The sequence below is a fragment of the Hemitrygon akajei genome, chromosome 9, assembly GCF_048418815.1.
Source record: "Hemitrygon akajei chromosome 9, sHemAka1.3, whole genome shotgun sequence".
Classification (NCBI taxonomy): Eukaryota; Metazoa; Chordata; class Chondrichthyes; order Myliobatiformes; family Dasyatidae; genus Hemitrygon; species Hemitrygon akajei.
Genome location: NC_133132.1, coordinates 121,252,683 through 121,324,771, shown reverse-complemented (window position 1 = coordinate 121,324,771; position 72,089 = coordinate 121,252,683). Strand labels below are relative to the sequence as shown.

General features: G+C 40.2%; 1 protein-coding gene across 1 annotated transcript; it reads right to left on the bottom strand.

The window, feature by feature from the left end:
- Positions 1-44,120: 44,120 nt before the first annotated feature.
- On the bottom strand, positions 44,121-48,367 carry kcnf1a (potassium voltage-gated channel, subfamily F, member 1a). Its single transcript, XM_073056920.1, has one exon. The coding sequence runs from the start codon at positions 47,755-47,757 to the stop codon at positions 46,309-46,311; it is 1,449 nt and encodes a 482-aa protein (XP_072913021.1). The 5' UTR covers positions 47,758-48,367; the 3' UTR covers positions 44,121-46,308.
- Between the last annotated feature and the right edge of the window lie 23,722 nt (positions 48,368-72,089).

Below are 72,089 nucleotides of genomic sequence, written 5' to 3'. Positions count from 1 at the left end.
CTTACTCCTTTCATATGGGCCATTATTGCTAAGGACTGTCAAAACCAACCTATCCTATACCAAATCAAGAGGGTGTAATTTTGAAGATCAACATCTCCAACGTGCAGTAAGATATGAAAATTTAAAAATACAAATGCTGGAAATATGAAATTAAATCAGAAAATGCTGGGAGGTCATGAAGTATGCATGGAAAGAGAAACAGAGTCAACATTTGAGGTTGAAGTTCCCACATCAGAACAGAGAAAGAAAGCATGCTAGTCTAAACAGGAGAGAAGATGGGAGAGGACAATGAGTGAAACAAAGGTAATGCAAATCATAAACACGAGAAAGTCTGAAGATGCTGGAAATTGAAAGCCACAAACACAAAATGCTGGAGGAAATCAACAGGTCAGGCAATATCTCTGGAAGTGAAAAGTCAACGTTTCAGGCCAAGACCCTTCTTCAGCACTGGAAAAGAAGGGGGAAGTAGCTAAAACAAAGGAGATGTCTGTAAGAGCAGCCATTGAATGGTCTATGTAATATGTTGGTAATATTGTGAAGTCAGAGTGATGTTGTATAGTCAGGCCTACTGGGATGTGCTGAGGAGGCCAAATGAAAATGAAAGAATGGGAGGAATGGGAAGCACCTGTGAGAAGTCCTGATGCAAACAAACAAGAAGAGCAAACACAGCCACAAGACACTGCAGGTGCTGGAATGTGGAGTGCAAAGCAGACTGCTGGAGGATCGCAGTGGGTCTGTGGAGGGAAATGGACAGTCAACATTTCAAGCCAAGCCCCTCTGAAGAGCTAGTTATCTGAAGTTGGATTATTCAATATCAATCCCTGCAGGGTACAATGTTTCCAGAGGAAATTCCAGGTGTTGTTTCTTGAACTTCTATTGGGTCGTGTTGTAACAGTGCAGGAGCTCACAGAGAAGCCAGATTGGGAGAGAGAGAGAGAGAGTGAATTAACATGTTAACAACAGAAGCCGAGGGTCTATCCTGTGGAAAGAGGCAGATCCTCTGCAAAAACCAAATCAAAGACCAAACAATGAAGTAGATGGCTTGGTCATGTGCTCTGAATGACAGGAGAAATACTGCCCAAAGCATCCTCACACTGTGCTGCAGGTAGTAAATGTTAAAGGGATCATCTTGAGTGTCCTGGTTAAAAACGGAGTGAAGAGATGAACGTGTAGCTCAGAGGCTGGTAACAGAGTGTTCTCTCATAGAACCTTCATGTGTCTTAGATGACACAAATAAAACAGAATAATTAATTTGTTCATTGTATGGACTTCCTGTACTGTAATCAAAGCACATTCAGATATTTCACATCAGTACATGCCTTTCAAGTGGTTTATTTCTAGAACAACTGAAAAGCAGTTTTTACATTACATGACAGGTCTTTGCACACTTTGTTCCTTCAAATTAATGTTAATAGGTTCTACTTAATTATTCAGATTTTATTAATGCCTTCAGGGAACTATTTATCACACCTGTGAAGCCAGTGTCAAGAAATGTAATTTTCTGTATAGTAACACATGAAGGGATATATGTCTTCCATCCTAAATAAGCATGGGCATTACTCTACTCTTTACTACATTGCTCTTTAATCCTTACTGGACATTTACAATCCTGCTGTGAGTAACAGTTTGAGTTGTTTCCTCCATCAGTCATGTTAAACTCACAGAATATTAGTAACATTGACATCAGTGCAACTGGACTAATGAAGTGGGGTAGTACAAAGGCCGCCGTGGTACTGTTTCCCTTGAGCAACTGAGTATAACTTGCAGCCCTCAAGTCTCCTGGGGCTAGGAGATGACAAACTGATAAGTTTGAAGGGTAAAATTCATAAGACAGTTTTCAAGACCTCAGGATGTCTCAGTGCAGCCAGTGGTATCTTTTAAGCATGGTTACTGTTGTGTTGTAGGAAACAGCCGCCAATTGTGCAGAGCAAGCTGACATCAATGTAGTCGTCTGTACTGTGGACTCTGGTTGAGGGATAACAAACAGAAGTCCCACTTCAAAGTGTCACATATAGTTGGTATGCAAGCCTGTCTAAGATTTCATCAGAGCTCAACTCCAGGCAACCTGCAGGTTATAACAAGGTTCCATACTGTTTGTGACCCAAATTTTTCTTGATAAAGTGTGTGGGAAGGCTCACAGAAGCTACTGAGATGGGAGAGTGAGCAGGCACGGAAAGAGCAGCTGCCAGCTGGACTCACTGACTCAGTGAGTGAGCAATGAGACTGCTCAATGCCTCCAGCTTTGTTCAATCCAGCCCCGTTTGTTGTGATTCAGGGTAGGGGGGGGGGGGGCGCGAGGGAAGGATGTGTGTCTCGGGGGAGTAGGCATGCGAAAATGCCACAGTCACATCATGCAGAAGATGCCTGCAGCTCCACAGCATCTAACAAATCCATTCCCATTCATCCGACCAGTCTCCCGAAAACGTGTTTATATGCCGAGTGTCGAGAGTCAGGTTTTCGTAACAAGAGGAGGGCCTGTGCACATCAGGCACAGCAGTCTAATGTTTCGTGCTCAGATTTTTGGTATAGGATTTGAATTCATAACCATTCAACCTCGCATCAGATGATGCTGATTTTTATTTTACTCTAATAAGATATTTCTTCCGTAAACTATAATATCTAACTGACAATATAGTTTAGATAATAAATCTAAAGTTACCATTTGGAATTTACAACTGAAATAGGGAGATAATTGGATAAAATTATATAAGGATGTAAAATCATGAATGATAATTGCAGAAAATTACTTTATTCCCCAAAGTATTTGAACAGGTGTAAAATCTATTTGCATACTTGATGCACTACATGTATATTAAAGAAATACAGTTTAATTTTCACCTAACCTGCCTATAAATATAATATGAATTGCATTCCACTGTACACCTAGCTCAATTTTAAGTCAAAGCATAGTAAAAATGGACTGACAGTAAAACGTATGTTAATCTTTAGATGTTATGTGGAATTGCCTACTATTTAGACAAACAGAGGGATTAACTCTTTTCACAGATGTTGCCTGACCTGCTGAATATTTGAGAAATTTTTTGTTTTTGGTACTGTTAAGTAACGCGGAGGCGGTCCACAAACCTGCTTATACAGGAGTAATTCACACATAGCACAGGCCATACACATGAAAGAAAACTGCAGAAATGGCACCCACGTTCACATCTCTGGTTTGTGTTAATGCATCAGACACATGAAGAACTCAGAATATAACATTGTGGACTTTACGGAACTAAAAATATTCTTTTCATTTTCCACTGTATGAATATTGCCAACAAGGCTAACATTTATTACCCATCCCTAGCTGGCAAGGCACCATCCTGAACGGCTACAGTCCTTCGGGTGAAGATACACACACAATATTATTGGATAGGAAGGTCTAGGAGATAGACTTAGCAACAATGAAGGAACAGCAAAATGCCTCTAAGTCAGAACAGTTATAAATCTTGGAGAGGAACCTATAGGTGGTAGTTCCAACACAACTGCTGCCCTGCTCCTACTTAATGCTATAGACTTGTGATGAAATTTCACCGTAGAAAAATATTTATATAATTCTTCATTAATGATTTTTTAATGGACAACTGAATTATTAAATGCTATCATTCATTCTAGTTAGCTGATGCTAGTACCGACAATCTTAATTGTTTGAAATTTTTAAAACATGAAGCTACTTTGTCACCTTCACAATGCCTTCAAATCCCTGTTCATTTAATGCAACATTGAAGAATTCAGATTTACATTGTCTTCAGAGAGACAGTGAAAGCAGCTGTGACAAATGTGTTGGAAAATTATCCTTAATGACATTTCATCTAGAAATTAGTCTGACTCATTTTATCATGACTTTCGGGTTGATTGGTGATCATTTTTGCTAAAAATTGATCAGAAATTTTAAAATGATTAGCATAACAAAGGATATGTTGAAGATATAGCATTTCAAAAGCAAACCAGAATCAGACCATGAGATCAGACAGATCAGGCAGTAGTACTTTGCTATCAAGAATGGTCAAGAAATATCAAAGAATGTAACAAAAAGACCACAGCTACAAAGGCACAAATGTTGGCTGACGTGAGATGGATATTGATGGCCAGTTTAGTAATTAAATGAAATACTTATTTTATTTTTCCTATACCACTATATGAGTAGATTAACCAAAAGCAATCAAGAATTAAAATAACCTTCTAGAGGCTATATTATTGCAATTATTTATAACATCACATATATATTTGTCTCCTTTATATACCATCTTTAGTGTTTTAAAAAGCAAACAAGATTTGGCAGGACTTTGTGCACTGCTTGAGATTGTGGAGACAGTTGGAGGCCATTGCTTGTGGAGTTCAGGTATCAGTTTTATAAAGCAAGAGGGGCCTGTCAGGACTTCCTGCAGTGCTTGAGATCATTTGGATTATTAGTTACTTGGCACAGGCCAATGACAAGAACTGGAGCTGTAACTGGATGATCTTCAGATCATGTGGGAGAATGCGGAGGTGATAAGAGCCACAGAGAGATAGTTGCACCTAAGTTGCAGGAGGCAGGTAGCTGGGCAACTTTCAGGAGAGGGAAAGGAAATAGGCAGATAGTGTAAAGTTCTACTGTGGCTGAATAACAAGTATAGTCTTTTGGATACTGTTGGGGGTGGGTGGGGGGGTGGGGAGTGGTGGAAGACCTACCAGGGGAAGCCAGGTCTCTGGCACTGAGTCTAGCTGTATGGCTTCATAAGGGAAAGTGGAGGGGAAGAGCAGAGCAGTAGAGAGAGGGAATTTATTGGTTCAAAGTTCAAAGCTCAAAATAAATTTAATATCAAAGTACATATATATCACCATATATACTCAAGAGATTGATTTTCTTATAAGCATTCACAGTAAAACAAAGAAATATAATAGAATCAATGAAAATTTACACACAAAGACTGTACAAAGAGTGTGGAACGGAAGACAAGATGTGCAAATAAGTAAATAAATAAACAAAAAGATAGATAGATAAATAAATAAATAATATTGAGACCATGAGTTGCAGAGTTCTTGAAAAGTGAATCCATAGGTTATGGTATCAGTTCAAATTTGAGGTGAGTGAAGTTATCCACACTGGTTCAGTAGCCTGATGGTTGAAGGATAATAACTGTTCCTGAACCTGGTGACTGGGACCTAAAACTCCTGAACTCCTTCCCAATAGCAGCAGCAAGAAGAGAGCATTTCCTGGATGTTTGGGGTCCTTGATGATGAATGCTGTTTTTGTGTGTCAGCACTCCTTGTAGATGTGCTCATTGGTGGGGAGGACTTTGCCTGTGATAGACGGGGCTATATCCATGACATTTTGTAGACTCTTCTGTTCTTGGGCATTTGTGTGTCCATACCAGGCTGTGATGCAACCAGTCAGGATACTCTTAGCCAAGCACCTATAGCAGTTTGTTAAAATTTTACATGACATGCAGAATTTGCACAAACTTCTAAGAAAGTAGAGGTGCTGTCATTTCTTCTTTGTGATGGGACTTACGAACTGGTCCCAATACAGATCCTCTGTTATGATAATGTCAAGGAATTTCTACCTCCAAATCTGAAATGAGGATTGGCTCATAGACCTCTAGTTTCTTCCTCCTACAGTCAATAATCAGCTCTTTTGTTTTGCTGATCTTAGGTGAAAGGTTGTTGTCAGATTTTCAGTCTCCCTCTTATAGGCCAATTTGTAACCAATTTTGATTTGGCCAACAACAACAGTGTCATCACAAACTTCAGAATGGCTTAGTCAGTCATTTTTATATCCCCTTGAAACTAATCACTAAGTTCACTAAATATAACTTCTAATTAACCACATAGTCATAGCTATAATGTAAGCAGAGCAGAGGGCTAAGCACACAGCCTTGTGGTGCATTAGTGCTGTTGGTGATTGTGGAGGAGATGTTGTTGCCAACCCATACTAACTGGGGTCTGCAAGTGAGGAAATTGAGGATATGGTTGCACAAAGAAGTATCAAGGCCTAGGTCTTGGAGCTTAGTGATTAGTTTCGAGTGAATGATAATGTTGAATGCTGAACTGTAGTCAATGATGACAATCTTGATGTATGAATCTCCATTGTCCAGATAATCCATGGCTGACTGAAGAGCCAATGAAATGTCATCTACTGTTGACTGTTGTTGACAGTAGGCAAATTGGAGCAGATGCAGGTCAATCCTCAGGCAGGAGTTGATAAGCTTCATGACCAACTTCATCATAATGGATGTAAGTGCTACTGGAAGACAGTCATTGAAACAGGTTGCCATATTCTTCCTAGACATTGGTATGATTGAAGCCTGCTTGAAGCAGATGCATACTTAAGACAGCTGAAGAGAGAGACTGAAGATGCCAGTGAACACTCCAGCCATTTGATCAACACAAGTTTTCATTACTTCAGCAGGTAACAAATGTTCGTCAAATATGCTCAACAGAGCTTCCTTAATTCATCATCCAGGGTGCAACCGACAAGGCAACTTGTATGTGCAGCTCCGTAGGATACTATTAAATACTCTGCTTCAGTCTGCTCAAGCTAAGAACTACATCTAAGGACTGTGCAGTTAGTAACGTCATTTTTAAAAATCTTTCGCTAATTAAAATCAACGGAACTCAATTGGACTCTGACTCTGGCCGATGGCACTCTTCCCCTTTAGGAAGACGGAAGAGGGGATACTGATCTGGATGAGTCTGTGGTCATTTTGGTCACAGTGCACATTCCACCTCAAGCTAGAGGAAAAACAGGCTCTAGATGAACTAAATGATGTTATCAATAGGCTTGAAACAGCACAACCTGATGCCTTCCCAGTCTTCTTGTGGGATGTTAACCAGGCCTTAAGACCATAAGATATAGGAACAGAATGAAGCCATTTGGCCTATCCAGTCTACTGCGCCATTTCATCATGGCTGATCCGATTTTCCTCTTAGCCCCAGTCTCCTGCCTTCTCCACGTATTCCTTCATGTACTGATCAATCAAGAGTCTATCAATATCTGTCTTAAATATACATAAAGACTTGGCCTGCAAAGCTGCCTGTGGCAAAGAATTCCACAGATTCACCATGCTCTGGCTAAAGAAATTCCTTGTCTTCATTCTAAAAGGATGCCCTTCTATTCTGAGGCTGTGTCCTCTGGTCTTAGATTCTCCCATCATAGGAAACATCCTCTCCACATCCACTCCATCTAGGCCTTTCACCATTCGATAGGTTTCAATGAGTTCACCCCTCATTCTTCTGAATTTCAGTGAATACAGGCCCAGAGCCATCAGACACTTTTCATATAAGAAGCCATTCAATCCTGGAATGATTTTTGTGAACCTCCTTTGAATCCTTTCCAGTTTCAGCACATCCTTGCTTAGATAAGGGACCCAAAACTGCTTACAATACTCCAAATGAGGCCTTACCAGCTTTAGAAAGTTTCAGCATTACATCCTTGCTTTTATATTCTCGTCCTCTTGAAATGGACAAATTTTTGTGGTGTGAACTGAAGTCTCGAAGGTGCATGACAGTTGCAGAATGGCGTGTGCGTGCGGAATCAAGGTGTCAGGGCCCAGGTTTGAGAGCAGGGAATGATCAAATGTTTGGCTGCTGGAGCAGTGCTGGAGGCAATTCGAAGCAGTAGAATCGAGAATGAGAGTTGAGGCAATGGGACCCAGACCTGAGAGTGAGGAACAAGCTGAAGTTTGACTGATTTAAGTGCTAGGCCAAATTAGAAAGGTCAGATATGGGCCAACTCAAGGCAGCAGGTCCTGGGTCTGAGAGCACGTTGAAGTGGCAGGGCCTGGGTCTGAGAAAGAAGAGTGACCTGATGTTTGGCTGATTTAAGCGCTGAGCCAAATTGAAAAGGTCAGGGTGTCAGGGATGGAGGCGAGGGATGGGCTATTGTTCAGCTTACTGCTCAGTGAGTCTTACTCATCTCTGAGCTGAAATGAGGCTGTGGCTTCCTGCAACTAACAAGCTCCTGGATCAGCTGCAGTGATGACTGGATTTGTAGCTGTGGACTGACTTTCATTCTTTCAGTTCTGAATGTTATTTGCCTATGTTTATTGTTTGCATAGTTGGGTTTTTATCTGCACATTGAGTGTTTGATGGTCTTGTTTTTTTTAAAAATGGGTTCTATTGGATTTCTTTGTTTTGTGACTGCCTGTAAGGAGACAAATCTCAAGATTGTATATTGTATGCATACTTTGATAATACATGTACTTTGAACTTTCAACTTAAGGCCCTGAGTTATAGGGAAAGGTTAAATAAGGTTGAGACTTTATTAACTGGAGTGTAGGAAAATAAAGAGAAATTTGATAGAGGCGTATCACAGATATAGATAGGCAAATGCAAAAAGGCTTTTTCCACTCAGGTAGGGTGAGACAATGAGACAAGAACATCGTTGTCTTTGGTTATCTGTATCAAAGACAAATGTTAAACACCCATCGTGTTCATGCCAAACATCAACACCCATCTAATCTAATCCTTTCTTCTCACATCGTCATCAACTTCCTCCTCTATTTCTCTGCAAACCACCCACAGCAGGGCCAATTTACAGTGGCCAATCAAACTCCCACTCAACCAGATCTTGGCGTGTGGGTAAAATGAAAGCTCAGTCACAGAGAACGTGTATACTCCACACAGATAAGATCAGAGATCATCTGTGAACCTAGAATCACTAGTCATGCAGTTTTGCTAATTAATCTGCTACAAATGTGTTAGATTGCTCTATTACAAGCTACTGCGCAAGGTTTACAGCAACACTTAACATGTCAGTAAAGGAATTTAGTCCTTCAGTTTGTTCTCTCTATCAGTGACACTATCACCAGCTTGAGATCTATATCTTTGCCCCATGAATACACATAGTGAACAACAGGTCCTTAAATTTTAGATTTTAAGTCAACAACTGACTCAGCAACAACTTCGTTTACAAGAGTAATATTCTTCAACTTCAGTATGAAGACCTGTATCTTACTTTTGGAAAACACCTTTCAGTCGAAGACTTTCCAACCAGCAGAACTAATTAATGAGCATAAAATTCTAACCCAGTGTCCAAGAAGCCTAATGGAGCAAGCAAATGTCTGCAGGCTTCCCAGTTCTGAGGCAGGTAGTGTGGAACTTCAGGCTTTTGTACCTCCTGTATGATGGTGGCTCTGAAAAGCCAGTGTCCTGTAGACGCTACACATGATGGGGAAGGATTTGCTCATGATTTATTGGAGAAAGTCCTCTAACCTCTGTAGCTTCTTATGTTCCTGCACATTCAAATAGCTGTACCAGGCTATAATGCAACCAGTCTGGATACTTTCAACAGTGGGTCTGCAGAAGATTGTTAGAATGTTTGCTAGAAGCCAAACCTCATTATTCTCCTAGAAAAATAAATGGACTGGTGTGCCTTCCTTGTGATTACATCTATGTGCAGGCCCCAAAGTAGGTTATCCAATAAGTTAAAACCCAGGAACTTAAAGCTGCTGACCCTCTCCACCATTGATTCCCCAACGTTGACTGGCACATGTACACCGCACTTTCCCTTCCTGAAGTCAAAATCAGCTGTTTTGTTTTATTGACATTGAGGGAGAGGTTGTCGTTGTGGTACCACTCCCATCTCACTCCTGTACACTGGTGCATCACCACCTGTGATTCTTCCATCAACAGCATTAGAAATGTGCTTAGCCTCACAGTCATGTGTGTATATAGAGTAGATCAGGGGCTAACCTTGCAGCTCTGAGGTGCATATGTGTTAATGGTCAGATGATCAGTGAGGAGGAGGTGTTGTTACTAATCCTCACTGATTGAGGTCTGCCAATGAGCAATTCAAGTATCCAGTTGAAAGGGAAGGTGAAGAAGCCCAGATCTTGAAACTTAATAATGAGTTTGGGTGGAATAATTCTGTTGTACACCAAGCCATAGTCAATGAACAACAATCTGATGATGTACAAGTTCCTATTGTTTAGATAGTCCAGAGCAGAGTGAAGAGCCAGAGAAATTGCACCAACTGTTGATAGATTGTGGTATACAAATTGAAGTGTATCCAGGTCATCTCTGAGTCTGGAATTGATTCACGCCATAACCAACCTCTTAAAGCACATCATTGTGATTGATGTAAGCGCTACTGGATGGTAATCATTCAGAGAGATAACCACATTCATCTTGGGCACTGGTACAATAGATGCGTTTATGAAACAGGTGGGAACCTCAGTTCATAGAAGTGAGAGTTTGAGTGTACAGTATCTGTAAGTATTCCAGCGAATTGGCCCACATAGATCTTTAGCCTCAGCTAAATGTGCCATGTTGACCAGAAGCCTTTCAGGGTTCATCCTCTTGAAGGATCACATGGTCATCTGGAGACGTGGGGGCTCACATAGGAATGACGTAGTTCTATCTTTCAAAGCATGCTTAAGTTGATCACATTTAGAGCAGTGGACGAAAATGATTAGAGTTAAATACTCATGGAACGTTAAACTGTTGACAAAATTCAGTTTATACTCTTTTTGTAAATCTGATATGGTCTACTACCTTGTTAGTTCCAAGATATGTTGTTGTAGAAGTATTAATCACAAAGGAGAGGAGAGATTAGGTTTGTATTTATTGTCATGGTATTGGGTTTGCTGATGACAAAGTTCTAAACTCAAAAGAAGAGCTTAAGCCCTCTAGCCACAAGTACTGTCACTAAAGGAAGATTAGGCTGTAACTACCTAATTGTCAAAGACTAGTTTATTTCCCTGTTTATTCTCCATGGTCAGTTTAGCTGCCAGTACTCACTATTTGAGCAGTGGGTCCCTCCTTCCTACCAAGAAGATATTTTCAGCTAACAAAGTAGTTTAAACACAGTTCATTTACTTTCAGTGATGCATGTTTAAATCCAAACAACACCTTAAAAGACAAAACTTGCAGAGGATTTCTATCTTAAACATTTGCAAATTACAAACCATTTCTAAAACTTAACGCACAAAGGATAAAGGATTTCCAAAACACAAGTCCAATTTCTATTAACTAAAAAGACATACCAATGATGCAGATGAAGAAATTATCTGTCACAAAATCTGAAGCCAGAGAAATGGATTCTAGGTCACCCCATGTTTTTTTCACGTTTCTTGATGTTTCTTACCCCATTCATGAACTATTCTCTGCTTTACACCCTTTTCTGTTATTTGGGTAACTTCACAAGCATTATCATATTTCTTCAGATATCTTTTTAACACAATCCATCTAAAAACATTTTGGAGACACAATTCCATAAGCAATACTGGGAAGCTAACTTCCCTGAGTACTTAAAACTCCCAACATAAACACATAAGTTATTCATATGCTAAATAATATTATCCATCTGGTTCTACAAGCTTCCTTGCACTAAGCAATTTAGTCAACTTGTCTGTTTTGAAACAAGCCAAATTAAACAACCCATTGTCTTATTCTGACCTCTAAAGTAGTAATAAACCGGGTACAGTGAGCTAGCCTCTACTTTCCACAGACAGAGTGTCTCCTATCTACAGAGCTTGTTTGCAAAGCTGTGTTTTTAAACTTCAAACTGGTTACTGCTTTCCATTTGCATTTTAAGAACTGAAGACTGACTGCTATTTACAACCAGAAGCTTAACAATGCAATATTAGTTGGAAGTTTACTTACATCTGTTTGTGATCTTAAAAGTGGCAGCTGCTGTATTTAGAAACCAAGCTTTGCAAAACACCAAGAGGACCCTTATCCCGGAAAGTGAATATCCATCACATTACTATTTAAAATCATTCTGGACAGAGCAGTCTTGCAGAGATTATTGCACATTATAACCATTACAATCATTTAAATCAATGCACGGGTTGCATTCAGAGTACATGATCCTCCCCACCAGATGTCCCTCTGTACTTTCCCACTTGGAAATAAAATCAAATATCTATATTCAAGATACAGATTGACCTTTTTGTAATGTTGCAATGACATGCTTGGAGCAGCTTGAAATAAACTCATAATTTATATAAATAAATAAGCAAATAAATTTTCGAAGATGATTAAGTTCCCAAGGGTGTCTCAGAATCATTTCAATTAAGCTCTTGTAATCACAATGGAATTTTATAAACTTCAATAATCTTTTAATAATCTTGTTGTTTATTTTAATAGAAATGAAACAACACTACAGTCAGTGGCCACTTTATTAAGTACATCTGTACGTTAATGCAAATATCTGATCAGAAAGTCATTGGCTGATTCAAACCAAACATCATAATGAGGAAGAAATGTGACCTAGTTGACTTTGACTGTGGAATGAATGTTGGTGCCAGACGGGGTGGTTTGAGTATCTCAGAAACTGCTGATCTCCTGGGATTTTCACACACAACAGTCTCTAGAGTTTACAGAGAATGGTGTGATAGACAAAACACATCCAGTGAATGGCAGTTCTGTGAGTGAAAATAGTTTATTAGTGAGGGAGGTCAGGAAAGGATGGCGAGGCTGGTTCAAGCTGACAGGTAGGCGACAGTAACTCAAGTAGCCACACATTACAACAGTGGTGTGCAAAGAGAATCTCTGAATGCACAACATATCAAATCTTGAAGAGGATGTCCAGCAGACCACAAACATACACTCAGTAGCCACTTTATTAGCTGCAGGAGGTGCCTAATGAAGTGGCTACTGAATGTATGACCACTTTGACCACCTTGCTCTCAAATGGACATTTTTCTTCTAATTCTTTTCCTTCATAAAGTTTTGTATAATTTATTGTAAAATTAAGTTTTTATTGTGGATGTTGCTTATATGATGTTATGTGCCTGAAATGTTGCTACAAATGAGTTACTCATTGCACCTGTTCAAAATGTACTTGACAGTAAACTCGACTTTGACTTTGACCTACCTCAGTCTGTAAGGGATCAGCACTAACTTTTGCTAATCCTTTTCTTTTCACTTACTCATAGAAACAGTCAAATCATTTTTTAATGTTTGTTACATGTTACCCCAATGCACTCCTTTCCTCTTCCTTAATAACATCTTGATCCTCCTTTTCTAAAGTCCTGAATGTTCCCAATCCCCAAACTTACTCTTCGTTTTGGCAAAGTTATGTAATAACCTGGTTTAAGACAATACTTTATGATATTAACACAGTCATGTTGCTGTATTTTATTTTCTGCCAAATTCCTCAATATGCAATGTGTCATTTAATTATATTATACAATCAAGTAATTCAATTGATTGATAAGTGGGGCTTATTGACTTAGCCAATAAGATTTGTCTTGTTAACATTTGGTCAATAAGATAGAGTCATAGACTCATAGAGTAGTACTACAACACAGAAACAGACCCTTTGGCCCATCTAGTCCATGCTGAAACCATTTATACTGCCTGCTCCCATTAACCTGCACCTGGACCATAACCCTTTATATCCCTACTTTCCATGTACCTACTCCAGAACATTCTAGAGTGATCAGAGGTAACTATTTTCTGGAGAAAGTGCAGGACTTTTGGAAAAAGGAGGAGAAACATGAAAGAATGGAGATGGACAGCAAACATGAGTAAAGAACATGGTGAAATGCTCACAAAACCTAATTGGAAGGGCAGCTGCTGTTGGAAAATCCTCATGCAGACAATGATCTCACGGAGAATGTACAGATAATTTTTAATTTGCTAGTTATCACGCAACCTTGGAGAATGTTCAATGCCTTGTCCTTGTCCTTGGACATGGCATGGATATTTATTTATGTTTTGCTTGTTTTCAGGAAGAATTGTTTGGTTGAGTAAATAAAGTGAAGCAAATTGGATTGATTACACAACAATAAGCTCCAATGATTTTGTGCACACTGTAGGCTTGTCATAGTTTAAAATATTTTATCATTACCATTCTAATCTAAGTTTATGCTGGTGTGAAAGTAAAATTATTGCTTCCTGGTGAACAGTATATTTGCATGGGTGTGTCTGTATTCATACAAGTAACAATCCAATTTCCTCTTAAAGGAGCATTTCAAACTTTTATGTTTTGTGTTTACCTGAGTCATATTTCTTTATTGGAAATTGCCTTGTCATTGTTATTCCCCATCCATTGTAGGGTTATGTCACTGTTAGTTTGCATTCACAGTACTAGCTAACTCATTACAAACCTACAGTGAGAGGGTAACAGTCATGAACTTTTGAACTAATGCTCTCTTTAACTTTTCACATTAGGCACAATTGGGCCTCTATTCCCATTGGGTTTTTCTGTGCTTTAAAGGGCATATTTGTTGACCTAGAGTTAAAGAGTTGTACAACATGAAAACAGGCCCTTTAACCAAACACATCACTGCTGACTAAGCTCCTTATCTATGCTTATCCTATTTTCCTGCATTTGACCAACATCCCTGTATCTATCTACCTGTCCAAATGCTTTTTAAACATTGTGATAGTACTTGCTTCTACCACCTCCTATGGCAGCCTTTCTATACCCACCTACCCTTTATGTGCATACCCCGTCCCTCTGACCTCCTTTAAATATTTCGTATCTCACCTTAAACCATCCAACCTTCATCCTTCTGGCTCTATCACATCCAAAACATCTGAAACCTGGAACATTAAGATGCCAGTCCTGCCCCTCCTGTAGCCAAGTTTCACTAATGGCTATAATGTCATAATTCCATGTGTCAATCCACGCCCTCAGCTCGTCAACCTTCCCAACAATACTCCTTGCATTGAAATAGACACACCTCAGAAGATTATCACCACCACACACAACCCTTCTATTTGTGACTTCGCATGAACTTTTAACATCATTTATTTTCACTCCCATTCCACTATCTGCTCTGGCACTCTGGTTCCCATCCCCCTGCAAATCTAGTTTAAACCCTCCCCAACAGCACTAACAAACCTCCCTGCAAGTATATTGGTCCCCTTGTAGTTCAGGTGTAACCCGTCTCTCTTGCACAGGTCCCACCTGTCCCAGAAGAGGTCCCAATGATCCTGAAATCTGAAACCCTGCCCCCCACACCAGTTTCTCAGCCACGTGTTCATCTGCCAGAGCATCCTACTCTTATCCTCACTGGCACGTGGCACGGGCAGCAATCCTGAGATTACCAACCTCGAGGTCCTGCTTTTTAACTTCCTACCAAGCTCTCTATACTCACTCTTCAGGACCTTCTCACTCTTTCTTCCTACATCATTGGTACCAATGTGTACCATTACATTTGGCTACTCACTCTCCCACTTCAGAATGCTGTGCACGCGATCAGAGACATCCCTGACCCTGGCACCCGGGAGGCAACAAACCATCCGGGAGTCTCTGTCATGACCACAGAATCTCCTGTTTGTACCTCTAACTATTGAGTCCCCTATCACTACCGCTCTCCTCTTCTTCCACCTTCCCTTCTGCACTGCAGAACCAGACTCAGTGCCAGAGATCTATGGTTGGATGACAATAAATTTGAACTTGAAATTGAACTTAAACCCAAGAAGCTTTAATTCCATTCTGTTTTTCAGAAAGCACAAAAAATTAAGCTGAAGTCTGCAATAAGAAAGTTGCCTATTAAGATGATTCTCGTCCTTTACCAGTGTATCCTTACATAACATGTAATCTTTTCAACAATGTGCTCACTGATTCTTCCTTACATTTTTAGCATAGTTAGTTTACAGAAGGTATCATTAGCAGTATCTGAAAATATTTTTAAAGTTATATGACACTTATAACTTGTGTACTAATATTTCTTGGTCTGTCATTTCATGGGAAATTAACATACACTGATAATTTGAGGATAACAACTTGTTACTATTGGATAGGACTTCTATCAGTTGCATCCTGAAAATATCATGTGACAAACATCATGTATGATATTAAACGTGAGGATATCTGCAGATGCTGGAAATTCAAGCAACACACACAAAATGCTGGTGGAACACAGCAGGCCAGGCAGCATCTATAGGGAGAAGCGCTGTCAACGTTTCGGGCCGAGACCCTTTGTCAGGACTAACTGAAAGGAAAGATAGTAAGAGGTTTGAAAGTAGGAGGGGGAGGGAAAATGCGAAATGATAGGAGAAGACCGGAGGGGGTGGGGTGAAGCAGAGAGCCGGAAAGGTGATTGGCAAAAGGGATACAGAGCTGGAGAAGGGAAAGGATCATGGGACTTTAAATGTTTTCTCTGGCGGACAGAGTGTAGGTGTTCAGCGAAACTGTCTCCCAGTCAACAATGCTTCTCCTATAGATGCTGCCTGACCTGCTGCGTTCCACCAGCATTTTGCGTGTGTTGTATGATATTAAACAACCATTTTGCCAATCATTATCACTTTGTAAATTAATGTTCTGAATTTTATTATTGCAAATATTCCATTTAACATCAAATAAAGAAAGTTACTATGCTGAAAGGTACTTGTGAAGGCACAAAAGCACTCTTATACTATTCATTGAATTGTATTGAAAATGCTATTGAACTATAACTTAAGGAATAGTCAACAATAAATGCAGTTATTAATGTAGACTAATTTTCTTTTCTTTAAGTAAGGTCATTCCAACTACCCAACAACTTCAAGTTGTTCAATGTCTCCCTTGGAGAAAGAGAGCCAATTCTATTATTTACTGACTCCACAGTCGTTGGCATTTAACATCCCATCAAATGCCTCAGAGATCCTTTTCAAGAGTGCTACATTTAACAGGATATACATGAGGAATATTTAACTAAGCATATGGAGCTTGATGATATAATTGTTTTTGGAGTAAAGGTATTGTGATAAATAAGCATCTTGAGATCTATTAGAGCAGTGCTAAAACAAAACTACAGCTTAAAAAATTTGATCCATCTGTGCCTTTTTAGACACTAATCATCTAAGTCACAGATTTGCTCAGCCTTTCCTCATAAGAGATGTGCTCTAATCGAGAAGCATCTTGGTAAATCTCCTCTGCATTTTCTCTAAAGCTCTTGATCCAGAGGGGATAACTTAACTCAACTTCACAAACTATAAACTCACTTTCAAGGACTCTTCATCTCATGTTTATTGCTTATTTATTTATTATTAATATTTATCATTATTATTTTTTTCTTTTTATTCTTTCTTTTTGTATTTCCACAGTTTGTTGTCTTTAGCATGCTGGTTGTCCATCCTGTGCTGTGGTCTTTCATTGATATGAATCCAAAAATATGGGTTATTAGATTTATTGAGTATGCCTTCAAGAAAATGAATCTCGGGGTTATGTATGATGTTATACAGGTATGTACTTTGATAATATACTTATTTTGAACTGTTTGAACACAATGAAGTTAAGAGGGAGCTGTCCTGACAACAGAGTGTGGTAAGTGGAATCTTTGCAGCATTTCATGAACAGCTTTGGATACCTAAGCATTGAATGTATTACTTGTCAGAGAAGGTCAGGCTAGGTTGAGTGAGCACACGTATAATTGAGTTTTTCAAGGTGGTGTGAGTCCTGAGGCTCCTGTACCTTCTTCCTGATGGCAGCAGTGAGAAGAGAGCATGGTCTGGTTGGTGAGGATCCCTGATGATGGATGCTGTTGTTCTGTAACAATGCTCACTGGTGGGGAGGGCTTTACCAGTGATGGACTGTGCCATACTGACTGCTATTTATAGCATTTTCTGTTCAAAGGCATTGGTGTTTCCATACCGGGCTGTGATGCAGCCAGTCAATATACTCTCCACCACCCATCTATAGAAGTTTGTAGAAGTTTTAGATTTCATGCCGAATCTTAACAAACTTCTAAGGAAGTAGAGGCATTAACATGCTTTCTTCATAATTGTACTTATGTGCTGGGCCCAGGATGGCCCTCTGAAATGATAAGACCAAGAAATTTAAAGTTGCTGACCCTCTCCATCTCTGATCCCCAAATGATGGCTCATGGTCCTCTGGTTTCCTCCTCCTGAAGTCAACAATCGGCTCCTTGGTCTTACTGACACCAACTAAGAGGCTGTTGCTGTGGCACCACTCAGCCAGATTTTCAATCTCCCTCCTATATGCTGATTCAACACCGCCTGTGATTCGGCCTATGACAGTGGTGTCATCCTTACCACAGGATCATTCCAAACAGCTACAGTAGGTGTTTGCGCTGTCAGGCATTTTCAGTGATCAGTACAGCCTAAAGCAGGGGTTCCTAACCTGCGGTCCACAGACCCCTTGCTTAATAGTATTCGTCCATGGCATTAAAAATGTTGGGAACCCTTGGCCTAGAGGGATGGGACCTGCAGGACAAAGGCTTCCCTCTAATCCTCTGACAGGTCATAATATTTACAAAATCACTGTATTATGCAAACAATCATAACATCTCTTGAAAGTACCATTGAAAATGTAATCTCCAACCACACTAGTTTTGTGTGGACACAATGAGAACAACCAAACTTCAGCAAAGGGGCAGTGTTTTTTGCTGTATGTAAACAGAGAATGATGCCTCGTCTGACGAGTTGCAAATAGAGTTAAACATATTGATGTAATCAGTAGTATTTCCTCTTATGGCATTACCCTGAAAGGAAAGGAATTGAAGAGAGGCCAGAGCAGCTGAAGATGGTTCCTTCAAGAATACTGCTTGAGGAACTCCTGCAATGAAATTGCAGAACTGTAATCATTTACCTCTAACAAACACAACCTTTCTATGTGTCAAGCCAGGGCGAAATATTGTTTCTGATTGACTCACAGATTAAAAATAACGATTGAATTCCTCATGGCCATTCCTGGCTCCACTGCTCACCGATTGTCCTTCGCTCTTTACATTAAACAGTCCTTCAATGATGCAATATGTTCATTGCACACCTGTCCAAAGGATTCATCATATATTGACATTTATCTTGTAGCAGCTACAAGGGTGGTTTAATGCTTGGATGCAGTATTAAGGAACATGTAGAAAAAGTGCTCATCATTGAATTATATGTAGCTTCACAAAATAACTCAACAGCCTTACATTAGGCAAGTACCATTGTCCACATCCTTAATGGCCTACAGTCTCTTTAACTTTATTTCCTGCTGTGTAATTCATCCTGTAGAATTTCAGCAGATATTCAAGGAGGTGGATAACTGATGAAACCGTTTGGTCCTCAGCTTTATAATTTCATAATCTCACAAACCCCTAACCCCAAGGCCCCTGTCAAAGGCTGCTCTCCAATGTCGATGCACTAAAGCTGCCATCAAGAAACAAGGAGGCATATTGGATATTGGCTGATGGTTGTGAAGGGTATCAGGGTGGACTAATGCAGAAAGGAATAATATCTCCCACTAACTGTCCTTTTCTGGTCATCTCCAGTCTGGAGCCAATACATTATCTCTGCATGCACTCTCTTGGGAAGCAGCTTGGTGAAGAATAGCTTGGTACATCTAAGCTATTTATTATCTTGTTTTAGGCTGTCTGTTATATCTATTCTCCTGATTGCCCCAGCAGTAACTGAAAGGCAGCACCACTGAATCGAACTGCTAACACCGCACTTTGTGAACGGTGCCTTGCACCCCCTGTCTACCTTCCTTTTCTGCATTAATATTCAATTTCCAACAGCAGCATGCAGCTGATCAACAGCAATGCAGAAATAACTTCATCAGAAAGACTACTGTGGCCCAAAGATTTGATTAACCTGCACTTTCTCAAGGACCAATTACTGTTGGTTTTGTCAGCTATGTCCTCAACCTCTAAATGAATAAAATAAAGAAATAAAAATAGTCAACTTCCCAGTAAGAAAATAGCGATATTCTGTTAAATGTCTCCTAATTGTATGTTGTCTGAACTATAGAGAGCTATGTAATTTAGCAACATACACAGCACTGAGTAAACGCACAAGTAAACAATGAGAAACTACCGGTTGGATTTTCTCACTATTACTTGGATCAGCACAAAAACTAGTTGTGTGGGTGAGAATTAAAAGTTCAAAACAACTTATTCCTTAATTCTTTAAGCTTTTGATTCAGTGAAAATGAAAATACGGGCTACCTTTGTGTTATATGTGTTTACCTCTCTTACAAGACTATGAAAGTCCCTTGTCTTTCGTACAGGCATTAAACCTGTCAAGTATAACACCTTTCACATTACTTTACTGTTGTCTAGTGACAGCAATTATTAAGGATGTTATTATAGTCCTACATATGGAGGCTAAATTTATGCATGTGGGTGGACAAGCATGCGGACAAATGAAATGTTCTATTACTCTATCTCTAAATCCGCTATCAAGAGATAACAGAGATACACAAATAAGTGTATAATTTCTATGAGAATAAATTTATTACTTGCATATTATACTCCAGAAGCTTCTGGAAAGATAATTACCCATGTTTTCCATTATTTCACATCAGAATATTGTGAGATGTAATCAAAGTGAAGAAGAACGCCTGAAATTGGCAAGATGTATTCCTCACCCGCTTACACCGCAGACACTTTCCATGGGTCCAGATATCGCACCTCGGCCAAAACTGGAATATGATCACTTGGGTGGTGGCAACATAAAAATTGGAGTATTGTATTCAATGCCGGCTATGATCAAGAAAGAGAGAAGAGGTGAATAAATTTGATCAGGATGGATGAACACTGTTCTCCAAGGGCCAGTATCAATGCTTTTGAGTATGAATGCAAATAGTTTATGTTGAACTTCTGTAAAACACCGGTGTGGACAGAAAAGGGTTATCTTGTCCATTCTGGGACACATTTTAGGAAGGACACATTAGACCTCGGAGAGTGACCAGAAAACATTTATTAGATATTTTTCCTGCGCTCGAGGAATTATGTTTCATGGATTGGTCAGGAAATTGTGGGGTTGTCTTCTTGGAGGAGATTTGACAGAGTGAAAAAGAGGAACTGTTCCAATTGATAAAATCACTTGGAATCAGGTACTTGAGAGGACTGTTGAAAAAGGCAAAGGCAACCAGTGGGAAAACTATTTTGCTTGCAAGATGTTAAGCTTTGAAATGCACAGACTGAAAGTGTGGTGGAAACGAATTCGATCGTGAATTTCAAAAGATGGGTAAGTATTTGAAAACGAAAAAGATTCTTCCAGGTCTATATAATAGAGCATGGGAGTGGGACTAACTGGATTGTTCCTGCCAAAAATTGCACAAGTTTGAAGGGAACTGTGGCCTATTTCTGTACTGCGATAATTCTACTGCATGTTTCTATAGGTATCTTAAATCGGGGGAAGCACTCAGATTCAGCTTCCAAAAATACATTTGAGAGATGCACCCATCAGTTCCTAGAGAGTACTGAGAAACAGAGTGAACCTCTGTAGTACAAGTAGATAACATGGTTAAGGATGTACTTATGCATCAGGGCAATGAATACAAGAGCAGGGAGGTTATGTTCCACCTTTGTAAAACATTGATCACACCTCAGCTGGAACACTGCATGTATTTCTAGTTACCAACTATAGGGAAAGATGCGATAGAACTGGAGAGGGTGCAAAGGCGATTCACCAGGATATTACATAGGATGGAATGTTCTAGTTACGAGGAAAGCTTGGAGAAGCTAGTTCTGTTTTCTCTGGAGCAGATTGAAGTACGTAAACTTATGAGTGGTATGGAAATTTCTCCCCTTATCAGAAGAGAATAAGAATAGAAGACATGCATTTATGGTAATGGTTAAGAGATTTAGAGATCTTAGGGGGACCTTTATCACCCAGAGAGTGGTGTGCACCTGAAACACACTACTGGAGGGAGTGGTAGAACAAGAGTCTCTGATGTCATTTAAAGAATGTCCAGACAAGCCACTGAATCACCTAGGCATAGAAGGATACAAGCCAAGTGCTAGAAGATTGGATTGATATGGATATGGACATAGTGGGCCGAATGGCCTTTCCCCAAACTACATGACTTTATGTGATAATGAGAAACAATCTGAATGATTGAGTGTAAAGAGGATGAGACCTCTGCAAAGTTTTATTTCATATTCTGAATATCAAGGTTAGAAGGTCAGAGTTAGGATATTGTTCCTTCACTATTAGGTGCACATTTGCCTTGTACAGAACCTCAGGTGGTAAATTCATGCATGAGCTACCCACAGACTGTTCAGTGAGGCTCTGTGCAGTACAGACCCATATGATCATAAAAGTTGGACTAGCCTTATCCACTGAAACGGTTTGACAGCCACACCCTTTTTCTCTCACCTCTGAACTGACCAGTCTGCCAAAGATCTATTCCACAAACATTTCAAAACAATCAGGAAATTTCTCAAAACAGCCTCTCAAAAAGTTTGTAATTTTGGAATATATTTATCCAGTGGGTCCCAAACTTACTGATAGTTACAGAGCAAAAAGATAGTAATTAGGAAAATTCAGGCCATTATTTTACAGACAGACAGACAGACACTACCGACGGTGCGTCATGAGGTGCATGAGAGAGCAGGCAGACAGGTAATTTGAGAGGTGATGTACTCCTTTTTTTTAGACAGGACTTCTATATGCTCCTGTCCTTAAGTATGCAATATCATTCCAAATGCCCCTTCTGCATTTTCAGTGGTCCCTGGCCAGAGATTTCACAAGTCCATCAACTCTGAGCTCTTTTGTTTGAACTTACTGGTAATCTCTTATTGTGATAGAGCTCAGAACGGAATGTCTGTTTCAGGAATCTGGTATTGTGGCTGGGATATTGGTGTCCCATGACCAGCCACACATAAGCCAGTATTGATGACTGTGTATTGCTTTATCACCTTCATCATATGATTCTACTTACTGGTAAGTTCCCATGGGCACTGTTGTCAGTATCACTTTACAAAACAAGTTGGATAGGTCTGAGCTGGTAGTAGTTTGTTGTTGTATTGTCTCAGAATCAGAATCAGGTTTATTATCACCAGCATGTGTCATGAAATTTGTTAACTTAGCAGCAGCAGTTCAATGCAATACATAATATATAAGAGGGAATAATAATAATAATAATAATAATAATTAATAAATACATAAATTATAGTATACATATATTGAATAGATTTAAAATTGTGCAAAAAACCAGAAATAATATATATTTAAAAAGTGAGGTAGTGTTCATGGGTTCAATGTCCATTTAGGAATTGGATGGCGGGGGGAAGAAGCTGTTCCTGAATCGCTGAGTGTGTGCCTTCGGGCTTCTACCTGATGGTAACAAGAGAAAAGGGCTGCCCTGAGTACTGGAGATCCTTAATAATGGATGCTACCTTACTGAGACACCACTTCTTAAAGATGTCCTATGTACTTTGTAAGCTAGTGTCCAAGATGGAGCCAACTAAATGTACAACCTTCTGCAGCTTCTTTCAGTCCTCCATACCAGACAGTGATGCAGCCTGTCAGAGTGCTCTCCACGGTACATCTATAGAAGTTTTGAGTGTATTTGTTGACATGCCAAATCTCTTCAAACTCCTAATGAAGTATAGCCACTGTCTTGCCTTCTTTATAACTGCATTGATATGACCAAATTAGGTCCTAAGAAATCTTGACACCCAGGAACTTGCAACTGCTCACTCTCTCCACTTCTGATCTCTCTATGAGGATTGGTATGTGTTCCTTCGTCTTACCCTTCCTGAAGTCCACAATCAGCTCTTTCGTTTTACTGTCGTTGAGTCCAAGATTTTTGCTGCGATATCACTCCACTAGTTGGCATATCTCACTCCTGTTCGCCCTATTGTCTCTATCTAAGATTCTACCATCAATGGTTGTATCAGCAGCAAATTTATAGATGATATTTGAGTTATGCGTAGCCACACAGTCATGGGTATAGAGAGAGTAGAGCAGTGGGCTAAGCACACACCCCTGAGGCGCACCAGTGTAGATTGTCAGCAAGGAGGAGATATTATCACCAATCCGCACTGATTGTGGTCTTCCAGTTAGGAAGTCGAGGATCCAATTGCAGAGGGAGTTACAGAGGCCCAGGTTCTGTAATTTCTGAATCAGGATTGTGGTGATTGTGGCTGCAGTGAAATGTTGAACATGTTGTGCTGCAGTTAGTTCTGCTGTACACAGAGAAACAGAATGAGAAGTGAACCAGAATGGGCGCTGGGAGATCCCGTTTTTTCTGGTGGACAGAGCATAGGTGTTCGGTGGAGCATTCTCCCAATCTATGTCAGGTCTCACTGATATACAAGACGCCATACTGGGAGCACCGGATACAACAATTGACCCCAACAGACTCACAGGTGAAGTGTCGCCACCCCCAGAAGAACCATTTGAGGCCCTGAATGGTAGTGAGGGAGGAGGAGTAGGGGCAGATGTAGCACTTTTTCCGCATAGTGCCGGAGGGAGATCAGTGGGGAAGGATGAATGGACAAGGAAGTCACATAGGCAGTGATCCCTGAGGAAAGCAGAAAGTGGAGGGGGGAAGGCAAGATATGCTTGCTGGTGGGATCATGTTGGAAATGGCAGAAGTTACAGAGAATTATGTGCTGGACGCAGAGGCTGATAGAGTGGTAGCAGAGGACCAGAGGAACATTATCCCTGCTGGGGTGGCGGGAGTAGGGGGTGTGGGCAGACAAGCACAAAATGAAAGAGATGTGGTTGAGGGCAGCATTGATGGTGGAGGAAGGCAAACAACTTTCTTTGAAGAAGGAGGACATCTCTTTTGTTCTGGAATGAAAAGCCTTATCCTGAGAGCAGATGCGGTGGAGGTGGAGGAATTCAGAGAGGAGGATGGCATTTTTAGAAGTAACAGAGTGGGAAGAGGTATAGACCAGGTACCTATGAGAGTTAGTGTTATAATCACTGAATCAGTTACAAAATTATTAGAACTTGTAGAATTGATAGCACCATCTGTTTGAGTTGATCAATTGTTTATTGTGAGTGGGTGAGTTACATAGAGAGTGAAAATTAGAAAGGACTGTGGAATAGTAAGAGCTCTCAGTTTTTGGGAGCATTTCAATCTCCCCCTTTTCAGCCCACATGCCCAGACTCTTCAAAGTACTGTGCTGCAACTATTAGCATCTTGACTTCTGTTTCTATCTATGTGGAGTTTGCATGTTCCCTGTATGGTTTTCCCTCAGGTTCTCGAGTTTCCCCGCATGCCAGTTGTAGATTAATTGGCGACTGTAAATTGCTTCTGGTGTAGGTAGGTGGCAGGGAGATCTGTGAAGTGGTGATGGGGTTACAAGAGGTAGAATGGAATTGGTGTAGGCAAGTTATTGAGCGGTTGAAGTGAATCTGCTGGGCTGAAGAGCCTGTTTCCATTTCCTTTGACCCTATGACTATTACTGAGATACTGACAGTTCAGTAATAGTCCTTTGATTAATATGCTTCTTCTCATTCACTTCCGTAATACAGACATCCTTGGTGCAGTCAGCATTTATTGTCGTCCTAAATTGCCCTCCAGGCCACTTCACAGAGCAGCAGAATAGTGGGCCGGCAAAAAAAGAACATGTAAGGACAACAAAGTTTTCTTCCCTGAAGGACTTTATTAATTACCCAGCTTCATGGACATTTTCATGTTTCCATATTAATGGCTCAAATCTCCAGTACCTTCACCACGATTCAAAGATTCAAAGTGCATTTATTATCAATGAATGTATAAATTATACAACCTTGAGATTTGCTTGCTTAACAGGCAGTCGCAAAGCAAGGAACATGAAAGAACCCAATTAATTTTAAAAAAGACCAACCCCCCAGGGTGCAAAGGATGAGAAAAAAACAAATCATACAAACAATAGGAGCGAGCAACAACAACAGTGTTCCAAACCAAATTGGGTCCTTAGATTCAAATCCCTGGAGCAGCCCAGAGTAGGCCCAAATCTTTGGTATTCAGTGTGGTGAACTACATATACCTGTCTGGACACGCCCCTTGCTGACCGCTCCTGTGGCTCCTCCCACAGGCCCCTGTATAAAGGTGATGGAGGTCTGAGCCCGGCCTCTCAGTCTCCAGGATGTAGTATGGTGGTCACTCACTGCTCGTTCCTTCTTCCAGTCAATAAAAGCCGATATCTCGCTTTTACGTCTCAGAGTGAGTTATTGATGGTGCATCATTCAGTTCATCATGTTAGTAGGGAAAATCACTGCAAAGTTCACAAACACGAAACACAGCAGCTGGGGGCAGTCCCACAGCCTTAGTATCATGGAGAGAGGAGTCCCAAGACTATTTGGCCAGCGTTTAAATTGTCCAATCCTCATACTAGGAACCGGACCCTTCTGTGGCAAGTCGCTCCAGGCCTAGATTTCACTGCTGGAGAAGCCGTTTTCAACCTCTCCAGATTGGCTCAGCACTTCAAGCAATCCAACCTCGCCTGACTCTCGACACTCTACCTTTCCAGTCTATCTGGGCAGGCTTTTCGATTGTCCAAACAACTCGTTGTACCTCACATTAGGACCCGGGCCTCGCCACACAAATCACTCGAGGCCTAGAACTTGCCACCCAGCAAGTCACTTCAGACCTGGATTTCATTCCCAACAAAGTCGTTCTCAACCTCACCAAATCAGCTTGCCACTTAGAGCAATCCACCCTCACACCCACATAAGTTGAATGGGCATCAGAACTCCAGCATCCCGTCCCATAAAAAGAGCTATTCTTAGTCAGGGCAGTGATTGAAATTTTAAAGGCAGACTTTTGTGGCAGTTTCTCTGAGTTGAGGAGCGACCAATCAGCAAGGGGAACTCATTAGAAAGAGCCAATATGAATAATTCAAGTACAAGCAGAGAGGCCATTCTTTTGGAGTGTGCCAGTCTTTATAGTGGCTTTGGCTCATCAGGCTTGGGTGAGATAGATTGTCTTGTAAGTCTCTCCCTCTCTCCCTCTCTCCCTCTCCCTCTCTCCCTCTCTCCCTCTCCCTCTCTCCCTCCCTCTGTCTCACACTGTCTCTCTCTCTCTCACTCTCTGCTCATTCCTCATCCTTTAGTGCATAGTAGACTGAGAATGGCTCCAGGGGCAATGTTTTGTCCTGTGTGTGTGACTGTGTGTGAGACTGGATGTCTCCCAGATAAAATACCTGCACCAGGTGCACTGCGTTGCAGCTTTTGAGAGAACATATTAAGGAACTGGAGCTAAAGCTCAATGACCTTCAACTCATACGGAAGAATGAGAACTGATTGACAGGAGCTATAGGGAGGTAGTTATCCCCAAGGTGCAGGAGACAGATAACTGGGTGACTGTCAGGAGGAGGGGAAATTCACAACCAGTGCAGAATACAGCTTGACTGTTCCCTCAATAACATGTATCTAACTTTAGATATTATTGAGTGGGACGATCTACCAGGGAGGGGCCACAGTAACTGGGTCTCTGGCACTGAGTCTGGTGTTGTGGCTCAGAAGAACAGAGCAGTGAAGAGGAATGCAGTGTTGATTCCTCAGTCAGAGGAACAGAGACGAGGTTCTATGGGTACGACAGAGATCCCCTGATGGTATGTCCAGGGTGCCAGGATCAGAGATCTATAAGATCATGTCCATGGCATTTTCAAGGGTGAGGGTGAGCAGCCAGAAGCCTCGTATATACTTGCACCAATGACATAGGTAGACAAGGTGAGGAGGTCCTGGAGAGAGATATTAGGAAGCTTGATAGAAAGCTGAGAATCCAGGGTAGTAATCTCTGGATTACTGCCTGTGCCCCGTGCCAGTGAGGGTAAGAATAGGATGATTTGGCAGGTGAATGCGTGGCTGAGAAGCTGGTGGAGGGGGCACGAGTTAAGATTTATAAATCATTGGGATCTTTTCTGGGGAAGGTATGACCTGTACAAAAGGCATGGGTTACACCTGGACCCCAGGGGACCAATATCCTTTTGGGCAGGTTGGCAAGAGTTGTTAAGGTGGGTTTAAACTAATTCGGCAGGGGGATAGGAACTGGAATGATAGCTCTGAAGATGAGGTACTTGGATTACAAACAGGCAATGTGTAGTAAGACTCATAGCAAGGAGAGGCTGATGTTAGGCCAAAATTGCAGTCAACAGGATGAGTTGCAACATAAAAGGCAGGCAAAATCGGAAAGAGGTAAATCAGGACTAAAAGTGTTATATTTTTATGTGTGCAGTATACGGAATAAGATAGATGAACTTGTCACACAGTTACAGATTGGTATGTATGATGTCGTAGGCATCACTGAATCATGGATGAAAGAAGGTTATAGCTGGGAGCTTAATGTCCAAGATTATACATTGTATTGAAAGAATAGGCAGAAGTGGTGGTGTAGTTCTGTTGGTAAAAGATTAAATCATTAGAAAGAGGTGACAAAGGATCAGAAGGTGTTGAATTGTTATGGATAGAGAGAAAGCACTGCAAGTGTAATAAGACCCTGATGGGCATTATATACAGACCCTCAAACAGTAGTAAGATGTAGTCTACAAGTCACCATAAGACCTTAAGACCATAATATAGGAGCAGAATTAGGACCATTTGGCCCATCGAGTCTGCTCTGCCATTTCATCATGGCTGATCCAATTTTCCTCTCAGACCCAATCTCATGCCTTCTCCTGGCATCTTTCATGCCTTAACCAATCAAGAATCTATTAATCTCTACCTTATATATACATAAAGACTTGATCTCCACAGTTGCCTGTGGCAAAGAATTCTACAGATTCACCACACTCTGGCTAAAGAAATTCCTCCTTATCTCCATTCTAAAACAACGCCCCTCTGTTCTGAGGCTATGTCTTCTGGTCTTAGACTCTCTCACCTTTGAAAAACATCCTCTCCACATCCACTCTATCTAGGCCCTTCATCATTTACTAGGTTTCAATGAGGTCACCCCTTATTCTTCTAAATTTTAGTCAACAAAGGCTCAGAGCCATTAGACGCTCTTCATATGTCAAGCCATTCAATCCTGGAATCATTTTCATGAACTTCCTTTCAACCCTCTTATGTTTCAGCACACCCTTTCTAAGATAAGGCACTCAAACCTGCTCATGATGCTCCAAGTGAGGCCGCATCAGTGTTTTATAACGTTTCAACATTACATCCATAATTTTATATCCTAGTCCTTCTGAAATGAATGCTAACATTGCATTTGCCTTCCTCATCACAAGCTCAAGCTGCAAACTAACCTTCAGGAAATCCTCCAAAGGATTCCCAAGGCCATTTGCATCTCAGTTTTTTTGTATTTTCTCTCTATTTAGAAGATAGTCAACCCTTTAATTTCTTCTACCAAAGTGCATGACCATACACTTCCTGACACTATACTCCACCTGCCATTTCTTTGCCCATTCTCCTAATTTGTCTAGGTCCTTCTGTAGCCTCTTTACTTCCTCAAAACTACCTGCCCCTCCACTTATCTTCATATCATCTGCAAAAATTGCAACAAAGCCAATAATACCAAATCATTGACATGTAGCGTAAGAAGAATCAGCCCTAACACAGATCCTCGTGGAACACCACTAGTCACTGGCAGCCAGCAAGAAAAGGCTCCCTTTATTCCCATTCTTTGCCTCCTGCCAATCAGCCACTGCTTTATCCATACTGGAATCTTTCCTGTAATACCATGGACTCGTAGCTTGTTAAGCAGCCTCATATGTGGTATTTTATCAAAGCCCTTCTAAAAATCCAAGTACACATCAGCCAATGCTCCATTGTCTATCCTGCTTGTTACTTCTTCAAAGGATTCCAACAGATTTGTCAGGCAAGATTTTCCATTAAGAAAACAATGCTGACTATGGCCTATTTTATCAATTGCCTTCAAGTACCCTGAGCCTCATTCCTCTCAAATTTCAGGGTGAATTCAATCATATGATGATCACTTTCCCCAAAGGTACTTTTACCTTAAGCTCTCTAATCAATTCTGTTTTATTGCACAACACGCAATCCAGATTAGCTGATCCACTAGTGGGCTCAACCATGAACAGCTCTGAAAAGCCATCTCGTAGGCACTCTAGAAATTCCCCCTCCTGTAATCCAGCACCAAACTGATTTTCTCAATCTACCCTTTTGGCATGCATTTTCTATCTCCCATTGTAATTTGTAGGCCACATCCTTACTGCTGTTTGGGGTCAGTATGTCAGGTTCCTCTTTCCCTTGCAGCTCTATCTATGATGATTCAACACTTCCAACCTGAGGTCATCTCTTTCTAATGATATGATTTCATTTTTTTCCAATAGATCAACACCACCCCCCTCTGACTTCCTGCTTGTTTGACAAACTTACTGGAGTTCTTTGAGGATATATTGAGCGCAGTGGATGGACTTTATTTACTGGATTTCCAGAAGGCGTTTGATAAGGTACAACATAAAAGACATATCCACAAGATAAGGATGCATAGAATTGGGGGTGATGTATTAGGATGGATAGAGGATTAGTTAACTAATAGAAAGGAGGAAGTTGGGATACATGGGTGTTACTCTGGTTGGCAATCAGAAGTGAGTGGTGTGCCACAGGGGTCAGTGCTGGACCTGCAACTGTCCATGATATACATTAATGATCTGGAAGAGGGGGCCAAGTGTAATGTATCTAAGTTTGCTGATGACACTATATTCAGTGATAAAGCAAATTGTGCAGAAGATACGGAGACTCTGCAGAGAGATATAGATAGGTTAAATGAGTGGTCAAGGGTCTGGCAGATGAAGTACAACGCTGGTAAATGTGAAGTCATCCACTTTGGAAGGAAAAATAGAAGAGCAGATTATTATTTAAATGGTGAAAAATTACAGCGTGCTGCTGTGCAGCGGGACTTGGAAGTGCTTGTGCATGAATCACAAAAGGTTGCTTTGCAGGTGCAGCAGGCTGTCAAGAAGGCAAATGGAATGTTATCCTTCATTGCTAGAGGGATTGAAATTAAGAGCAGAGAGGTCATGCTACAACTATACAAGGCACTGGGGAGGCCACACCCGGAGTTTTAGTCTCTTTACTTGAGGAAGGATATACTGGCTTTGAAGGAGATGCAGAGGAGGTTCACCAGGTTGATTTCAGAGATGAGGGGTTAGACTATGAGGAGAGATTGAGTCACCTGGGACTGTACTCGCTGGAATTCAGAAGAATGTGAAGAGATCTTATAGAAATGTATAAAATTATGGAAGGGATAGATAAGATAGAGGTGGGAAAGTTGTTTCCACTGGTAGGTGAGAACTAGAACTAGCCTCAAGATTGAGGGGCACAGATTTAGGATGAAGATGAGGAGGAGCTGAGAGAGGCGAATCTTTTCCCAGAGAGAGGTGAATCTTTGGAATTCTCTGTCCAATGAAGCAGTAGAGGCTACCAGACTAAGATAAGGTTGAATAGATTTTTGCAGTAGAGGAATTAAAGGTTTTGGGGAAAAGGCAGGTAGGTGGAGATGACTCCATGGCCAGATCAGCTATGATCTTATTGAATAGTGGAGCAGGCCTGAGGGCCAGAGGGCCTACTCCTACTCCTGTTTATTATGTTCTTTATGTGTATCCTTGGACATTAAGCTCCCAGCTATAATCTTTCACCCATGATTCAATGATACCTACAACATCATACTGACAATGTGCAACTGTGCCACTACCTTAGAAACATAGAAACATAGAAAACATAGAAAACCTACAGCACAACACAGGCCCTTCAGCCCACAAAGTTGTGTTGAATATGTCCCTACCTTAGAAATTACTAGGATTACCCATAGCTCTCTATTTTTCTAAGCTCCATGTACCTATCCAAAAGTCTCTTAAAAGACCCTATCGTATCCACCTCCATCACCATTGCCAACAGCCCATTCTACGCACTCACCACTCTCTGAGTAAAAAACTTACCCCTGACATCTCCTTGGTACCTACTCCCAAGCACCTTAAACCTGTGCCCTCTTGTGGCAGCCATTTCAACCCTAGGAAAAAGCCTCTGACTATCCAAATGATCAATGCCTCTCATCATCTTATACACCTCTATCAGGTCACTTTTCATTCTCCGTCACTCCAAGCAGAAAAGGCTGAGTTCACTCAACCTGTTTTCATAAGGCATGCTCCCCAATCCAGGCAACATCCTTGTAAATCTCCTCTGCACCCTTTTGTATGGTTTCCACGTCCTTCCTGTACTGAAGTGACCAGAACTGAGCACAGTACTCCAAGTGGGGTCTGACCAGGGTCCAATATAGCTGCAACATTACCTCTCAGCTCCTAAGTTCAATTCCATGTTCAATGAAGGCCAATACACCGTATGCCTTCTTAACCACAGAGTCAACCTGCGCAGCTGCTTTGAGCGTCCTATGGACTCGGACCCCAAGATCCCTCTGATCCTCCACACTGCCAAGACTCTCGCCATTAATACTATATACTGCCATCATATTTGACCTACCAAAATGAACCACTTCACACTTATCTGAGCTGAACTCCATCTGCCACTTCTTAGCCCAGTTTTGCATTCTATCAATGTCCCGCTGTAACCTCTGACAGCCCTCCACACTACCCACAACACCCCTAACCTTTGCATCATCAGCAAACTTACTAACCCATCCCTCCACTTCCTCATCCAGGTCATTTATAAAAATCACAAAGAGTAAGGGTCCCAGAACAGATCCCTGAGGCACACCACTGGTCACCAACCTCCATACAGAATATGACCTGTCTACAACCACTCTTTGCCTTCTGTAGGCAAGCCAGTTCTGGATCCACAAAGCAATGACCTCTTGGATCCCATGCCTCCTTACTTTCTCAATAAGCCTTGCATAGAGTACCTTATCAAATGCCTTGCTGAAATCCATATACACTACATCTACTACTCTTCCTTCATCAATGTGTTTAGTCACATCCTCAAAAAATTCAATCAGGTTCGTAAGGCATGACCTGTCCTTGACAAAGCCATGCTGACTATTCCTAATCATATTATATCTCTCCAAATGTTCATAAATCCTGCCTCTCAGGATCTTCTCCATCAATTTACCAACCACTGAAGTAAGACTCACTGGTCTATAATTTCCTGGGCTATCTCTACTCCCTTTCTTGAATAAGGGAACAACATCCGCAACCCTCCAATCTTCCAGAACCTCTCCCGTACCCATTGATGATGCAAAGATTGTCGCCAGAGGCTCAGCAATACGGTGGGAGGCTCGCTTCCCACCGTAGCCTGGGATACATCTCATCCGGTCCCGGCGACTTATCCAACTTGATACTTTCCAAAAGCTCCAGCACATCCTCTTTCTTCATATCTACATGCTCAAGCTTTTCAGTCCACTGCAAGTCATCACTACAATCACAAAGATCCTTACTCCTGCCCACCAAGGCCTTTTCATAACCCCTTCTGACTCTCCTAATTTCTTTCTTAAGCTCCTTCCTGTTAGCTTTATAATCTTCTAGATCTCTAACATTACCTAGCTCTTTGAACCTTTTGTAAGCTTTTCTTTTCTTCTTGACTAGATTTACTACAGCCTTTGTACACCACAGTTCCTGAACCCTACCAAAACTTCCCTGTCTCATTGGAACGTACCTATGCAGAACTCCACGCAAATATCCCCTGAACATTTGCCACATTTCTTCCGTACCTTTCCCTGAGAACATCTGTTCCCAATTTAAGCTTCCAAGTTCCTGTCTGATAGCCTCATAGTTCCCTTTACTCCAATTAAACACTTTACTAACTTGTCTGTTCCTATCTCTCTCCAATGCTATTGTAAAGGAGATAGAATAGCATTGGAGAGAGACCTTAATCATCTACCTTATTCCATATTCTGCATGCATTCATATACAACATCTTCAGTCCTGTATTCACCCTTTTCATTCTGTCACACCATGCTCAACCTTTTGATTCCTAACTTTGAGGTCTTACCAACATCTGCCTCCACAAACTCTCCATTAACCGTTCTAGCACTCTGGTTCCCATCTCCCTGCAATTCTAGTTTCAATGGAAGATAGAAAATGCATGTCAAAAGAGTAATGCTACAACAGTCATGAGGGTTTTCAATATGCAGGTAGTTTGGGAAAATCAGGTTGATGCTGGATTCCAAGATGGGGAATTTCTAGAGTGCTTACGAGATGGCTCACTGTGAAATTTGAGAAAGAGAAGCTAACTTCCGATGTATCAGTATTACATTGGAGTAAAGGAAATTACAGAGACATGAGAGAAGAGTTTGCTAGAATTGATTGGAAATGAATTCTGGCAGGATGATGGCAAAGCAGCAATGGCTGGAATTTCTGGAAGCAATTTAGAAGGGACAGGATATCTATATCCCAAAGAGGAAGAAGTATTCTAAATGCAAGAATACAGAACCAGGGCAAACAAGAGAAGTCAAAGCCAATGTAAAAGCCAAGAGAGGGCATATAATCGAGCAAAAATTATTGTTAAGTTAGAGGATTAGGAAGCTTTTACATGCCAACAGAAGGCAACTAAAAAAAGTCACCTAAGAAGGTAAAGATGGAATATGAAAATAAGCAAGCCAATAATATTAAAGAGGATACCAAAAGTTTCTTCAGATACATAAAATGTTAAAAAAAGAGGTGAGAATGGATATTTGAATCACTGGAAAATGATGCTGGAGAGGTACATGCTGGATGAACTAAATGAGCATGTTGCATCAGTCTTCACAGTGGAAGACACTAGCAGTATGGTGGAAGTTTCAGGTGTCAAGCGGCATGAAGTGTATGAAGTTACCATAACTAGAGAGAAAGTTCTTGGGAAACTGAAAGGTCTGAAGGTAGATAAGTCACCTGGACCAGATGGTGTACACTTAGGATCTGAAAGAGGTAGCTGAAGAGATTGTGGAGGCATTATTAATGATTTTTCAAGAATCATTAGATTCTAGAATGGTTCTGGAAGACTGGAAAATTGCAAATGTCACACCACTCAGCTTAGGTCTCAGGGTACTTGGGGGCAAATGATATAATAGGCCATAGCATGGTTTCCTCAAGGAGAGTCTTGCCTGACAAATCTGTTGGAATTCTTTGAAGAAATAACAAGCAGGATAGACAAAGGAGAATTGTGTACTTGGATTTTCAGAACCTTTGACAAGGTACCATACATAAGTCTGCTTAACAAGCTATGAGCCCATGGTATTACAGGAAAGATATGGGATTATCTTATGGATAATAGTACCATATACTATAGTACTTATAGTACTATAAGATATAGATAAAGCAGTGGCTGTTTGGCTGGTGGCAAAGAGTGGGAATAAAGATTGCCTTTATTGGTTGGCTGCTGATGACTAGTGGTGTTCCACAAGATTTTGTGTTGAGGCCCATTCTTTTTACACTAAATGTCCATGATTTGGACAATGGCAATGATGGCTTTGTTGCAAAGTTTTCAGGTGATATGAAGATAGGTGGATGGGCAGGTAGTTTTGAGTAAATAGAGAAGATACAAAGGACAGACAGATTAGGAGAAAGGACAAAGAAATGGCAATATGGAATACAGTGTCAGGAAGTGTATGGCCATACACTTTGGTAGAAGAAATGAAAGAGTTGACTATTTTGTAAATGGAGAGAAAATACAAAAATCTTAAGTGCAAAGGGATTTGGGAGTTCTTTTTACAGTTGTACAGGATTCCCTAAAGATTAATTTGCAGGTTGAGTCTGTGGTGAGGAAGGCAAATGTGATCCTAGTGTTCATTTCAAGAGGACTACAATATAAAAGCAAGGATGTAATGTTGAGACTTTATAAAGCACTGGTGAGGCCTCACTTGGAGTATTGTGAGCAGTTTTGGGCCCCTTATCTTGGAAAAGATGTCCCGAAACTGAAGAGAGTTCAAAGGAGGTTCACAAAAATTATTCCAGAATTAAATGTCTTGTCATATGAAGAGTGTTTGATGGCCCTGGGCCTGTATTCACTTGAATTCAGAACAATGAGGGGCTGACCTAATTGAGACTTATCAAATGGTGAATGGCTTTTGTAGAGTGGATATGGAGAGGATGTTTCCTCTGTTGGGAGTGTCTAAAACCAGAGGCCACAACCTCAGAATAGAGTGGTGTCCTTTTAGATCGAGTTGAGGAGGAATTTCTTTAGCCATAGAGTGGTGTATCTGTGGAACTCTTTGCCACAGGCAGGTGTGGAAACCAAATCTGTATGTATATTTAAGGCAGATAGATTCTTGATTGGTCAGGGCCTGAAGGGATATGGGGAGAAGGTAGGTGATTGGGGTTGAGAGAAAAATTGGATCATCCATGATGAAATGGTAGAGCAGACTCAATGGGCCAAATGGCTGCATTCTGCTCCTATATCTTACGGTCCACTTACCAGCACAGCTCCAACTCCAAGTGCATTGATTTTACTGCGTACCAGTAGGGAACATTTCTGGAGCTTGCTTTGCCCTCACTTACCTCTTCATTGTTTATGGTGATAGTTACCAAAACTTACTTTTAAAAAAAGTGTTATTATCAATGTTTTTAATCAAATTCCTTTGCTGTTGAACCACAAGTAAGCTGTTGCATGTCTTGTTTGCTCCATCTTAAACCAGAAGCTTTTAAACATAATGCTATTGTTTCTGCCTGTTCACAGCATTAATGCATTAGAGTATTCTTCTGGGAGAGAAGCACAGAAGGTATTATCAGTGCTAGAAATAGATAAAGATTAGTGGTGTTGTCTGAGCAACAGTAGAATTATTACATGATGTTCATTGTGAAAGTTGAGTTGGAAAGGAAGAGTTCTGGGCAAAAACTAATTGTATATAAATGCAAATGTAGCACAATTTTTCAAACCTGCTGTGCCTTTCCCTTTCCCTTCTCTCTAATCATCTACAAACTTCCAATGTATTTGCTCTTCTTTGTATTGGCCAGTTGTTTTCATCAATTCACAGCAATGCTTTCAGTTCTCAAAGCCCTTAGCTCTGGAATTCTGTCCCTAAATCTTTTTTATCTCCCTACCTCCCTCATCTTTATGATGCTTTTTAAAACTTAGCTCTCAGGTCACCCAGCTGTGAAGCATCCTGAAAATTTGTGAAGAGGCCTACAGTACTTGCTGTTTATAATCGAAGTATACATTAAAATTAGTGACAATATAAGGAATTTTAAAGGATAGATTGCCATGCATAGTTCAGTCACCTTTATGAAAGATTAATGGATCACTACTGAAGCAATTCTGAAGGTGACTAACCATCTTTCTTCTATTAGTCCAAAAGAAAGATACCGCATTGCTGGAAATACTGCAGCTGGTTGGCAAAGAGCCTATATTGTTTGATTCCACAACCAACCCCACTACCAGCATCCTCCCAAACTATATTCAGACTGAAAACTCCCTTACAACTATAGTTTACTCATCATCCATTTTTCCATGTTAGTGGAAATGCTCTTGAAGCTGCATATTCAGTCACTTAAGCTGCATCACAAAAGGTTTGGAGGGTCTCTCAAATCTGAAGTGTATAAGGCAATTGGGTATTTATGGGTTGCAGAATGCCCTGGGGTTCCAAGGGCATGTTTCTATCTCAGTCAATTCTCCCCTTATTCATTACTCACAGCAAACTTCACAATTGATGTTGGTAGGTTCCGTCATTTACAATGAGAAAAAAAACATACAATTAAATGCTAAGTATTGATTGATGATAAACCGAGAGCCAGTTTTCTTGGGCTGTAGACTATTAATCAAGGCATGGTTTCAGCTTTAGTGCCAACAATTCCTGACTGAAAGGAGAAGTTTTATTTCTAAGGGTTGTGAGCCTTTGGAATACTCTTTGCCCGAAGACTGTAGATAATTATAGAATTTTAGACATCAAAAGAATCGGGGAATAGGGAGCATCACACATAAAATGCTGAATACTGATGAAGGGTCTCAGCCCAAAACATCGACTGCTTATTCCCCTCTATAGATGCTGGCTGACTTGCTGAGTTCCTCCAGCATTTTGTGTGCGTTGATCAAGATTTCCAGCATCTGCATTATCTCTTGTGCTAATGAATATAGGGAATAGTCAAAAAATCTGGTAGAGCACTCATTCAAAGGGCAGCATGGCCTACTCCTTTTATTTCTCGAATTCTTAAGTTATTTCTTTCAAGCTAATGATGGGATTGTCCCTTTAAACACTGAAGTTAAGTCATTTTCTTCAGGTTGTTATCACTGCCCAGGATACAAGATATGTGAATGTACTGCACCACTATCTGCCAAGTATTCCTAACTTTACCACATCGCAAAATTATAATCCAGACCATGATTTTCTATTGAAATTTTCCAACACATCAAAGTAATGTTACAAATTTCTGATTAATTAAACATTTGGTTTTTGAAATATTTGCATTACGTGAAATGAATCCAGTTCACTAAGATGAAATGCATCATATCCTCAGCAAAGCCCATTAAAATAATGAACTAACATACATGATAGCACTGCAATGAGCTGAGAATATTATATTATAGCATTTTGTACAACAGAATCTGAATAAACTTCAATATATTTGCAAATAATATATTCTGTTCAAGATGAGCTATGAATTATTTAAATCACAAATTGCAATTTTTATTTGGCTTTTGTTTCTAATAGTTGATTAGTTAAGTTCAATGTGAAATACCTCCTTAATAGTGAATTTCAAATCAGTGCTTCTAACAGCTTCTTTATGAGTCACTGTAAGGAGCTGAGGATCTAATTTAAATGCAATTATTATTTCATTGTTATACCACTGCTTCATTTTATGAGAAGTGATTTACTGGTACTATCTAGACAGATATATGCTAATAAAAAATAATCCATCTGACATGTAGTGAAATTGTTCTTCATAGCTGCATGATACACACAGCTATTGTTGTTTGCAAATAAACCAGATAAAGAATAAAAACTGCATATAGTATAAACATTTAATCATTGATATTTAGTTTCTTTGTGTGGTGATATCATTTTCCCAGTATTTATAGAATTGTTGTTATATTTTAATTATTATGGCAGAAAGAAAAGATACGATGCCCTTTTCAACCCAACTATTGTACTGCTACTTTTTTTTCAATTCGTAGGCATGTTGATGACAGACTTAACACAATTTCAACATTAAATTAATGGATTACCCCAGTTTGAAGGAAAGAGCTGGATTATATGACATCTTTAATGACAACTGGGTGTTACAAATGAAGTACTGTCACATTCAAAAAATGAAATCTTGGTTTTCCTTTTACTTTTCCTGTATATGAAGACATGTTTTAAGTGTTAAGTATGCGTTGTTGAGTGCGTACTTCTAGCATTATTCCAGTCAGTACTCTTTACTAAATTAAGACTATTAAAGCTTCTTCCTCTCTGCCTCTAATGACTAAAAAAAGTGCTGGGTTGGCAGGCTATCAGACATTTTTTGAATCAGATGCACAAGAATTAACAAGATTTCAACTCTGAAACTGAAATATTTTGAGATAATTACTCAAATGTTTCTGAGCCAGATTAGTATAGGAAACCTTATTTGTTAAAAACCTATGTGTTAACTCATCTGCCACTTCCTGATTCTCAATGTATTATGGAAGATGGAATTTTACTGCTACTTTTAGATGTTTATGACAAAGTCGGCTCTTTGAAAAACAGATGTAAATTTCTCCATTCAAACATTATAAATATTTGTCTATTTTACCTTATTTTACAGATTAATTTCTCACTGATTTTAATGCTCATCATTCCATGTTTTACCAATGCTCTTTAAAGACATCTCTTTTGATCATCTATTTTTAAGCCCAAATGTTACCCTTCAAAGGAAATAGTAATTCCCATTTTCCATCAAAAGCTGTTAATTTGGACCATCTGTGCATGGCAAGATGTAACATTAATTCTATTTCCCCACTAGAAAACAATGTTAGTAGAGTTAGACACGAGAACCCCTGCAGATGCTAGAAATATGCCACATATACAAAATGCTGGAGGAACTCAGCAGATCAGGCAGCATCTATGTTGAGGAATAAAGAGGGTGAAAGACTGGATAGGAATGGGGAAGAATAAAAAAGTGGGAGGAGGTGAGGGAGTACAAGCTGAAAGGTGATAGATGAAGGCAGGTAAGGAGCAAGGTAGGTGGGTGGGGGAGGGAGATGAAGTGAGAAGCTGAGAGGAGATAGGTGGTAAAGGTAAAGGGCTTAAGGAAAAGGAATCTGATAGGAAAGAAGAGTAGACCATGGAAAAGGGGAAGGGGGCACCAGGAGGAGGTGATAGGCAGGTGAAAAAGAAGAGTAGGGGTAAGAGGGAAGCCAGAATGGAGAATGGAAAAGGAAAGAATGGGAGGGGAAGAAATTACCATAAATTGGAGAAATCGATGTTTATGCCGTCAGGTTAGAGGCTACCCAAATGGAATATTTTGTGTGTATTAGTTGGGAAAACATTCCTCTGAGGATTTACTAGCCCTTTTACATTGGTTTTCTTCTAGCAGCCACTCAACCATAGCTATGGAATTTACTTAGGCTGTTGACAGCCACTTCATCAATAAAATCCCAGACGCTGTGAAGAAGGTGTGAACTCAAATCAGCTTTAACTCTTAAGACTGAAGCCCTGTATTTGGCTAAATCCACTGAATAAAATATACAGCAATTTCTTTCAAATAAACTACAAGAAGTGACTGTTGTCTGCAAAGCATTTGGATCTATGATGGAGTTTGTTTTGTAGCTGTTACTTCATTGATTCTCTTTCCAAATGGAAAGTGAGCTCAGAGTTAACAGTGGATCTCATAGTTCTGGCCCTTCAGGTTTGTTGCACAAAGAAGTATAACATGGACAGGGGCAGCAAGAACCGATTAGTCAGCCTGCTATCTCCTAATCCATTTTAATATCGAGGTTGATTAATTGTGGCAAACTAATGGAAGCTGTTTTTGATTTGATTATTCTTGATCTAATTTGCAGTTGGAAGGTTATCTCCGGGAGAAAAGGTTGTGGACGCGCCTGTCGGTTGACATGTGACAATGTCTTGATCAGGTGCTATTTGAGAAGAGCACTTATTGTCAGGTTATCAGATGATGATTTTTGTTCATGCTGTTATTTAGGAGTCAAGCAGCTATGAAATTATGAAGCCAATTAAGTAGAGTCAGTCCAACAATCAATGATGACTGTCAAGGCAAGGAAGACATCTTTCAGTCCCTCGCTCAAACAATGACATAGTCTAACCAATGCCAGTGCATGGATTGGGAATACTATTGTGAGGTCTTATGACTGTCCTGCTGAAACAAGATGTTGGTTATGACAAGATTGTGCTCCAAGTAGTTTGTCTGGAAACTCCATTGTAATTAGCCTTTCCAATTCCCTCCTTACTAGTTGTCCTCATCAGAGTATACAGTCTCTTCCATCTTAGGTACTGAGTTGCCCAATGAGGTCATTTTCTTCCTCTGGGATGAAGGCCAGGGATTTTTTTCCAAGAATGTAGAACACTTCCTCAGTCAAATCTATAGCTTCAAGGCTTCCCATTTTCTTGGAAGACTATTCAATGAAGCCAGACATTGCTGACATAATTTGCCATCATCTTTAGTGAACTAATACAAGCTTTCACAGTCCATGAATATGTGTTGGAAGGTCCAGACTCAAGCCCAGAACAGAGCACAAGAAGACCTAGATCTCTCTGTACTTTACTCATCTACATTAAATAATAATAATTTGGTTTTAGATTCCTCTTAGTAAAGCGCATAACCTCATACTCTCCCACATTAAACCCCTTTTACCATTCAACATACTTATATCCACTTGCAGTGCACATCCAGAAGCTTAATATCTTCCTTGCAGTATATCCAGTTGCTTAATTTTATGTCATCGGCAAACTTAGATATTTTACACTGCTGTCTCTCCGTCAGTATATTAATATAAATCATAACTAAACGAAGATGAAAAATTGATTTTTCAGTGCCTCACCAGTTACATACTTTCTACTTGAAATCCATTTACTCTGACTCGGTCTTCTATGCAATAATAAATCTTCAACAAAACAGAGAAGGCTATAGAAATGGGGGATACAGCCCTATTCATCATGGGTAAAACCTTTCCCACATGGAGCACTTCCACAAAAAAGCAGTGTCCACCTTCAAAGACTCTCACCATTTAGGTCATGCCCTCTTCTCGCTACTACCATCAGCAGGAGGTACAGAAGCCTCAAATCTCACATCACCAGGTCCAGGAACAGTTCTGAACTGGCATGGATAACTTCACTCACCTCAACTCTGAACTAATTTGATAACATAAAGACTCACTTTCACAAACTCATTGCAACTCCTGTTCTTAGTATTATTTTTATTTGTACAGTTTATGTTCTTTTGCAAATTGTTTGTTTGTCATTCTCTGCCTGTTTTGTATAGTTTTATGTAAAATTCTATTGTATTTCTTTTCTACTGTAAATGTCTGCAAGAAATGATTCTTAAGGTAGTTATATGGTAACAAATACAACTTTGATAATAAAATTGCTTAGAACTTCTGAACTATGAACAACTCTTCAGTTCATCCTAACACACTTCTTAATACCTTGAGCTCTGAACTTGTTCACCAGATTTTTATGTAGCATTTATCAAATATCTTCTGACAATCCAATACACTTACATCTACACCCTTCTATTGATTCTACTTAATACATCCTCAAAGAGCCCTAGCAAAGTTGCCAAACATAATTTATCTTACATTAAACTATGTTGACTTGGCTCGATTATATCAAGTTTGTCTAAATAACTAGCTATTTCTTCTTTGATTGTCAAGTCCATTGTATTGCCAGTTACAGATGTTAAGCTGAAATGTCTATAGTTACCCACTTTTTGTCTTCTTCTCTTCTTGAATAATAGAGTTGGTATTTTCCAGTCTGCTAATATTTTCTGAAATTCCATTAGTTCAGAAACTACAACCAATGACAATCTCTGTAGCCACTTTCTTTAAAATCCATGGGTGTTGATATAGTCATTTATCCCAAGGAGGGAGTGACTGGGTGAACAGACTAGTTCATTTTTAATGACAAAACTCGTTGCTACTGGATAGCCTTTCCAGAAAAAAATACACCACAGCTTTATTATTGAACTGTACATCTCCTGCCAATTATGCCTGTTTCAGGGTGGTGATGCTGTTGTCAAAGCTTTTGATACTCTAGATAAGACAGCAGATAATCCACATCTTTCTCTGTACATCTATTCATGAGGGCCCTGAGGTTCCAGATCCCAAACGTCATGCAGAATTGTGGTAATTGTCTGTGCAAGATTTATTATTGACACCAGCATCTACCATTACATGTAGCCATCAGTGGCCTTACAAAACCTCTGATTCATTGAATCAAGAGAGAAAATGAACTATTCCTCTGAAATGTGGCTGCCACCAAATTAGAAACCACCAAACAACACACAAAATACAGGAGGAACTCATCAGGCAAGGCAGTATCTATCGCCTGAAACATCCACTGTACTCTTTTCTATAGATGCTGCCTGTTCTGCTGAGTTCCTCCAGCATTTTACGTGTGTTATTTGGATTTCCAACATCTGCAGATTTTCTCTTGTTTCTAATAGGATCCAATAAGATTAAGATGTAGTTAACACAAAGTTCAGATAGCCATGTTTTATTATCACTCCTGCTTTGAGTTAATCTATATATCTTAATTTCAAAGAGTATAAATTTTATCATAAGCTGTTTCAATAAAAGTCATCTCCATCTTACAAATGTTTCATAACGATATGCACATAGTCATCACAACAACTCCAGTCCCATTGTTAACTGTTGTTGAGCAACTTCCCTCAGTTCTTCCTTTGGCAATGGCAGAGCTGACCTCCCACATCAAGTCATCATCAACACCTTCACTACAATATGAGCTTTACACTTGACATCCAGAATATAAAGACCATCTACGTGCATACCTCCAGTTAACAACACTGCCCCTGACAATAACAATCCGTATTGATAACCTGGAAAATGTGGACTGTCTCCCATATCATGAACGTTACCTCTCAATGAAGGCACATTACATCAATGACAAAAGATCTCATTGCCCGCAGTGCAACAGCTCAGCCTTTGTACATTTGGGAAAATGAGTGTTTGAAGATCTAGACTTTAAATCTAGGACAGAAGAAGAGCATTTGTTGTTTGGCTTGTAATAACTACAGTGAAAATAGCTTCCTTATGTAACTATCTGAAGTAATACCCCAGTGAAGAAGGAGTCACAGCTGACAAGAATGAGGAGCCCATGATACAAACACATGAAAACAGACCCAAAACCCAACTTGACGATTTGAACCACCAAAATTAGGATGTGGTAACACAAAGTTCAGATAGACATGCTTTGTGATTACTCCCGCTTTGTATTGATGTATGCAATTTAATATCAAAGAATATAAACTTTGTCATAAGCTGTTTCAATAGTACCTGACAAAATAATTTTTCATATGCATGAAACATGGTACTCAGTTGCATCAACACATTGTACTATGCCTGTGAAATACATTCCACTGATCAAATATGTTAAAGTTGTAGCATTTATTGATAGAAAGATTAGGAAATGAATTTGTAATAAAATCTCACCTACAAGCACCACCTTGGTTAATAAATAATGCTAGTGCAACAAGCATACCATTGTTTATTAAATTTTACTCATCTGGAATTAACTGAAAAGTGAAATTTAGCAGTCATAGAATGGTGCAATGTTTCTTAAAGGTTAATTGTCTTTTTTAGTACTTTCACAATGAGCTTTTATTTTTTTCTTTTCTGATGTTTACCAGTTGATTTCTCACACAGAGAGATTAAGAATACCTTTATTTGTCACGTGTACACCGAAACATCAAAACATACAGTGAAATGTGTTGGCTGTGTCAACAGCCAATACAGGCCAATGATGTGCTGGGACAAGCCTGCATTTGTCACCATGCATCCAGCGTCAAGATAGCATGCCTACTAACGCTAACCCATATATCTTTTCGAATGTGGGAGGAAACCAGAGCACCCGGAGAAAACCCATACAGCCACTGGGAGAATGTACAAATTCCTTACGGGGAGCAGTGGGAATTGAACCCCGATCTTCAAATCGCTGGTGATGTAATGAGTTACTCTGATTACTATGCCTCCTTGAGTTGCAACAAATTATGGGTTAAAGGATAACTTTTAACTGGACTAGGACACACAAATGTAATTCAGTCTCCATGTAAAGTTAATTATTCTGTTCTTATTTACATATTTTCAACATAAATTCTTACGCCTGTGACATTGTCTATTTACATTTACCATCTCAGTGATGGCAGTGCAATGTGGCAAATTACATAATACATTTATTTTATAAATCTAATATGCATAGTTTTAAGGTTTAATACATAGTATGCTAGATACATCTGATATATTTGGACCATATTCCCATATTCCCAAATACAGTACATTATAATTGTAAAGCATGATTTCAAGCAACAATGGTATTTTCAGAACTTCTGAATAATTGAATATACAAAAATTGTACAGTTAACAAAATCAAGCAGGAAATATTAACACAGATTTCTGTCAATAAGAACTGCACAGTGACAAAAGTAGTTCACATAGAAAGAATATAACCACTGTACAACAGACCTAATGTACATTCAAAGGTATATAACATATTTGTCAGAACATAATGATGGGTTGGGACAATATTTCCAGTACTGATGAGTAGTAATTAAGTGGTTCTCAAAATTAATAAAAATTGTAGAATTTTATTCTTATAAAACAATAATTATACAACTGAGACATGTGCACATATACTTTACTTTTCTATTTAATAGAGTAATTAGTGTCCTTGTTGGAAAAACATTGTAAATTTGTGGTTCTTATCCCAGGTAAATTATATCATCTGACCAATAGTTATGATCTGACTTTCTATAAATGTATTGAAATCAACTCTAATAGAAGTAAATTATTTTGGCATATGCCTCACAGTGAGTCCATTGCATGAAGTTTAAATATTTTGCTTTTGGTTTGGGTTTTTAAATATTAAAAATTCAAAGGTTCAAAGGTCATTTAATGTATACAATATACATCCTGAAATGCTTTTTCTTCTAAACCAAATTACATAAGCCTGTGTTGCTCCTTTTTTCTGCAATATGGTACTCTTTACTTCTGATCCAATGCCACCAACAAAGACATTTCAGGTCTTAGCTGACCTATTAGGCAAACATACACCTGTACATAATATACTCTGCTTTGATTTTTAGTTCCATTATTTTTATTCTGTCCCCTTTCTTGCAGTTTGTAGCATGTTTGGTGCAGTATTAAAGACATTTATTTATGAATTTGCAAAATTATTTATAACATCTGACAATGTTCATGATCAACTATTACCAAAATTTTCTCATGTTGCCTCTGTGCCCGTGATAAAGGTGATACTTATACTTTATCAAGAGGTCGTGATACATAATTTATGAAAACCTGTAAATGTAATCACAGCGTTAAACCACTTCCAATAGATTTGTTGTCAAGTTTTTACGTGGGAATATTATTTGTCCAGCATTATGTAACTATGCAAGGATCTAACACTCCATTCATATAATTAAAATCAGATGTTACTTTATAAATACCCCATAAATCACACCTGTCTCTCTTTACTACTCACGAAGTCTCATTTTCTAAAATGTCAAAAATATTAATATATAATCATCGATGCCAAATAATCACCATATATGTGTAGCTCATTGTAACGCTAAATAACATTGACAGTATTGGATGTTCCTTTATATTTTTGTATAAAGCATGCATAGTCATAAATGTCTGCGGCATCGATGTTTGGCGACAGGTAAGACGACAGGAATGTCATTCCGATGCACCTAATAAAATTGCACGTTTCCCAATCTGTTTTGATAGCAAACTATCAGTTCATTTACAGCTCTGAAGTCTGTTTCGATGCAGTTTTTCCTCTGATAAGAGCGGAATAAAAGTATCAGTGTACGTGTTCAGAATACTCTTACTGAGCGAGAGGTTACTGGTTTTGGTAATCACAATATCCACATGTTGATGCCTGGAATCCTCGGAATCTCTGGCCTTGGCATTCAATTCCATTAGTTCAAGCTCGTGTTTTGCAGCTGTTTCTAACACTTTCTGCTTGTTATAATACCTGACAAAGTTATTAATAATGGGATGAATAGGCAAGGCAATAGCTATGATGCCGCAGAGAAAGCTGATGGCCGCGTTGAGCTTCCCCAAAATTGTCTTTGGGTAAATATCCCCGTACCCAACGGTAGTCATTGTGATGATAGCCCACCAGAAGGACTGCGGTATGCTTTTGAAGAGCGTTTCGGGGTGGCTCTGTTCCATGGTGAAGCCTAAAGCCGAGAACACGAAAATACCAATAGCCAAGTACATGAGCAACAGGCCCAGCTCCTTAAAGCTTCTCTTCAGCGCGTAGGTGAGGGTCTGCAGACCGCTGGAGTGTCGAGCCAGTTTAAAAATCCGCGCTATCCGCATGATCCGGAGAGCCTGGATGGCTTGCTGCACGTTCGTCAACTCCATCAGCGTTGCCCCGACCGTGGTGAGGATCAGGCTGACGTAGAAAGGCAGAATGGCCAGCACGTCTATGATGTTCATGAAAGCAAACGCAAATTTCAGCTTGTTGGGCGCTGCGAGGAGCCGGAGAATATACTCGGCTGTGAACCAGCCGATGCATGCCGTCTCGATAGAATCAAGGGCCGGGTGCTCCACCAGGCTCCCCTCCTCGTCCAGCACCTGGAGCTCGGGAATAGTGCTCAGGCACATTACCACGGAAGAGATCAGAATAAACAGGAAAGACAAGACGGCAATCACTCTAGCCGGACAGGACGAATCGGGCTTTTCCATCAGTTTCCAGAGGAATTTCTGAGTTTTGCCCCAACAGGTATCCGCCGATTCCCCCCTGTCGGCCAGGATAATCTGCACTTGCTTGGCGATTTCTTCCAGCTCGTCGTTCTTCTCGCCCAGCAAGCACTTGCAACACTCATCCAAAAAGTCCACGTCGATCTTCCAGAAGTCCAGCTCATTTTTGAAACAAATGGGGCAAATACCCTTCTTTATGTGTATTTCTCCGAAATAGTACACTTCCATCACACACTTAAAGGAATCTGGATCTCGGTCGAAATAGAACTCTCTCTTACTTGGGTCGTAGTCGTCGCAGAGGGAGGAAATGGCTTCGTACCCACTGCAGCGGAGGAGTTCTGCCAACCGACTCTCCGGGTAACGGTTCACAACATACCCGTACAGTAGGTGACGGACCCCGCCGATGTTTACCACCAGCTCCTGATCGTCGGAAGCTTCTGATTCACTCGAATCTGGGCTTCTGGGCTCCGTCCCCATGGTTTACCTACCTTACACTGAGACAAGTTCAACAGCCACACTTCTCGCTCCTTTTATGAATGTCTGAATTCGATAACTTGCATCGACTGCCTCGCTATTTCGTAAAATTTATAGATAGAAAATGTAAAACAAACCATTACATTAACCTCTGGAATGCAGTTGAAGGGAAACGCTATTCATGAAATACTGCGAATGAAACGTTTTAGATCAAAATTCACCAAATCTGTCGCGCTGAAAGTTGGAATCGCCTACTTATAAACCTCCCCCAGAAAAGCCATCCAAATACCTTCGTACGTCATCATCTGGCAGTCGATTAATAGAATATATTCAAATTAACCAAACACGCGGCGTTCTGTCAGGTCGCTAATCTCACGAAACCAGAACAAAACTATACCTCACAAACGTGGAGTTTGAAAAGGACTGTTTCTCCTGCGGGCAGTTTGATAAACGGGCAATAAGCTGATAACTTGTCGGCAGAGTCAGTGCGTATAACGCAATGAGAGAGGCAAATTTTATCACCGCAATCCACAGCCCCCGAGAATGTCAACAGTTCGGTTCACAAAAGGTAACATAATCTGTCTCCTGGACGCGTACTGAAATTCTTCGCATCCACCACATTTGAGCAGCTAGAAACCAGCCACGCACCCTGCTGGTGAAACAGCTCCACGGCGTCTGAAAATAATCCAGGAATTACTGCTAACTCCATCGCGCTTTTTTCATGTTTCATAAAGCAAACACTTAGGAACCAGAAAGATTTAACAAACTTTATTGCATAGCGGTAAAAAAAATACGCAGCTACAAGCCACACAAGGCGCACGTGTTATGTTTTGCTGAACGAATTCGATGATTTTTTTTCTTCCGTTTGGTGGTGTACAAGCTCGTTGATCGCCTTTAGTCCGACTGATTATTCACATGTTTCGTTTGCAACATAAAATTCTTCTGTGAATTCAGGAGAAGAGAAGTCGATTACTGGAGTGTAGAGTGGAACATGTTGGTGGACTCCTCGGATCTGTATAAAATAGCATGCTCGTTAACTGCGTAGGTCAGGCTTAAATTAGCATAGATGAAGAGGTATAACTAACGGAAGCAATCTGAAGTACAGTAATTATACCATAGTAAACATAGAAACATAAAAGACGGAGACGGATATCTGGCCCTTCATGCCGACTTTGCCATTCAATAGGATCATATCCTTTATCTGAATATTTATCTTTCCCCATACTTCTTGACACCTTTTGTATCTAGAAATCTAATTCTGTAAATATATTGAGTAACTTAGCCTCCATAGGCTTCTGTGACAGAGCCATGCTGACTATTACTAATCATATTATGCCTCTCCAAATGTTCATAAATCCTGCCTCTCAGGATCTTTTCCATCAACTTACTGAAGTATAATTTCCTGGGCTATCTCTACTCCCTTTCTTGAATAAGGGAACAACATCCGCAACCCTCTAATCCTCCAGAACCTCTCCTGTTCTTATTGATGATGCAAAGATCATCACCAGAGGCTCAACAATTTCCTCCCTCGCCTCCTACAGTAGCCTGGGGTACATCTAATCCAATCCCGGTGACTTATCCAACTTGATGCTTTCCAAGAGCTCCAGCACATCCTCTTTCTTAATGTCTATATGCTCAAGCTTTTCAGTATGCTGTAAGTCATCTTTACAATCGCTAAGATCCTTTTCTGTAGTGAATACTGAAGCAAAGTACTCATTAAGTACCTCTGCTATCTCCTCCGGTTCCATACACACTTTTCCACTATCACACTTGATTGGTCCTATTCTTTCACGTCTTATCCTCTTGCTCTTCACAGACTTGTAGAATGACTTGGGGTTTTCCTTAATCCTGTCCGCCAAGGCCTTCTCATGGCCCCTTCTGGCTCTCCTAATTTCCTTCTTAAGCTCCTTCCTGCTAGCCTTATAATCTTCTAGTTCTCTATCATTACCTAGTTTTTGAACCTTTTGTATGCTTTTTTCTTCTTGACTAGATTTTCAACAGCCTTTGTACACCACGGTTCCTGTACTCTACCATCCTTTCCCTGTCTCATTGGAACGTACCTATGCAGGACTCCATGCAAATTTCCCCTGAACATTTGCCACATTTTTTTCTGTACATTTCCCTTAGAACATCTGTTCCCAATTTATGCTTCCAAGTTCCTGCCTGATAGCCTCATATTTCCCCTTACTCTAATTAAACACTTTTTTAACTTGTCTGTTCCTATCCCTCTCCAATGCTATGGTAAAGGAAATAGAATTGTGATCACTATCTCCAAAATGCTCTCCCACTGTAAGATCTGACACTGGCCAGGTTCATTTCCCAATACCATAGAAACGTAGAAAACCTACAACATAATACAGGCCCTTTGGCCCACAAAGCTGTGCCAAACATGTCCCTACCTTTGAACTACCTAGGCTTTACCCATAGCCCTCCATTTTTCTAAGCTCCATGTAGCCATCCAGGAATCTCTTAAAAGACCCTATCGTTTCCGCCTCCACCACCACCACCGGCAGCCCATTCCACGCACTCACCACTCTCTGCGTAAAAAACTTACCCCTAAATCTCCTCTGTACCTATTTCCAAGCACCTTAAAATTATGCCCTCTTGTGCTGGCTGTACCAGATGAAGTACAGCCTCTCTTCTTGTAGGCTTATCTACATATTATGTCAAGAAACCTTCCTGAACACACCTAACAAACTCCACCCAGTCTAAACCCCTTGCTCTAGAGAGATGTCAATCAATATTTGGAAAATTAGAATCTCCCACACGACAACCCTGTTGTTATTACACCTTTCCAGAATCTGTCTCCCTATCTGTTCTTCAATGTCCCTGTTACTATTGGGAGGTCTATAAAAAACACCCAGTAGAGTTATTGACCCCTTCCTGTTCCTAACTTCCACCCACAGATACTCTGCAGACAATCCCTCCATGACTTCCTCCTTTTCTGCAGCCGTGATACTATCTCTGATCAGCATTGCCATGCCCCCACCTCTTTTGCCTCCCTCCCTGTCCTCTTGGAAACATCTAAAGCCCGGTGCTCGAAGTAACCATTCCTGCCCCTGAGCCATCCAAGTCTCTGTAATGGCCACAACATCATAGCTCCAAGTACTGATCCACGCTCTAATCTCATCCACTTTATTCATAATACTCCTTGCATTAAAATAGATACTGTACATCTCAAACCATCTGTCTGAACACGTCCCTTCTCTGTCATCTGTCTATCCTCCCTCTCGCACTGTCTCTGAGCTTTCTCTATTTGTCAGCCAACCACCTCTTCCTCTGTCTCTTCAGTTCAGTTCCCAACCCCAGCAATTCTAGTTTAAACTCTCCCCAATAGCCTTAGCAAACCTCCTTGCCAGGACATTGGTCCCCTGTGATTCAAGTGCAACCCGTCCTTTCATGCATCTCTGGTTCCCTAACGCAGTCCCTAAGGAGCTGCAGCTTGATGCATCTGGCACAGATGTGGCCGTCCAGGAGGCCTGGAGTCTCCAGGACTTCCGACATCTGACACCGAGCACAGAACACCGGCCTCACACACATACTTCTTGTCTGTACTCCACACAGGCAACCTACCTCACCTCGACACGTTATCACCAAAGCCCCGTTGAGCCAAAGCCCTCCTACTCTGTCTCCCTCTACTCCAAAGCCCACTCTTCTGAAACCCGCTCTATAAAGCTGTCTCCTACTATCATTTGCCAACTATCATTTGCTTTCTTAAATATTTACTTCATCTGTATGTTTGATTTCAGTGATTTCAAGAATCACTATGATTCTTGAAAGGTTCCAGAAGACTGGAAAATTGCAAATATCCCTCCACTCTTTAAGAAAGGAGGGAGGCAGAAGGAAGGAAATTATAGGCCAATTAGCCTGACTTCAGTGACTAGGAAGATGTTGGGTTCCATTATTAAGGGTAGGTTTTGGGGTACTTGAAGGTGCATCATAAAGTAGGTCAAAGTCAGCATGGTTTCCTTAAGGGGAAATGATGCCTGATAAATCTGTTGAAATTCTTTGAGGATATAACAGGCAGGATAGACAAAAGAGTCAGTGAATGTTGTTTACTTGGATTTTCAGAAGGCTTGTGACAAAGTGCTGTGCATGAAGCTGCTTAGCAACATAAGGGCCGATGGTAATACACTATAGGAAAGATACTTACATTGGTAGAAGACTGGCTGATTGGCAGGACCCAAAGAATCTAAATAAAAGGGAGCTATTCTGGTTGGCTGCCAGTGACGTGGTCCTCTGCAGGAATCCATATTGGGACAGTTTCTTTTCATGTTATATGTCAATAATTTGGATGATGGAACTGATGGCTTTGGGGCCAAGTTTGCAAACAATACAACGATAAGGGCATGTAATGTTGAGAAACCAGGGAGTTTGCAGAAGGACTTGGAGAGATTGGGAGAATGGGCAAAGAAATAGTAGATGGAATATAGTGTATGGCCATACACTTTGGTAGAAAGAATAAAGATGTAAACTATTTTCTAAATGGGGTGAAAATTCAAAAATCAGAGGTGTAAAGGGAATTGGGAGTCCTTGTGCAGGATTCCCTAAAGTCTAACTTGCAGATTGAGCCGGTGGTAAGGAAGGCAAATACAATATTAGCAATTACTTCGAGAGGACTAGAATATAATAGCAAAGATAGGATGCTGAGGATTTATAAAGCATTAGTCAGTCAACAATTGGAGTATTGTGTGCAGTTTTGAGCGCCTTAACTAAGAAAAGATGTCCTAACATTGGAGAGGTTCCACAGGAGATTCACAAGAAAGATTTCAGGAATGAAAGGGTTAACATATGAAGACCACTTGATGGCTGTCTCTGGGCCTGTGTTCACTTGAGTTTAGAAGAATGAGGGGGAATCTCATTAAAACCTATGGAATATTGAAAGGCCTAGACAGAGTGGATGTGGAGAGGATGTTTCCTGTAGTGGATGAGTTTAGGACCACAATGCACAACCTCAGAATCCATTTAAAACAAAAAGATGAGAAGATATTTCTTAACCCAGAGGGTGGTGAATCTGTGGAATCCATTGCCAGGAATAGCTGTGGTGGCCAAGTCATTAAGTATATTTAAAGCAGAGATTTTTAGGTTCTTGGTTAGTCAGAGCGTCAAATGTTACAAGGAGTCGGCAAGAGAATAGGGTTGAGAGAGATAATAAATCAGCCATGATGGAATGGTGGAGCAAACTCGATGGGCCGAGTGGCCTAATTCTGCTCCAGTGTCTTGTGGTCTTATGGACTGGTGTACAGTGACACCCAGGTTCCTCTGTGCATCAATATTTTCCTATATAACCACCATTTATATAAATTTTCATCCAAAGGGAAAAAAAGACATATTTACCCACTTTATAAATTTCAAATATAAACTTTATTCTCATTTAAAAAATGCACAATGATTAAACCAAAAGAAGACATTGTTACATTCTACATCACGGTCAATATATTTTGTACTGTTAAAGTAAGCAAAACTTAGCACAGTTGCCACCCATGTAGCCAAAATTTCACTGTTTGAAGTTACTGTTAGATGAAGTTTGTTGCATGTTCTATGTTGAGAAAGGAAGTGGTTTGCAGCTCAAAGTATAAAGTTGTTATATGTATTCAAGTACATGGTAAATACAACAGAACTGAGTTCTGAGTTGTTCTATTTTTTCATTGTAAATCAGAAAAGCATGCAAATGCAATTCCCCACTACCACAAATTTTGCAGTCAAGAATCTCACGTTGGGGAAATTGCAGGCATAAGTACGCATGAAGTGTAATAGGATAGTCTTGTCCTGGAAGAATCACCATTAATGTGGTCTGCTGGAGTGAGTGATACAGCCTTCATTGTTTGAGAGCTTCCCTATTCACTCAGCTCCTCCATGTGCAACAGCAGAGGGATCCTAGACAGTGGTCCTTCCCCACAGAGCCATTGCATTGGCTGCACCAAGTTTTGGTGCATTCCTCAGCCTATAGGCCTGCAAACTGGAATATGTCAGTTAGCAGTATTCCCTTACAGGCATCCCACTGTGCTCTAAGACCAATAGGTTTCAAGCACACCAAAGGAACATCTTTCACCAAGCTGATAACCTTCCAGTAATATTTAATGTCTGTCTTGGTGTGTAATCCTGGGACCAGTCCATAGATCAGAGAATCATCTGTTATGTAGCTAATGAACCAAGATAAGGACCTTTGCATCCTTCTCCAAACCCTGTAGGCAAATCTACAGAGTACAAAAAGATGAGTGACTGTCTCTTCCCCACCACCACCATCCCATCGGCAGCATGAGTTGAGGATGATATGTTATCTGTACTGGAAGGACCTTAATGGAAACGCCTCTCACTGCCAGCCAAATGAGGTCTTGGTGTTCATTGTAAGATCTGGCAATGAGACACTTCTGAACAATTTGCTCAGGGAATTATTCCACTGCATTTATAATAGGCTGTGTCCCACAATATCTGCAGTACATTCTGTGCTGACCACTGCCTGATGAACTTCTAGTCAAAAACGTTTTCTTGGAAGAAATCTTCCACAAAGGACAGGTAGAACAGCAATGTCCAACTGAATGGGACATTGTGCTACAATGGGGCCAGAACTATCCTCGGCAACACCAGGAACAGGGAGAACCTCACTACATAGTGACACTTGGTGCCCACGTACTTTGGATCAGCATAACAAGTGAATCAGCACTCAGGGTGGTCATCAGGATGAGAGAAATGTTGGATACACTTCCCCCCGCCCCTCATTCTCTCAGGAGTTGTACACCTTGACCCATTTGACCTGTTCCATTATGAACCCCCCCCCCCAGATAAACTGGAAGACAGGTCGAGTAATTACCTTGGCAGAGGACCAGGGAACAGGCCACACTTGAGAGTACATCAGGGATGACCAAGTTTTTCCTAGTTATTGACAGAGAATGCAGTTTTCATGGACACTGTTTTTGCTTGTCCCTCCCAATCTGTTGCAACCAATTCTTGTTGTGCACATCAGCCCTCTGAACCAGATCCTCAACACAATTAAGTAGTTGGTCCTGACAGTAAAGGGAATGTTGGATCATTTGGGTCATTTGCTAAAGAGAATGGTCTTGATCTTACCATGGTTGACTCTAGTTCCCAATGCCAATTTAAAAGAGTCAGAGACTGATTAATCAGCGAAGTGACCATGGATTTGAGCAGAAGATGGCAACATCATCTATGTTTAGGGAGGTTTTGACCTGTGTGCTTCTATTGTCTGGCAACATCATTCCTCTTATTTTCACATCTTTCCTTTTGGATTTGACATAGGGTTCTTTGCAACAAACAAGACAGGGGAGAGTGGACAACCTTACCTGACTCCAGATTTGATGGGATGCAATCCATCTCCTACCTATTCATTTGTACTGCACTATGGATATCTGTGTAGAGCAGTTGGATTTTTGATTCCATTGCTAAAACCTATTTCGGAGAGCCCGTCTATGTCACATACCCTATCAAAAATCTTCTCTTGTTCTAAGCCAACCATGCAGGCATCCACCCCACTGCCCTGAACATAGGCAGTTCAAGCTGAGCAGTGCAGAAGTTTACCTGCCAAGTACAGCACAAATTTAATCCAGGTGGATCACCTGTCCCAGAACAGACTTGACCCAGTTGGCAACAGCCTTGGACAGAATCTTATAATCCACCTTCTAGAGTGAAATGTGTCTCCAATTCTTGAAGTCCTCCCTCTCCCCCTTCCTATGTTACACCAAAATTAGTTGGCTTTTTTAGCAAAAAGGAAGTTCAGCAGAGCTTGCCAGTAATTCTTATATTCCCACCATGAACTTGTAATGAAAAAAATGTGAGCTGTTATAGACGGCTTCATGTTCTGGCTTGCAAAAGCAAAAATTAAAGAACTAAGATTGAGAAATAATTGCATGCTTCTCTTTTAGTTAAAATGTTACAAAAGAAAGATGAAGAGCAGTCCTCACAATGCTCAAAGCCATCGGTCAAGCAGATTTCACACTCTATTAACTATTAAATCCTCAATACTGTTGACCTTGTTGGTGAAGTCTTTCATTGTTTCTATTATGGTTATTGGGTTTATTGAGTATATCCACAAGAAAATGAAACTCAGGGTCGTATATGGTGACATATATGTATCTTGAAAATAAATTTACTTTTAACTGTGAACCATTGTTCTAGACAGGTGATTTGAGATCAAACTGAGAACTTGACATAATCTATCTCCAGTGTGCTCCTGTGAACAACGTGATTATAAACTTTTTTTCACTAAGATATATTGTGCCATAGGTGACTTGTCATTTTAATACAAGTATCAAAGAGAAGAATTCAATGCTCTTTGTCATGCTGCTGCATGCCTAACCTTTTCAAACAATTGTCGATAACACACTTTTGTCTTTAGAATTAGCCTCCATATAGCAGTCACCTAAGACAGTTTTAACAATAATGTGATGAATAATATCCTAATTTTAAAATATGTTAAGTCTGCAGGTGGGTATATGAACATGTTTTTTGGAAGGAAAAGAAAGCTATGATAACTATTCATGAAGTTGCTTCTCCAATTCTTTTTCTTCTCATAGCTTTGATCTTCCAATTTTATACTCGGTGTGCTTTCCATAACTTTTCACCTCTTTTCATCACTGCTTCCAGCGTTTCCATCTAATTTCTTTTGTTTCTCTCAGTTTGGAAATGGAATTGGTTTATTATTGTCATGTGTATTGAAATACAGTGAAATGTTGTCTTACATACTGTTAAAACTGATCAAATTATACATAGTGCACTAAGATAGACCAAGATCAACTATAACAGTACAGAAAAAAGTATAACCGCAACAGAGAAAGTGCAAAATCATATTGTGGTAGATTGTGAGGTCAGGAGTCCATCTGATCATATTAGGGAACCATTCAATAGTCTGATAACAACAGGGTCTCTTCAAACATCCTACTACTTTCTTCTAGCTATGTGATGAGACCATGGCAGACAACCTAATATAGTTTATCTCCAGCATGTTCCTGTAAACAAAGTGATTATAAACTTGACTCACAAAGCCACTATTCGGGCCAAAATTGATTTTTCATTTGAATATAAGTATCAAAGAGAAGAATTCAGTGCTCTTCATCATGCTGTTGCAGTCCTAATGTTTAATTATCTGATTGTCAGAGAGGTATTATTTTAAATATTGGGTAATATTTGTAGTTGTTTTTCAAGGCAGAGATCTCAGGTGAACTAACTGTTTCATCAATGATTTTAGTCAATCTAGGACCACTTTTTTCCAATTTACATCTGCCAGGTACATTTATAAAAAGTCTACCAGATTTTCCTTGAACAATATTTATATGAACTGAATTTTATGATTGACCTGAGCCCCAATAGTAGAGGGATGCTGTGAGTGTTAGAAATTTGCTAGTACAGCACAAATAAACTCTGCAGGTACTAATCTCAAATGCACTGGAAAGCACATAATTTTCAAAGGTCTGTGCGGATTGGCTATAAGCTTACATTTCCTCAAGCTGTATTTGATAATAACATTACTAATACCTGAATTAAATGGCAAAGATTAATTACTGTTGAATGTTTTGACACAAAAACAACAATAAATTCTTTACTTTTAATGATTAAATAGGACCCATTTATCAGATATCAGTTGACTATAATGTTAGATCAATATTTCACTTATTTAATCAACTTTGTAATTTTAGAAATTGACTACAATAGGTGCTACTCACAGTTGTAAAACAGGATGTTTTACGACAAAGTCAAAACAGCAATGGATCCAGAATTGACTTGGCGGTAGGAAGCTTGACAGTAGTGGTGTTTTTCTTATTGGACATTCAGACTAGTGGTGTTATGCAGGATCAATGCAGGAAGCTGCATGAAAGGCAGTCTATGGCTACAGCAATGTATGCATCTAAACACAAAAAAATCTAAACACAAGTGCAAATGCTACACTTGTCCCCACACCTCCCCCCTTACCACCATTCTGATAAGGTGGTGTGGGGACACCTGCGAGTCTGCTGGAGTCGTCTACTGCATCCGGTGCTCCCGGTGCGGCCTCCACTACATCGGCGAGACCCGACGCAGATTGGGGGACCGCTTCGTCGAGCACCTACGCTCCGTCCGCCACAGTAGACAGGACCTCCCGGTTGCCACCCACTTCAACTCTGCCTCTCATTCCCATCTAGATATATCCATACATGGCCTCCTCTACTGCCATGATGAGGCCAAACTCAGGTTGGAGGAGCAACACCTCATCTACTGTCTGGGTAGCCTCCAGCCTGGTGGTATGAACATTGAATTCTCCAATTTCCAGTAATTCCCTCCCCCTCCCCTTTCCCCTATTCCAGGTCCCTCTCTGCCTCTCTCCCCTTTCAACTTTCTGCTTCTTTATCTCTACAGTTCTTTCATGCTTAACCCCTCCCCCTCCCCCCTTTATCGTTCCTCTAATTGGTTTTCCACCTGGCGCCTCTAGGCCCTACCCTCTCCCCTATCTCTATTACTGGGCTTTGGCCCTCTCTTCCCCTCCATTCCTGATGAAGGGTCTCGGCCCGAAATGTTGGCTACTCTTTTCTCACAGATGCTGCTTGACCCGCTGAGTTCTTCCAGCGTTGTGTACATAACGTATGCATCTGATAGCAATTTGGGCAAACATTGGAGATGGAGGTTAATCTCATCAAGTGTAAAGTGAAGCATATTAGGTTGTCAAATATGACTATGACATATATAGTAAATGGTAGGATGCTAAGGAATATTGATAAACAGAGAGACCTAAGCCACTAAGTCCCAAGTTCTGTGAAAGTGGCAACACAGGTAGATAGTGAGGCAATAAATACATACTGTATGGTATCCTTGCCTTCATGGGTCAGGGCACAGAAAATAAGTTTGGATGTTATGTTGCAACTTTACAAAATGCTAGCTTGACCACACTATGCGGATCTTTGGTCACCATGTGAAAGGAAAGATGTAACCGCACTGGAGAGATTGAAGATTGAAGAGGAGATTCTGCAGGATGCTGACTAGATATGAAGACCTTAGTTCAGCAGAGAAAATGAATAGGCTGGGATTGTTTTCCCTAAAGTTTAGGAGATTGAAGAGTGATTTGGTAGAAGTTTCTTGTGAGAGGATTAGATAGAAAGTCAGAATTTTTTTTCTGATGCAAGGGAGATCAAAAGTAAGAGGGATTTGCTCAGGTGCCTATACTGTATATCAGAATCAGAATCAGGTTTATTATCAGCAGCATGTTACGTGAAATTTGTTAACTTAGCAGCAGCAGTTAAAAAAAAAAACATAATAAGAAATAAACAAGTAAATCAATTACATATATTGACTAGATTTTTTAAAAATGTGCAAAAACCAGTAATACTGTATATTAAAAAACGTGAGGTGGTGTCCAAAGCTTCAATGTCCATTTAGGAATCGGATGGCAGAGGGGAAGAAGCTGTTCCTGAATCACCAAGTGTGTGCCTTCAGGATTCTGTATCTCCTACCTGATGGTAACAGTGCGAAAAGGGCATGCTCTGGGTGCTGAAGGTCCTTCATAATAGACACTGCCTTTCTGAGACACCGCTCCCTAAAGATGTCCCTATAGTCTGAGCACAGAAAGATATAGTCCTAACACCGGTGGATGGGATTAGTGTAGATGGGCAAAAAGGTCAGCATGGATGTGGTAGGCCAAAGGACTCCTGTGTGTGCTGTACAAGATAGTCCCCAAAAAAATAAGAAATAATTTACAACTAACCTATGCAGCTAAGACATATTTGGTTGGCAGTCTAAGCTTTGGATGAAGAATGGGGAAATTAATTTTCTACTACTTATGTCTAATCCTGACTCACTAATGCAACTAAAAGTTTAATTTGGATGAATCAAATAAATGATCTAATTAATCAGATAATTTGAAATGTGATTACAAAACTATAATATAGTATTGCTTCAAGTACAAGCAATAATTAAAATAATTTTCTAACCCATTGCATAATAAATATATGAAATATCACTGACAAAACAACTTAATACAGTTATAAATAATTCCATTATAAGAACTGCTTGAATCCATGACCAAAAATGAGTGAAAATTGAAGCCTAATGCTAGTACTCCTGTCAGCAGGATTAGTGTTAACGACTGCTCTAGTGATCTGGGTTTGATCCTGACTTCCAGTCCTGTTCTGTGGAGTTTGCACATTCTCCCTGTGACTGTGCGGATTTCCCTCATATGCATCCCATAGTCTGATTGTGGATGGGTTAACTGGTTGTTGTAAATTGATCAGTAGGTGTGTGGTTGAATGATCAGAGGGGAATTAATGGGTACGTGAGAGGTTATAGGAAAAGGCGTGCAGGAAAGTGATTACTCAAAAGAGCTCACATAGACAATGGGCTGATTGACCGTATTCTATTTTGTTAGGAAATTAAGAATGCTACTTAATTTTTATGCCCATGTTGCCAATCCATTTGGAGCTCATAGATTGTCATCTTTGGAAAGCCTGGTTTCAGCATAATTACTGATCATAACCAGTTAATCAATTGACTGAAATTTTAAGTAAACTAATTTCATTTGTCTATTATTTCCAGTATAATAAAATGCCCATTGGAACTTTACAGGAGCATTATCAAAGGACAAGTATAACAGTGAACCATAGATAGAGGGTAAGGGGACATAGTCCTTCTGCTTGCCCATTCAGCAAATACATATATTAATACTCATGGGTTACCATTGTACCATTGACAAAAGTTTTCATTAAAAATGATCAATAGGCAAATGAAAATGTATGGGGTCTGCCTTTTGTTATGGTTCCTATTCTCAAGTTTATAGTTTTGTAATTGTGGAGGCAGTTTAAGGGCATTCAGATAGTATTTCCTGCCACAAGATGAAGTAGATCAATTCCTCTGATGCTTATGTGGATCCCAACACTTAGTTTTCTAAGTTACTTTGGCACATCTCCCCACAGTTGATCAATTGTGGTGTTGACTAAATTATCTGCAAAGAGGAAGCTCTTGAGTGAAAGTTAGTATTGTCCTTTAAAGACCTACGGGCGATCTTCCTTCTCCAGTTTGTCTTTGCTTGACTGGCCACAATTGTCTGGTTATCCACTGGCTACATTCTTGATATGACCAGGGCACTCCTAGACTGAAGAAGCATATTAGATGCTCGAATAGTATAGGATGAACAGAGGCCCTGATTTTGGCTGTGGCACTCCCCATTTTGAGTTTGCAAGCTTGTCAATGAAGTTTAGGTTGTTGATGTTCCTTCTCATTTTCTGTACAGTATGTGTTTTATGTGAATGTGTATTCTGAAATTCTGGGTGTACAGAGTGAGTAGACTCCCTGGGTTCCAAATATCATAAGTAACCTCATCCCACAAAAGCCAGGAAGGAGGATGTATAGAGTCAGCTACGCCCACATTCATCCACCTTCACTGAGGTCAGTGAATGCAGAACCCCTCGCTCTCTTTCCTGTAAATAAGGCTGCACAGACTCTTTGATGACTCTTCCCCATAACATCCAAGCCTGCCAAGACATTTTGCTCCCCAGTCAAATGAAATTGAGGCATAGGAGTGAAGGCAGAGGACATAATAACATCTAAAACTGGGGTCCAAAACCTGTGAGATTGGATGAAGTGAGAGGAATGATGAAAATGGATTAATGCAGAAAATGCTATAATCTGTTTTAAGAAAACACTATCAGGGAACTTGGAAAATAACAAAAGGACTGCAAAAATCAATATGGATTTATGAAAGGGCAAATAAGACCATGAGATATAGGAACAGAATTAGGACATTTGGCCCATCAAGTTTGCTCCGCCATTTCACTATGACTGATCCAACTTCCCTCTCAACCCCAGTCTCCTGCCTTCTCCCCAAATCCCATCATCTTCCCTGGGCAATCAAGAATCTATCAACCTATGCCTTAAATATAAATAAAGACTTGGCCTCCACAGCTGCCTGTGGCAAAGAATTTCACAGATTCACCACTCTCTGGCTAAAGAAATTCCTCATCTCCATTCTAAAAGGACATCCCTGTATTCTGAGGCTGTCTCCTCTGCTCTTACATAGAAACCATAAGACATAGAAAAATTACAGCATAATACAGGCCTTTCAGCCCACAATGGTGTGCCAAAGATGTACTTACTTAGAAATTACCTAAGGTTACCCATAGCCCTCTATTTTTCTAGGCTCCATGGGCTCCATGTACTTATCCAGGAGTCTCTTAAAAGACCCTATTATATCCGCAATAGTCTTAGACTGTCCCACCATAGGAAATATCCACTTCACATCCACTCTATTAAGGTATTTCACCAATCAATGAGGTCACCCATCATTCTTCTGAATTGCAGTGAATGCAGGCCCAGAGCCATCAGACCCTCTTCATATGACAAGCATTTTTGTGAACCTCTTTTGAAGTCTCTCCAGTTTCAGCACATCCTTTCTAAGATAAGGGGCCCAAAACTGCTCACAATTTTCCATGTGAGACCTCAACCAGTGCTTTAAAAAATCTCAACATTACTTCCTTCCTTTTATATTCTAGTCCTCTTGAAATGAATGCTAACATCGCATTTGACTTCCTCACCCCAGACTCAACCTGCAAACTAACCTTTAGGAAATTCTGCACAAGGACTCCCAAGTTCATTTGCACCTCCGTTTTTGTATTTTCTATCTATTTAGAAAATAGCCAACCCTGTCATTTCTTCTACCTAAGTGCATGACCATATACTTCCTGACATAGTATTCTGCCATTTCTTCGTCCATTCTCCTAATCTGTCTAAGTCCTTCTGTAGCCTCGCTACTTTCTCAAAACTACCTGCCCCTTCACTTACCTCATATCGCCTCCAAACTTTGCAACAAAGCCATCAATTCCATCATCCAAATCATTGACATATACGTAAGAGGAGTCAGTTCTAACACAGACCCCCAGTCACTAGTCACCAGCCGCCAGCCAGAAAAGGCTCCCTTTTATCCCCACTCTTTGTCTCCTGCTAATCAACCACTGCTTTATCCATGCTAGAATGAAATTTCCTGTAATACCATGGGGTCACAGCTTGTTAAGCAGCCTCATGTTGCATCTTATCAAAGGCCTTCTGAAAATCCAAGCACACAACAGCAACTGATTCTGTATACTCTAACCTGCTTGTTACTTCTTCAAAGAATTCCAATAGATTTGTCAGGCAAGACTTTTCCTTGAGGAAACCATGCCCACTACAGTCTATTTTATCATGATTCCCCAAGTACCTTGAGACCTCATCCTTAATGATCGACACCAACATCTTCCTAACCACTGAGGTCAGACTAACTGGCAGATAGTTTCCTTTCATCCGTCTCTCTCCCTTTTTGAAGAATGGAGTGACATTTGCAATTTTCCAGTCTTTTGGAACCATTCCAGAATCTAGTGATTTTTGAAATATCATTAATAATACTTCAATAATCTCTTCAGCCACCTCTTTCAAAACTCTAGGGTGTACACCATCTGGTCCAGGTGACTTATTTACCTTCAGACTTTTCAGTTTCCCAAAAACCTTTTCTCTGGTTATAGTAACTTCACACACTTCATGACCCCTGACACCTGGAACTTTGACCATATTGATAGTGTCTTCCACCATGAAGATTGAGGCAACATACTTATTCAGTTTGTCCACCATTCTATTGTCCCCCATTACTACTTCTCCAGCATCGTTTTCCAGTGGTCTGATATCCATTGTTACCTTTCTTTTACACTTTATGTATCTGAAGAAACTTTTGGTATCCACTTTAATATTATTGGCTAGCTTACCTTCATATTCTACCTTTACCTTCTTAATGACTATTTTAGTTGCCTTCTGTTGGTTTTTAAAAGCTGCCCAATCCTCTAACTTCCCACAAATTCTTGCTCAATTATATGCCCTCTCTTTGGCTTTTATGTTGGCTTTGATTTCTGTTGTTAGCCACGGTTATGTCATCTTTCCTTCAGAATACTTCTTCCTTTGGTTGCATATATCCTGTGCCTTCCAAATTGCTTCCAGAAATTCTTGCCATTGCTGCTCTGCTGTCATCCTAACAGTGTTCTTTTCCAATCAATTCTGGCCAAATCCTCTCTCGTACCTCTGTAATTCCCTTAACTCCACTGCAATACTGATACATCTGATGTTAGCTTCTCCTTCTCAAATTTCAAGGTAAATTTGATATTATGATCACTTGTCCCCAAGAGTTCTTTTATCTTAAATTCTCTAATAAATTCTGGTTCATTGCACCACACCCAATCCAGAATAGCTGATTCTCTAGTGGGCTTGAACACAGGCTATCCTATCTCATAGGCACTCTAGAAATTCCCCCTCCTGGAATCCAGCACCAACCTGATTTTTTAAATCTACCTGCATCTTGAAGTTCCCCATGACCTTTGCAAAACATTGCCCTTTTGGCAGCTTTTTCTATCACCCATTGTAATTTGTAGGCCACATCCCTACTACTGTTTGGGGGCCTGTATACAACTCCTATTGTTTTACCCTTGCAATTCCTTAGTTTCATCCACAATGTTTCAACACCTGACCCTATGTCACCTCTTTCTAATGATTAGATTTCATTTTTTTTTTACCAATAGAGCAATGCCACCCACTTTGCCTTTCTGCCTATCCTTTTGATTCAATGTGTACCCTTCTTTCTGCCATGATTCAGTGATGCCTCCATCACATTTGCCAATCTGCACTGTGCTCCAAGTTCATCTACCTTATTCTGTATGCTGCACACATTCAGTCCTGTATTCCCCTTTTTGATTTTATCCGCCTTTTACATTGCAACTCACCCTGGTGATTGCATTTTTCCCCTATCAACAGCCTCTCCTTACTACACATTGCCTCTATTTGTAAACCAGTTACCTCATCTACGGCACTACTATCTGCCTTTCCTATGATAATTCTTGAATAGAAATATATGCAGCTCATGACACCAGTCACACTGTGCTCACCTTTTTGATTCATAACTTTGTCTTAAGTCTTACCAACATCTGCCTCTACAACTGCTCCACTAACTGTTCTGGCACTCTGGTTTCCATCCCCCTGCAACTCTAGTTTAAATCTTACCATGCAGCATTAACAAACCTTCCACTGGGATTTAATCAGTTTAATGCTGAGAAGTGTGAGGTTCTACATTTTGGCAGGAATAATCCAAATAGAACATACAGGGTAAATGGTAGGGCATTGAGGAATGCAGTGGAACAGAGAGATCTAGGAATAACAGTGCATAGTTCCCTGAAGGTGGAGTCTCATGTAGATAGGGTGGTGAAGAAGGCTTTTGGAACGCTGGCCTTTATAAATCAGAGCATTGAGTACAGAAGTTGGGATGTAATGTTAAAATTGTACAAGGCATTGGTAAGGCCAAATTTGGAATATTGTGTACAGTTCTGGTCACCGAATTATAGGAAAGATATCAATAAATTAGAGAGAGTGCAGAGACGATTTACTAGGATGTTACCTGGGTTTCAGCACTTAAGTTACAGAGAAAGGTTGAACAAGTTAGGTCTCTATTCATTGGAGCGTAGAAGGTTGAGGGGGGATTTGATCGAGGTATTTAAAATGTTGAGAGGGATAGATAGAGTTGACGTGAATAGGCTGGTTCCATTGAGAGTAGGGGAGATTCAAACGAGAGGACATGATTTGAGAGTTAGGGGGCAAAAGTTTAAGGGAAACACGAGGGGGTATTTCTTTACTCAGAGAGTGATAGCTGTGTGGAATGAGCTTCCTGTAGAAGTAGTAGAGGCCAGTTCAGTTGTGTCATTTAAGGTAAAATTGGATAGGTATATGGACAGGAAAGGAGTGGAGGGTTATGGGCTGAGTGCGGGTAGGTGGGACTAGGTGAGATTAAGAGTTCGGCACGGACTAGGAGGGCTGGAATGGCCTGTTTCCGTGCTGTGATTGTTATATGGTTATATGGGATTTAACTCTCCCTTCCTGTTAAGGTGCAAGCTGTCCCATCTGTACAAGTCCCACTTTCCCTTGAAGAGAGCCCAATGATCCCAAAACCTTATGCCCTCCCTCCTACACTAACCCCTTAGCCACACATTAATCTGCATTATCTTCCTGGTTCTGGCCTGTCTAGCATGAGGCATGGAAGCAATCCTGAGATCACGACCCTGGAGGTCCTGCTCTTTAACTTAGCAACTAACTCCCTGAACTCCCTATACAGAACCTCGTCACTTGTCTTATATGGACCACAACTTCTCGCTGTTCACCCTCCCACTTAAGAATGCTGAGGACGCGATCTGAGATATCACAGACCCTGGCACCCTTCTGGTATTCATATCTACTGGTATTTATTTGAGGATTTAACTAGCAGGGTGAGGACCATACAAAGGGTTAACAAAAGCAGAGAATTAAGGATATTACGCCAGTGTGGATTGAGAACAGAAAACAGAAAGTTGAGGGTAGAAATAAAATGGTTAGTTTTGGTTTGGAAGGCTATGAGCAACAGGGTCAGGGCTGATTCCCAGCTGTTCACAATCTATATTGATGATTCAGATGAGGGGAATTTAGTGTAACAGATCCAATTTGCAAGTGGTACATCACTGGATGGTGGTGTGTGCTGTGAGCAGGATACAGAAAGCTGAGGTATATGGGCTGGATGATTAGCATATATTAAGGGAAAAAATGAAGTAGGAGGTAAAAAAAATTAAATGGTGAAAGGTATGGAGAGATCTGGATGTGTTCATACAAAAATCATTGGAAGTGAATGTGCAAATAATCAGGAAAGCCAACAGAGTGTGAGTCTTTATTGTAAGAGGATTGGATTCAAGTGTATAGGAATAGGCAGTCCAGGTGTATCCAGTCTTGGTGAGATATCTGTGATTGTGTAAAGGTCTGATATCAATGCCAAAGAAAAGACCTATAGCTTACTTATACTAGATTAATCACAGGGGCTACGATCTGTCCTATGAGGAGTACTTAGAGAGGCTGGTCTATCCTATCTTGGGTTTAGACGAGGTGATTTCATGGAAATATGCACAATTCTAGGAAGTACGTGGAGCTGACAGTCTGACATTGGCGATGAGAACCAAGAGAAAAAGGACATCGTACTTTCCAGACATATACGACAAATTCTTCTTGGGCTTCCAGCCGGGTACAGGTATTGATTCTAACCGATGTTTGGATACCTCACTCCGCAGCCCATACGCCATTCGCGCGGGTCGCTGGGCCGGGCACGTGAGGCCTGCCGACCGTTTTCCGATAACGGGAATCGTTTGTGCTGATCAGGCAGTTGAACGGGCCCTGCGGCGGCCGCGGTCGGTGGTGGCAGGCATGAGCGCCGGAGCCGTGGGTGAGTGGTTCCCGGGATTCGGCCCCAGTGCTGCCCGCATCGGGTTAACGGTGCGGGACAAGGTGTTGATAATGGAGGGCCGCTCGGGGATGGGCGTTTCTCCTCCAGAACCCTGGGCTGTGCTTAATCCAGATGATGGAGCCTGGGTTGCCCCCTGTCCTGGTAACATACCCAGAGCCCGGCTCTACTCTATTTTGGTCATTTGGAGCCAGATCTTATTGGGGTTTCGCCAATCTTACATTTGTTGAGTGGAGGAGCGATTTCCAATACCAAGCTCGCCTTCTCCCCAGTAGCGTTACTAAGGGACTGTTCCCTCTTAAACTCCCTGATTTACTGCTCAGTCTTAAGTCTCAACTCCACTTTCATTGACTAGCTCCATATGCCTTGAATCACATGATATTTAAAAATCGTGTCAGTCTCTGACTTGAATGTACCCAACAATTGTGCTTCTGCAGTTCTTCTGGATGATGAATTTTGGGGATGAAGAGAGTTCTGATGAAAGTTTCTGGACTGATCATTCTCTGTTTCTCTTCCCACGTGCTGTATGTTCTACTGAATGTTTCCAGCTCTTCTGCTGTTATTTCATATTTCAGTGCCAATCCCACTAGTTCAAGCTTCCCAATCTGAAAAAGACATAAACTTCTTGTCTGTTCTTTAAACAATCTTCATGCTGACACATTATCCTTTGTACATTGTGTTCCAATTTTATGTAATGTTTTGCATGACACCTTATCAAAAACAACTGAGTACAATGCCCTGCATCAAATAATTTGTACTCGTCTTCTTCTGATTGCAACCTGAAATAAATGCCGCCCAACTTATGAAACCTGTTTTCCGATTCATAAATCCACATTGACTCTATTTAAACTAAACTCTACTTTGGTAATTCCTAAGTGCACTCTAACTGCTTCATTTTTCCTTTTTTTTTAAAACAGTGACAGGCAGATAAGAGGTTAAACTCATTTAGATACTTGTTATAATTGATGCATTGACTATGTTAGGCTAGAAATGCTATTGATACTTATTCTGACAGCTTGAATATTGTGTACAGTTCTGATCACTGCATTGGAATAGAGAGAAGCAGTGGAGAAGCTGCAAAGGAAATTCCAGATAATGTTGCCAGCATTGTAAAATTTTAATTTAGTTTGGGAATGTTTTCTTCAGAAGCTGAAGGGAGACTTAATTAGTATAAAATTCCAAAGGGCCTAGCTAGTAAATAGGAAAGATGTGTTTCTCTTAGCTGAGGGACCAAAAGCCTGGATGCATATTTTAAAACAATTACTTAGAGGGGACATTATTAATCAAACTGTAGTAGGTGCCAGGAAATTATTGTCTCAAAGGCTTAAGAATATACTTTAGAAACTTCACCATATTTTAAAAGATGGTGACCTACAAAGCTACAGGGCAACAGGACTGAAGTGCTTGAGTTCTAAGGAGAGAATGCATAGACTGGGATTTAACTCCCCACCAGCAAAGGAGTTGGAGGAGTGACCTTATAGAGGTTTATAAAATTATGAAAGACATAGGTAAGGTAGATGATCAGTCTTATTCTCAGGTGTAAGGTGAGAGGAGAAGGAAGGGGGAAGTTTTTCATACAGGGGATGGTAGGTTTATGGAACCAGCTACCAAAACGAGTGGTAGAGGCAGGTACAATTACAACATTTAAAAAACATTTGAAAAGGTTGACAAATAAGAAAGGTTTAGAGACTTATGGACCAAATGCAGGCAAATGGGACTACTGAAACAATGCACCTTAATGGCATGGATGAATTAGGCAGAAGGACCTGCTGCCAAGCTATAACTGGAAGAATGTAGGATAACTGTTTTACAACTGAGATAACCCAATGCCTCGATCTTTAGTGGAAACTTTCTTTGATTCTGTAAAATGCCTTATCTCTTTTCCAGGCAACTGGAACCACCAGGTGTTGCCTACTAACTCATGAAGATAACATTTCAAGGCACCTAGAAAAGGGTGCATTTCAATCAAAAGTTTCCCCCCCCCAACACCCCCAACAACCACAAACACAAAAAAAGCATTGGATTTACAATTAAACTGTGCCATGATTGGAATGCCAGCAGCACTCAATCTGCTTTCTCATTAACATGGCTTCTACCTGCAGTTGGTGCTAACCTTGTCATTGGTGGTTGGCTGCATCATAATGCCCAAAAGTGATTACTTTTCAACATGAAATATATCTACACCTTTTAAAGAGTGGGTGCTTGAAGCTACAGGGACTGATAGTCTTCTAGGAAGTGGTAAATGTTGTCACATTTGGAGAATATGATCTTCCAACCTTTGCACCCAACACTGGTGGTGTTGGAGGAGATGGTAATGTCTGTACAGGAAGCAGAAATATATCAGTGAAGGTCTGTTCTAGAACTGCAACTTGCAAAGTCTTGGATTGGGTGTTACTGGTCATTCAGTGACCTTACATGAGTGATCATGATTAATAAAGTCATTTTACCAACTCCATTTCTTCAATTCTCAATTGGTTAGCCATGATTCTAACCAATTGGTCCGCATCAGATCCCATCTCAGTGTACACTGGGATCAATCAAGGATATATCATTGTTTCTGTACTTTTTTCAATACTTCTTGTCACAATGCTTTGAACATGTTTTGCAGCAGAGTGGAGCTAATTCTCTGGATTAATGGCTCTTCCCATCGTCCCCTCCACTCCAGATTCACAGTAACCTCTATATCAATATTCAAGATGCCTTAAGTAGATAATGCACACCTGAATGTTTGAAAGCCAAGCTACAAGGCATCATCAGCTCATTCATTGAAGCAGAGGAGAAGATGGTCTTGGCACTTGGTGCTTACAAATCAAAGATCCTTTACAGCCTGGTCTATCTGTAAAACATAGTGATCTGACACAGAAGTTCCATGACAAGACACTGGAAAACATAAACCATGTACCGCAACAGCTACCTTTCAGTGAAAATTGATCTTGATGATGAAATTCATTTTTACCTTCAGTACATTGTCCCTTGCACATATGAGGAAAAGAGCATTTGAAAATCAAAACATCAACTCTGGCACAAAGCTCATGGTCTATGGGGTATTGCTGATTTCTGTCCTGTGTGCATTTGAAAAGCAGACTACTTGAGCAGGTACTTCAAAGTATTAGAGAGTCATTAACAGTAAGATCTCAGCAAAATTCTCCAGATTCACTGACTGGACACATGAATTAATGTCAGCTTTCTCTCCCCCAATGAACATTCCCAGCACTGAGATCCTAATTGCACTCAATTGGTTCTGTTGGATTACACAACAGATTTAAGGTGTAAGGGATGAAATGTAAAGGAGATCTGGGAGTAAGTTTTCACAAAGAGGGTGATAGTTATCTGGATCGATCCGCTAGAGGGAGATACAATTACAACATGTAAGAGGAATTTGAACAGTAATTAGGAAAGGTGTAAAGGGATATGAGTGTAATTCAGGTATATGGGATTAGCATAGATAGGCAATATGATTGCATGGACAAACTGGACTGAAAGGACTGTCTCAACCAGATTCCCTTTAATTCCCGGTCCCTGATGAAGAAATTGAAAGTTATTTTCATATCCCTGCTAACTCCTGGAAATCTCTACTCTGGAACCACTCTAAATGGAGAAGGAGCATCTTGGATGACTGACAACCTTGAGTCATTCTGGGAGCTTGTGGAACCCATTGAAAAGAGTGGAAGGAGTATCTCACTTCATATACTCCCCACCTGTCCTCTCTGAAAGCACACCCTGCATCACCTGCAGCAGAGCCCTCACATCTACAGACTGGTGGAAGCACATCATGCTCAACCCCAAAAGGAATGCTAGAGAAGATGACTCAGGAATATAGTGTTTGTTATTGCTTAGTAATCTGTAATGTGAGGGGTTAAATCTCACCATGATTGATTTTAAGTTTGCAAGTTATTTATAAAAATTGAAAGAAAATAACAGTAAAGCATTTCTGAAGTGCTTGAATCTGCAATTAATACTTGTATTTTCCTTACAAACTTAAAAAGTGAGCAGGTGGAAGAAACTGGACCCAATTTGCCTATATTTGTTTATTATTTATGGTGAACCCTCAGGTTCAAATGGGTAAAGGGAGCACTCTAGTGGTAGAACTTGAAAATCTGATGTGTGTAAGATTTAAATAAGATGGAAATACTGTAATTCAAGCAGATTTTTGTAATGGTCACGTATTTTGAAGGGTTGAAGAGAACCTCAAAATATATTTAAACCAACCAAAATTCAAGGGGTGAAGAGTCAAGAAATGGTGTACAGAAAAAGTAAACATAAAGTGCAGCAATGAGTGTGGGAATAATGCAGTACCCAAATGCAGACATGAAGCAAATCCATGAACAATGTCACTAGTTTATTATTTGCTTATTTGTAACGTAGGCCAGCTATGCCAAGATTTTCACTTGGATAAAAACTTAAAGATGATGGAGTATCACTTAAGCCTGACTTTTTTTAAGAGTGCATGCTTTATCATAATTTTTGGAAATGTTTAGTAATAATGGTGAGAGCATTATTGGTAGCTTTCTTATTTTGATAAGAAACCTGAATGACACTTAACAACTTAAACTATAGCATCTTAAAGAGGTTAAAGAAGGAGAAAATCAGAAGGTATTTAGTTAACATGTATTGGGGGGGTGACTCAATTAGTTCTAAAATTCGTTATTGTTACCATCCTACTTCCTGCTGATAGTCAATGCCCTTGCAATCAGTCATAATGTCCTTGCTGAAAATTATACTTTCATCATTGACTATACATTTCTCAAACAATCCTGTGCACTCTTCAGGTTGATTGGAATGCAGGCTTCATATTTATCTGGCTCAATATTGGAAATGTAGTTTTGCTACATGACTGAAGATGTATATACAGGTTGTAATTAATGAAAAACTTTATTTTTTTAATTTTCAGGTATTTTAGCATTCACGTACATTTTGACAGTGAAAGCATTCTACTCATCAACTAATGTGATAAAATTAACTTCAATAAATTTTAACACTCTAGTTATTCAGAGTGACAAACTATGGCTAGTAGAATTTTATGTTCATTGGTAAGTGAAATAATATTATTTTAGTTGGTTTTGTACTTTATTATTTGTGATGTAGTGCTAGGTGACTTTGA

Bases quoted from the DNA above. Each gene is read 5' to 3' on its own strand.
- kcnf1a (XM_073056920.1), bottom strand. From the start codon at position 47,757: ATGGGGACGGAGCCCAGAAGCCCAGATTCGAGTGAATCAGAAGCTTCC.